Genomic DNA, 72,089 nt, shown 5'->3' with positions numbered 1-72,089 from the left:
CGGGCAGATTTCTCTGGGTCTTTGACTCTTCGGTTTTAGCAACTCTTGTCCCATTGAAAATTTTGAATAGTTCTGTTAAGCCTTTCTCTTGTTAACCCATCTTTTGTTAGAGGTGTATCCATCATGACCGCTACAGTGTGCTCGCTGGCTTTTATGAAGACACAGGGTCCCATCTCTGTGACCATCCCTCACTTTTCACAAAGACCCAGCTCAGAACTGGTTCACAACAGTAGCTTGCGCCATGGCTTTCTTTCTGCCAATTTGATGCCAGTTTTCCTGAATAGAGGCATGGATGGCACTTTCCTCCTTATGAAAGTATTTATGGAAAGATGCCGCATGTCTGAGGTGCTGCAGAAACAATATTTCAATTTTCCTTTTTGGTCATTACCCCAAGCCAAAGTTGTTCTGAGTCTAGCCAGAGTCTTTGAGCTTTTTACCATTCTCCAGCAGATAAAAGACACCTTGCTGCATTAGTTACCTTTCTTGTTGCCTCAATAAAATACATAGTAAGGGCAGCTTAAGAATCTAAGGGCTATTTTGACTTGTAGTTTGAGGGAAGAAAGTCTGACGTTGGGAGTATGAGGTGGCTGGTCACATTCAGGGCACAGCTATGAAGCAGAACAAGGTGAGTTCTGGTGCTCTGTCCATTTCATTTCTTCATTCTGAGACTTCAGTCGCTGGACTTTGTGCTAACATTCAGGGTGGGTCTTCCTTCTTCATTTAAACCTCTCATAAACACACGTGTAGGTGAGGTTTCATGGTGACTCTGAATCTAGTCAAGTAGACAGTTAAGATTAGACTAAACCCTTGCTTTCTGAGCCTCGTCCTCAGTAGGTGCAGGGATCACAGAGTAGCATTCGTATGATGCACCCAACAAACAAAGCACTGTACCTCAGAGAGCTCCAGATATGGAGACATGGGAAGGCATATCTGGGATATTCGGGTCCAGCTTTTGTGGTTAGATGTACAAACAAGAGCAGGGGCAGGTTTGGTCTGGACTGCTCATCAGCTCAGGCACGCTGCTCTGTAAATCCTAACTACTTGGGATGCTGAATCAGGAAGATCCCAAGTTCAATGCCAACCTGGGCAACACAGGGAGACCCTGTCTTCAGAAGAGAATGATCGAAAAGCCCAATCCGTAATGGCTGCCCTGACTGCAGGACAGCTATTTTACTGATTTTAACCAGAAATGGTCATCTGTTTACGAACTTGCCCTTGAGATCTTAGGAGATGTCTGTTACAAGACATGCAGACCAAAGCCCTGTTTTTATTTAGCCTGGCTTTATTTATTGGGCCATTTATAGCTCAATTTTATTATACATAACACACACACACACACACACACACACACACACACACACACACGTACACCTGCACACATATGTATTATACACACATGAACATACAAAGTAAGGGAAACTGCAACTCTGAGCAGTTTTGCAAAGTGATCCCACCAATTTTAAGCTCACGATCAAGTGCTCAGACGAGTCTTGCCTAATTTTGCTGTTGATTTTACTCTTTTCCCTTTCTTCCTTCCAAAGCCTTTCACACACCCTCCTTCTTCTCTTTCAAATTTATGGCCTCTTTTTACATTAATTGTTTTTTCACATGCTTATGTGTATATACATATGTATTCCTAAAGATAACCCATACAGTGTTACTTGCATGTATGTTTTACAGGGATGACCATTTGCTTTTGGATAACCAGTTGGTGCCCTCTTCCCTGAGGAAGACTATGTCTCTAGTTCTCAGAATTTCTTAGTTGCCCGTAGTTCTTCATTTTTTTTTAACCTATGCTTATGTGTGTGTGGTATTCTCATGTGTGTGGGCGCATGTGTGTACAGGTTCTTGTGCACATGTGTGTGGAGGCCTGAGGTGGGTGTCAGTCATCTTCCTTGATCGTTTTCCATCCTATTCATTGAGATAGAGCTTTTCATTTGAAACTAGAGCTCATCAATGTGCCTAGTCTAGCTAGCAGCTTGCTCTGGGGCTAGACTATGTCTCTGCCTTCTAAGGGACGGAATTAATTACAGGTGAGCTGCCATGTCTAGATTGCATTTATATGGGTTCTGGGGATCCAAACCTTATGGTTGCAAGATGAACCCTTTATTTATTGGACCACTTACAGCTCATTTTTATCTGTCTTAAACTATGTATATATGGGCTCATGGACAAAGTATTCCTTTTAAAGCTCTCACTTTTTTTTTTGTTTGTTTTTGTTTTTCGAGACAGGGTTTCTCTGTGTAGCCCTGGCTGTCCTGGAACTCACTCTGTAGACCAGGCTGGCCTCGAACTCAGAAATCCGCCTGCCTCTGCCTCCCAAGTGCTGGGATTAAAGGTGTGCACCACCACTTCCCGGCAGGCTCTCACTTCTCAATCTCAGCACAGTTTGTGAGGTTCATTGAAGTCTCTGCAGACAACATTATTTCACTCATCCTCATGGACTAGTGTATAGCCACAGGTGTTAAAGACGGCATTTCTGTTTGGGGCTGTTATAAACAATGGTGTCAGGAATATGTGTTTAAGTGGTTTTTTTGTTGTTTTTTCCCTCTCTCCTAACGCATGCACGATCAGTAATGGAGTTGGCTCACTGTGCTTATGTTTGGTGAACATTTGTCTTACATTTCACTTGGATTTGCTATTATTATTCCTTTCCATTTTAGTCATTTTTGGTTGGTTGGTTTTTTTATTTTTATTTTTATTTTTATTTTTATTTTTATTTTTATTTTTTTTTTTGCCACAGGGTTTCTCTGTGCAGCCCTGCCTATCATCAGCTTGTGTCTCCCAAGTGCATGGATTAAAGCATGTGCCATCACCGCCCGGCTCATTTTAGTCATTTTGAAAAGCATTTCCTTTAAAATGTATAGTTACTCTAGTGTGGGTGTTTGTGCACTATGTAGGTGTGCATGTGTTAAGGTGCACTTGAGGAGAGAGACCAAATTTTCGAAGTCAGCTCTCACCTTTTACCTTCATGTTTTTCTGGAAATTAAACTCAGGTCACCAGGCTTCCATGATAAGCACCTTTACCTGCCAAGGCATCTCACCCGCCTGAGTATACCCTATTATGGCTTAAATTTGTATTTTCATGAAGACATCAGATCTGAGGATGTCCTCCTGTATTTACTGGCTATCTTGACAGCCTCTTTGTTGTTGTTACTGTGCTGGGGAACCTGGGGCCTCTGTGGGCTAAGGGTGTTCTGTGTATAACACAGGCCTGAATAGCCTCTTTATGATTGTCTGTTAACATTTTTTGCTCTTTTATTTGATATTCAATTTTCCAGATGCACAGGGATAAAAATGGAGCAAAGACTGAGGGAACAGCCAACCAATGACTGCCCCATCCTGAGACCCATCCCAGGTAAGACAGCCAACCCCTGACACTATTGATGCTCTGTTATGCTTGTAGACAAGAACCTACCATAACTGTCTCCTGAGAGGCTTCATCCAGCAACAGATGGAAACAGATGTAGAAACTCACAGACAAACATTAGATGGAGCTCAGGGAGTCTTGGAGTAGGGGGATAGAAGTAAGTGAGCTGGAAGGGTTGAGGACACCACAAGGTGACCTAAAGAGTCAACTAACCTGGGCTCTTAGGAGCTCACAGAGACTTAACCATCAATCAAACAGCATGTAGGGACTGGACCTAACCCCCTTCCCCCATATGTAGCAGATATGCATCTTGGTCTTCATGTGGGTCCTCTATCAACTGGAGCAGGAGCTGTCTCTGACTCTGTTGCCTGCCATTGGATCTCCTTCCCCTAACTAGACTACCTGGTTGGACCTTACTAGATGTCCCAGGGTGGGGTGCTACCTAAGGGGAGCTTCCCCTTGTCTGAGGAGAAAGGGAGAGGGTAATTGGGGAGGGAGAGGGCTTCAACAGGGATGTAATATAAATAAGTAAATTATTGGAAAAAAGATGTTTTCCTATGATTTATAACACTTTTTATATATTTTGGCTAAGATGTGTATTTTTAAGGTATCTTTTGATAATGAAAAGTTAGTAATTTTATGTAATTTCTTCCCTTTTAAGATTTAATTATTTTATTTTTTGAGAATTCATGTATTAGTACAGTTGTTACATCATTCGAATCCTATAGCCTATAGCTGAGACTTTTTTCTTTCTTTTTTCTTATTTTGTGAGAAGATATTTGTCTTTTGGACAGCAAATTTTTTTGGGAGGATAAGTGTTGCTTTGATTGTGGTTGTTTGTTTTATCATTTACCTGTTCAGAAGAAATCCTTGCTGGTTCTAGTCTAGAGTAGTTTTATATAGGTAGCCATCCAAATTTCCTTGTCTCTGAGCTGTCTTCTTGTTTTATTGGTTTGATTTTTTTTTTCACCTTTCTGCCAGGGCAAGGTTTGAGTACATTCTCCATAAGCCAATAGACAGCGCACCATGTGGCTTAGGGTGGATTTCTTAGTCTCAGCTCCGTTTGAACTGACCTTACTTGCCAGACACCTACTCCAGTTAGCTAGTCTTCACATCCCAATGTTCAATATTACTCTCCATCTCTCTCCTGGTTATGGATTTGCAAGAGCTGTTGACCAGTTGTTCTAAACTCAGCTTTGAAAGCAGTGTCCTCTGATTTAGAACATATCTTCACTAATCCTGGTTTTTACTGTGGCATGCCAAGTTTGGGTGAAGTGAGAGCTTTAGAGGCCACCTTAAACATTTTTTTTTCTGTACCAAAACAATTTATATTTTAGCATAAGTGACGTCCAGCTGAGAGAATGTGAAAGAGAGATGCAGAAAAGCTCAGGAATATGCCATATTCATAGCCCAGGCACATGCCATATTCACAGCCACTGTATCATCTTCAAGTATCACAGGGAGGATTATTGCTGTTTGTTTTGGAGAATTCATAATTATCATTAACTAACATTAAAAATAAAATAGAAAATAAATAACAAACCAAAAAGGAGAAAATAAAGGAAAAAAGTCCCATATCTTTTCTTGGAGTGCTATAAACAATTTTTGGTTGTGTGTGTAATGTGTGTAGATATGTGTGTGTGCAGGTGTGTGTCCATGTGGAGGTCCAAAACTGACATCAGGATTTCTCTCTACTTTCTTGGTTGAGGCAGAGTCTCTTCATGAACCCAGAACTCACCAATCCTGGCTGGTCTAACTAGCCAGCTTGTCCTGAGGATTCTATTTCTGCATCCTGAGTTCTGAAATTATATATAGCTCCAAACCTGCCTGGCTTTTATGTGGGTTCTCCAGCCCTCTACTTTACCCACCAAGCCATTTTTATACCCTGTCCTAGACAATTGATTTCACTGAACACTCAAAAGTATGTAGATACCTATGCAATGATGAGTCTGATCATTAGTTCCATTAGGATAGGCAGGTAATGAGCTGGGAAGAAAGCTGAGTGGCAGAGCACCTGCCTAGACAGTGTGATACGGTAATTTCACTTCCCAGCCCCCAGGTTGTGGAGTGGGAATCGAGGCAAATACAGCTGAATACAACATTGAGTGTTCTTATGTGCTGTCTTCTACTCATGGCGAGGGAAAATTGTTCAGGAAGTCTTTATATAATCAGATAAATTAATACTGGATCATCACAACTGGCCATCATTGAGGGCTTTCTATGTGCTAGACATGGTTCTCCATATTTATTACTATGCTAATCCTCCCCAAAGCTGGAGTTCTAGAGCTTACTTTTACTATTTCAGAAATGAGAAACAAACAGGGAGACACTCCCCTGTGGGAATTTTGTTAGCAAGTGGAAGGCTTGGGACATCTGGCATCAGCACCAGCTTCTTAACCACTGTATCTGATGAAAATCCCTGTTGCGAAGCAGAAGCATCGGTTGCATGTGAAGAGAAGGAGGGGAACTCCCAAGTTCCCTCTGTGGCCCACACTGTTCTAAACAGTTTTGATGCATTATCTCCTAATCTAAGACTAATCTAACACTGAAACAGAGCTGTGGTTTCTGTGTTAAGGATGAAGACAGACTTACGGAGATTAATCAACAACCTTCTATTATAGCACATAGGGAGTGGAAGTTCTGACTGCAGACAGCTCAGTGTTCTACACTACTACCATGCTACATGAGATGAGGTTTCGTCCACGTCCTTTGGTAGTCAAGGATGAAAATGATATGTTGCTAATTGTGGGGTAGTGCAAACAGGGGCTGGGAGAGTGGAGGAGGACTTCCCTATTATGGTCTGTTGGACCCCATCTAAAAGATGAGATACATATTTATTAGGTGAATGAACAATATATATTTATAGTATAAATACCTGATTTTCACCTGAAATAATGGAAATCCTAAAAACTTAAATAGTATTTCTAAAGCTATACCTCAGTTTAATAAATTGCTTAGAGCGTGGGTGGACATGGGTTTCCAAAGTTTAAGTAACTGGGGAAGTATTCTTTTCTTAGGTACCTGTAGAAATCTCTGCTTTTAATTTCAGGCAGGAATCTAAATCTTAGGCTAGAAGATTTAGGCTTCAGGCATGAAAATGACTTTGAGCTAGAACAGGGAAGTAGGCTCAGATATTTTGGTCATCCTGATAAGCCCTTAGAAATAGTGACATGGGAGTGATCATGGGACTTTGTTTATTGCCTTGCTTGTTCTTTGACTATTTGTGTTTATTGTCTTGCTTGTTCCTTGACTATTTGCATCTATTGTATTGCTAGTTCCTCAACCTAGAACTGACCTTAATACTTGCATGTAATTAAAATGGTATAAAAGCAAAAAAAGGGGGGGGGGTTAAAGTTATACATGTAGTCTGTTCTCTAACTTCCGAAAGTAGCTATGGTGCACAAATATAACCATAATCATTTTCAAATAGCAGATATTTAATAACCCTAACCAAGATATTCAATAATATAATTTACAAGTTGACATTAATTCATTAGAATGTTCTGAGAACTGTCACTGTTCACCAAAACAATGACAGTCCCTGCCTATGTCTCTTCTTATACTTTCATTTTGTAATACAAAAATAGATCATTTTAAACGCATGTCTCCAATTTTGGAAGCTTTTTTCTTATCCTGCTCATGTGGGTTAATGTGAGTTTGTTTGTGTATTGTTTTGTGATATTCACTGGGAGGCGGCGTGAAATATTTTACTTCCATAGTAATGGTAATCAAACAATTGATTTGCAGTTTCAGTGTCAGTTAAATAAAACATGACTTTTTCTGATAAATTTTTTTTCTTAGTTTTTATTTATTTACTTATATACTTACTCACTTATTTAGTTTTAGACAGGCTCTCCCTGTGGAGCCCTCAATGACCTAGAGCTCACCAACCTGCTGATACACGGCATCATGGCCAGCTTTGTACTTGTTTCTTTAAGTTAACTTACAAATCAGATTTTTGGACAAAACCTTAAGAAGATTCAGCTTTATACATAACAAACTACTAATAGAGTCTTACATGTTGCAGATTTTATGCTTCTCAAGGTTTGCAGAGATTCAAAGAATATATAGCAATTGAAGTGGTCCCTGGGAAACCAGCCGTCCATCCATGATGATTTTGCTAACTGAACACTGACTTGAACAGTAAAATTAGATGTGTGACGTATACATATTCTTTTGTTTTTACTTCACTAATTTATTTATTTATTCACTTTACATCTTGATTGTAACTCCCCTTCCTCCTCTCCTCTCAGTCCCTTACAAACCCCACCCCTACCCTAGGGCTGGAGAGATGGCTCAGCAGTTAGCATTGTCTGTTCTTCCAGAGGTCCAGAGTTCAATTCCCAGCAACCACATGGTGGTTCACAACCATCTATACTGGAATCTGATGCCCTCTTCTGGTGTGTAGGTATATGTACAGCAGGACTACACACATTCTTTCCCACTGAGGCCCAACCGTGTAGTCCAGTTAGGAAAGGAGATCCAATGGCAGGCAACATTGTCAGAGACAGCTCCTGCTCCAATTGTTAGGGGGACCCACATGAAGACCAAGCTGCATATCTGCTACATATGTGTAGGGGGGCTAGGTCCAGCATGCTCTTTGGTTGGCCTCTGTGAACCTCCATGGTCCCATGTTAGTTGACTCTTTGGGTCTTTTGGTGGTGTTCTTGACCTCCTCCAGCTCACTCACTTCTATCCCCCACTCTTCCACAAGACTCCCTGAGCTCCATCTAATGTTTGGCTGTGGCTCTCCGAATTTGTTTCCATCTGTTGTTGGATGAAGCCTTTCAGGAGACAGTTATGGTGGCTCTTGTCTGCAAGCAGAGCGGAGTATCATTAATAGTGTCAGGGGTTGGCTCTCTTACCTGGGATGGGTCTCAAGATGGGGCAGTTATTTGTTGGCTGTTCCCTCAGTCTCTGCTCCATCTTTAGCTCCGTGCATCTTGTCAGCAGGACACATTTTGAGTTGCGGGTTTTTTAAGAAAAAAAAATTATTTATTTACTTTTATTTATATGAGTATACTGTAGCTGTCTTCAGACACACACCAGAAGAGGGCATCAGATCCCATTACAGATGGTTATAAGCCACCATGTGGTTGCTGGGAATTGAACTCAGGACCTCTGGAAGAGCAGTTAGTGAGTGCTCTTAACCACTGAGCCATCTCTCCAGCCTGAGTTGAGGGTCTTGTAAGTAAGTGGGTTGATGTTCCCTTCCTTCCACTGGAAGTCCTGCCTAGTACAGGAAGTGGCTACTTCAGGCTCCATAGCCCTGCTGGTAGGAATCTCAGCTAGGGTCACCCCCATAGCCTCCACATAGCCTCCCCTGTCCCAGGTCACCAGCTAGTTCCAGACATGCTTTTCCACTGATTTCCATTCTCCCAGCTCTCTCCTACCCTGATGTATACATAATACACACACACACACACACACACACACACACACACGGTCTCAATTAATGGGGTATGCATTTGTAGTTCACTCATCACATGGATAGCTTACAATGGAATGATTTCATTCTGTAACTGGTAGGGGTCAGAACCTACTTGCAGTTTCCCAGGATTCATTCCTGGATGCCATTGACTCTGACATCCAGTTCTTCTAGAAAGAAATCTAAGAGGCTTGTCTCTGCTTTCACACTACTGCTACATAAAGTGGATCTCTTTTCTTGTTTTGAGACCCAGTAGTTAAAAAGCAGGTACTGATGGTGCATGCCTTGCATCCCAGCAGTCAGGAGGAAGAGGCAGGCGTGTCTCTATGAGTTTCAGGCTAGCCTGATCTTCATAGTGATACCCTGTCTCAAAAGCAAAATAAAAAGGAAGCAGGTGCTGAAGCCTGACATCACAACTTCCCCATCTGTTGGAGGAATTGCCTATATTCGGACACCTTTATCAGTTCTTACGTAGGGTTCTTTGTGTTTGTCAAAGCATCAAGCACTCAGTTTGTTCATGTTGCTGGCAGGCTGGGTTTTCAAGACACCTACACAACTCACAGGCATCTCGTGGGTACTCAAACGCATATGTATGGGTTTTCTTTCCAACCCTTTCTGTCATTAACTCATTAGCTAGTTAATTAATTAATATTAAACATTCTCCTTAGAACCCTCAAAAGACATTACCTCTGCATTCTAAAATGAGAAGCTAGATAGTCCACGAGCTTTTTTAATGGGTAAAAGTTAATAAGTGGTCCTGGGATCTTCACGACCAACAGTCTAAGCAGTGGGGAAGCTCAGGGATGTTCATGGAAGGGAGGTTCAGAGGGAAGACTGCTTGCTTTCCTAGTTCTCTGTGAGGAAACATGTGCTCCCCCTCCCTCCACCAATCCAGACTCTCTTTAAACAGATAAAGGACAATTTTATCTCATATAACAGAAGGTCAGAGAGGCATAACTGATACAGTTGGTAATCTTATTTTTTTTTCCTTCCTGGTCACAAGTTGGCTGCTCAAGGCTGAAGGCAGGTCATGACAAGGGCACAGGTCTCTGTTATCAGGGAGATTTCATTCCTCCCTCCCAATAATCTACTTTTCTGTCCTTTCATTATTACTACTGTGTTTTCATTCTTGCAGCTTTGAGGCAAATCTCGAGGGTGGAAAGTCTCAGTCTTCTTCACTTTGGTTCAGAAGCTGATAACAGAATTCTCCTTTTATTTAATTTGCCAATATTTTAATAGAAAGAGGCTTGATGAGACACATTTAATTTTTAATTTAATAGGCAGAGGACACACATGTTGGATTCATCATGTATGGTATCTGTTATAACTGTAGATGTCAAGAAACTTTGATGTGTGGAGGTCTATGACATTAACAACAAACACACAAATATACCCTGTGATACTTCTTTTCTCTAACTTTGCTCTCCCTCTGCCCACTGAGTGTCCCGACCACAGAGGAATAGAAGATGCAAGCAAGGTTCAGAGGAGAAGCTGGGAGACTGCGTCACCCCATGTCCTTCCCTCATGGATTGCCCTGGAGAGGTACGCCTGAGCTGTTGGAAGAGGAGAGGCTCTGAATTGGGTGGAACATTAATACTTTTAACTGCAATGGACTTTCTCTTTAGTATCTTTTCTTTCTTTCTTTCTTTCTTTTCTTTTTGTTTTGAGACAGAGTTTTTCCGTGTAGCCCTGGCTGTCTCAGAACTGACTCTGTAGACCAGGCTGGCCTCGAATTCTCAGAAATCTTCCTGCCTCTGCCTCCTGAGTGCTGGGATTAAAGGTGTGTGCCATCAACGATAGTGACACCAACCCACTCACAAAACTTTTGATCCAAAACTTACCCTGTCTACAAGAAATGCAGGAATTGGGTATGGAGCTGAGACTGAGGGAACGGCCAACCAATAACCAGCTCAACTTGAGACCCATTCCATGAGCAAGCATCAATCCCTGACACTATTAATGATACTCTGTTATGCTTGCAGACAAGAGTCTATCATGGCTGTCCTTTGAGAGGTTCCACCCTGCAGCTGACTCAGACAGATGGAGATACCCACAGCTAAACAGTGGATGGAGCTTGGGACTGCTATGTAAGAATAGGAGGGAGGATTGCAGGCCCCAGAGGGGATAGGAACTCCACAGGAAGACCAATAGAGTCAACTCACATAAAAGGGCTGGACCTAGGCCTCCCCACACATATGTAGCCGATGTGCAGCTTGGTCTTTATGTGGGTTCTGAACAACTGGAGCAGGGCTATCCCAAAATCTGTTGCCTGAAGGTGGGATATGTTCTAGCTAGGTTGCCTTTTCTGGCCCCAGTGGGAGAATGTGTCTAGCCTTGCAAAGACTTGAAGTGCTGGGGGAGTGGGGAATACCTAGGGGGGAAGGCCCACATGCTCAGAGGAGAAGGGAAGGGGGGAACTAGAAAGGGTTGTGGGAAGGGGAGACCAGGAGGTGGGCAGTGAGCAGGATGTAAAGTGAATAACTGCCCCCAAAAAAAAAAAAAAAAAAAAAAAAAGGGGTGTACCATCACCTGCCAAAAAAAAGGTGTGTACCATCACCTGCCAAAAAAAAAGGTGTGTACCATCACCACCCAGCATTCTTTAGTATCTTAAATGAGGAGAAAGTAATGGTTTCTGCTGGATACTGTTAAAAGATACGATGACTGTCACAGTATCACTCAGGAAAGGAACCCCCTAGTAGTGTTTGAGGAGAAAAAACAGTGCTTACAGGGTACATAAGAGGAACTGATGGCACCAGGATAAAAGTTTCTAGTTTGCTACTGATGGCCTTGGCATCTTCCCTCTAGCACTAGTTTAAAGTAAATCGTTTGAAGAAAATGATAATTTATGATGGGGTTGTAGTTTTCTTAGTAGAGTGCTGGCTAACATGCACTGAAGTTTGGTTTGATGCCCAACACCTCAGAAAACCAAACGTCATGATTAGAAGTTCAAGGCTATCCTCAGCTACAGAGGAGTGAGTTTTCAAGTCCAGTTTCTGGTATGTGAGATGCTGTATCTCTCTTCAAGAGATTGCTTCAGATGTCCAGCTGTGTCTCACTTGTGAACCAGGTGAACCAAGGGACGATATATTCTCCATGCCAGGCAGGCTATGTCTCCCAGCAATGCTGAACGGGGCGAGAGGATCAGAGGCTGAGGGATGCTGGCACTGAGTATGATCAGTAACCGAGAAAATGCTCTGACCTGTTGTTGTAGGGCTCAGAAATGTCCTCTTTTTTTTTTTTTTTTTTTTTTTTTTTTTTTCCTTCTCCTTGGGTCTGATATTCAACTTGTCTTCATTTTCACAGGATTCTGGAAAAGTGACGTCTATTTGCCAAGTGTAATTGTCATCTCAGAGGCTTAGTGCTGAATAAACTCACTATTTCTAGCTCTTTCTGACCTCTGGCTGTTCCAACTCAGTTGTTCTGGCTCAAAACTCCCCTCCAAACTGACTGATTCAAACTGGCCTCTCACTGAATTGTTCTGCTCAGCCTCATGCTAACATTGGCAATGTGCTCTAATTCTCTGTCTCCTTCTCCTTCTCTGGCTCCTATGCTTTCATCTGTGTCTAGTTTGTTCTCTCTGGAACCTGAGTCTTTAAAACTGCCCCCCCCCCAACTGCTCTCTTAAGTCCTCTCTTTCCTGTGCTGTTCTCATGAGAGATGGGCATATCCTAACTCTGAATCATTCTCTCAGATCTTTCTCTGATTCGTCACTTTGCTCAGCAATTAAACGTCACTGTCAAACATGCCTGCTTCCTTCTATAAACTAACTTTACTTTCATTGTTTGGGGTTAAAGGTGTACACTAAGGGCATGTCTGTATTCCAGACAGAGGGATTAAAGGTGTGTCAGTCCATCTAGATCCCAAAGACCTAGGTCTTTGGATGTGATTCCTTGCCAGAGCATCCATGTTGCTAGATTAAAATAACTCTACAGGATCCAGTAATTTCCTTACTTTCCCCAAGCCTCCCAGAATGACTTATTATTTGTATTGGAAATTTCTTAAAATTTTTATTTTATTTTATATTTTTGCACCATGTCATCATTTACTACTACTATTGTTATTACTGCTGTTATTATTAGTCTTAGTCAAAGTTCTATTGCTGTGAAGAGACACCATGACCGTGGCAACTCTTATAAAGGAAAACATTTAATTGAGGCTGGCTTACAGTTTCAGAGGTTTAGTCCGTTATCATCATGGTGGGAAGCATGGCAGTATGCAGGCAGACATGGCGCTGGAGAGGTAGCTGAGAGTTCTACATCTGGATCCACAGGCAGCAGGCAGAGAAAGCAACATGGGGCCTGCCTTGAACATATGAAACCTCAAAGCCCACCCCCAGTGACACATCTCCCAGAACAAGGCCACACCTACTTTGACAGGACACACCTCCTAATAGTGTTACATGCTATAAGCCTATAGGGGACCATTTTGATTCAAACTACCACCACCACCACCACATCAACATCATCAACATCATCCTTATATGTGGGGGCCATGCACACACAGGCACATGCTTGTCACGGAAGCCAGGTAATGCTTAGAGGACAACTTCTGTTGGGGTTGATTCTTCCTGTCACTGTGGGTTCTGAGGATTAAACTCAGGTCATCAGGTTTGTGTAGCAAGGACTTTCACTAACTGAGCCATCTTTGGGGCCCCCAAATATTTTTATTTTCTTCATGTTTTTTGGTTCACTTCCTTATCACTCTTGACCAGAGATAGATTGCTACAGATGTTTCGAACCACAGAGTACTGGCAGCTACCATACTGGTGACTGACGGTTTAGCTTTGCTGACCAGTAGATACTTCCTTTGGTGACCTCAGGTTTTTACTTAGGTAAGTCTAATAGTTTTATATTTACTGGATGAATGAATGATGCTGACACTTGGAGAAAAGGATTTTCATTTCAAGTGTAGAGATAAGGGGCAAGGTCACGTATTCCCCGGATACAACACCAAAGGTGTTATTACCAAATACATACCGAGTAGAGTTAAGTGGATTCTCAGACTGACTTAATCCTGGAACCTCATGAGGCAGAGTCTCATTGTGCTGACTGGATGTGGTCTGTATTTTGAGTGACCAGCATTCTCTAGTTACTCCCTCCTTTATAATTCTGAACATTAGATTCAAGCCAGGTAGTGGTGGTGCATGCCTTTAATCCTAGCACTTGGGAGGCAGAGGCTCCCAAAGTGGCAGTGGCTCTCTGAGTTCAAAGCCAGCCTGACCTACAGAGTGAGTTCCAGGACAGCCAGGGCTACACAGAGAGACCCTGTCTCCTCCACCCACCCTCCTTCCCCTCCAAATAAAGTTCTTGTGTTTTCTGTGTCATATCTTTTTTGTAATATAATTTGATATTGGCAAGCTATTAAGTGGCTATTTAATAGGTTATTAATATTATATTAGGTGAGGTGGTCAGATGGCTCAAGTGGGTAAAGACATCTGCCACCAAGCCTGAGGATCCGAGTATGATACCTGGGGGATGTACATGGTAGAAGGAGAGAACTGACTTGCACTGAGTTGTTCTCTGACCTGCATATGTATACTGAATCACATACACATAACCTCCACATACACGATAAATAAGTGTAATTAATTTAAGAAAATAACTTCAGACAAAAAATACCCGTCCAGAATACTAAAGTTTAAAAATACAATTGTTACCTTTAAAATGAAACTGTTTTTCTCTTGCACTCTTCATGGTTCTTAAAAAAAAAAATTATTATAATGAATTTGTCAAAGTTAAAGGCATGCCACTCAGTGGCTAGGAAGCAGTATTGCAGAAAAGAAAGGAAATTCCTTCTGTGAAGCTGAGTATCTCAGACATGGAGCCAGGGAGAGACATGAACAAGCAGTGCTAACGTGGGTTATGAGGGCAGTTCTGGAATTAACCTTCTGGCTAACCTGATGGCAATGTTTGTATTAATAGAGGCACTGTCCTTGATTCATTTACCAGCACAACTCTGGACTGTGCAGGATTTTGTAATCTTCCCCACGCTGGGAACATTTCGAAATATCTGGAGATATTTTTGATCATTACAACTGGTGTGTGTGTGTGTGTGTGTGTGTGCGTGTGTGTATGTGTGTGCGTGTGTGAATGCACAACGGATACTATTGAATATCCTACAATACCTAGGGCAGCCCAAAAAGAATTGTTCAGTTCAAATGTCAGTGGTTCTACTGTTGAGAAACTTGGTTTAGAAAAATACTAGTTTACTAGTTTCGCATGCTTCTAAACCACCACCACCACCACCACCACAACAACAACAGCAAAATGCATTACAGAGCTCGAGTCAAAGTTCCTTCGATGATAACCCTATTAGCCCAGCTTTGTTTTCTAAGGTGTATACCTTGGATTTATTTTATCAGCAACTTTTGTAAATCACTTTCAAACGCCCGGAAAAGCCTGAGTAGTCCCAGATGAACTGTCCCCAAATCCTGCCTTTCTTCTTTCCTCTTCTAAGTCTTCCCTCAGTTCATTCCTGTTTTTCTCAATTACAGAGCATTTCATTAGACCAAGTCGTCTCTGTAGTGACCAGAAGCAAATTGTCTTCAGGCCCTAGGCAGATGTGAGCAAACTTACTTTTACACTCATGTGCTGAGTCAAACGTCAGGGAGCCTGTAATATCTCTGAGAAGAGCTAATAAAGCCTTGAGTGTTTCTTATTTTGTTATTTTTATGACGAACAAAGTGTGCCAAAAGCGGAAAAGAAATGTTTCACTATAAAAAGTGTTCGCCTGGAAAAGCAGATCAAAAAGTATTTTATCAAGGCCATTGTTTCTTGACAGGTTATGAAATGAAGAAAGTTGCTGCCATTTCCTTACATTTTAAGCCTGGTGTTTAAGACAGTGCCTCTGGCAGCCAGTAACATGTTCGGTATAAAGCATGTATGTAAATAACATTTGCTAAGTGAGTTAATATTAAAGGTTAAATTCAGGAGAAAAAGGTGATTGCCTTTGCAGCAACAGAACAGTCACCTACCTCCTCCCTCAGTAGCTCATGTGTTTACATATTCCGAGTAACAGAGCAACCTGTTGACATGTCAAATAAACATGTGCCAAACTTACTTATTTTTTTTTTCTTACCCAGCCTCACTTCTTTCCTTTATTTCTAGTTTTTTTTTGCAACCAATTTCTGCAGATTGTTCCTTTTCTTGTCTTTCAAAACCTGGCTCCGTTTGCTGTCTTTACAGGTGGAGTTTGCATCCACTTTTACTCTGCTTGTCAGTCTTTCTCTATCTGTGACCAGTGAGTACATTTCTGATTTCCCTAGTCTCTTCTTACAAATCTTTGGAGCTGGATTGCAACTTCTGAGACCTGCTCATCTCCCTCACCTGAACAACCAAGTTAGCACAATGGTAGGGCTTTTGGTAAACAAGACCGAGCACAATGTAGCGATTGATTAAGAACTTAAAATGCCTGGTTTCACTGTGGAAGGCTTTTTAATTTCTTTTCCAATTTCATTTTTCAGGTTGTAGTCTAGTCAAAATAACTTTGAACATTTACAGACTAGCTTTTAATACCTTATGCATTTCCCTGCAATGGTTTTCCCTAACCAACTGCCTTGGCATGGCATCCATACTTTTTATGCTTTGTGAAATTCCGTGAGTCCTTAAAAAAAAAAAAAAAAGTTTCCCCTGGGAAAACTCAAGTTTCATGGGGATATGGATTACCGTTTTATTTTTCATATCTTCACTAAGTAATAAATGAGTTACGTCATGGTTGTTCAGAAAAGACAAATGGCATCCGTTTACATAGATTCTGACTCTGAGCGTTACCCTCTGGGTCACTTGGCACTGACTGCTGCACTGCGAAAATGTCTTACCTTTATTAGGAGAACCAGGGACTGGATATAATTAGCTGGCTCCGCCTCTCGTTCCGGCTCCGGCCCCGCCCCCGTTCCGGACCCCGCCCCCAGGCGCCAGGACGCACGCGCAGGGCTGGAGCTGGCGCGGCCGTCCCCTCCCCCACCCCCGCCGCCGGAGGGGAACCGGCAGCCGCGGCTGCTGCGGCCGGCGGGGTCGGTAGTCGTCATGGAGTACCCGTGGGATGATTTGACTCTGGCCTTCTCCCGCACGTCCATGTTCCCCTTTTTTGACATCGCCCACTACCTGGTGTCGGTGATGGCGTTGAAGCAGCGACCAGGTGAGTGAAGGGGCCCGACGCGCTCCCGGTTCCGCGCCCTCACTGCCGGAGGCCGAGACGCCGGGATCCCCTGCGGCCCACCCCTCGGTACAGAGCACCCGACTCAGACCGAGTACTAGGAAAGTGATGTAGACCCCTGAACAGAACGTCTCAGGTGGGACCTAGCACCTTGCCAGCGGGGTAAACCGGGAGAGTGGGCTTTGGGTTTTCTCAACCAGTCACTAGAGACTTGGTACAAGTAACAGTCACTAGCCATCTGTGAAACCTGTGGGATGTAACGTGATTTTCACAACGTTGAGTTCTATGAACCATGTGACCAAAGAGCAGTGTTTGTTCTCCTGTCTCTCACACTGAATTTGTGGCTTTTCTTTTAAAGTTACCTTCCTTGCCATCATTTTTCTGAGTCTCTTTGAGTTCAGGCATTTCGCTGCCTTCCTTGTCCAGTAGGTGAAGGGTGAAGATGTAAGGATGATTTGATTGTCTTACCTTTTCTGGACTACGAATCCTCTAAATCCTTGACTCTCATATGCTTTTGAGAGTTTCTGTGTCTAACTCGTTGAAGAACAGGTCATCTGCAGGGGATACTGTATCTCTGATTAAGGAGAACTACAGTTTTGTTACCACTCCATATCTAGAATCTGGATAGTATTGACTAAATCAGATGTTTTTTCAAAGTGTGATTTCCACGAACTTCTCTGTCACACACTGTAAAATTCATGGTTTTCATAACGTATTCAGAGGTTGTTATTCATCTTTTCGTTGCCTGTCTGAGTGTACAGCGAAGTTTCCCAATGGCCATGTGACGTAAAGTGTTGTAAGAGACGATTAAAACAGCTAACGAATCCCGGCACACATTTCTATTTGAGGCTGGACTAATATTAAGGAGATTTTCCTAACTAGACAGCAACGTGCCTTTTCTCACGAAATACTTTTTTTTTTTTTTCTGATTTTGATGATAGTTATTTTGGTAAAGAACACGTTATTTACATTTAATGCATTATTTTAAAATCCATGTGTAAAAGCCTTAAAAACTGTTTACATTTCTAAATGCTAAATATAAACACAAACTCTAGGCCCTTTGTTGTTGCTACTGGAGAAGGAAGCTACTGAAATGCTCTCCCCCTGGGTGTAGCCCCCGGCCAAGGAATTTTAAAAGTAATTTTTAAAAAAGATAATGATTTACATAAGTATAAGTATATTTACATAAGTATGTTTTTTTAATCACAAAGTTATAAGGTTTTGGATAAAAACAGTAATAGAACCACTGTCATGATAAAAATATAAAGTATTTTCCTACTGCAAATCCCCTTTACCCTTCTGTAGTCTCTTCCCCTGAATTTTGGCAACCCATTTATGCCCTCCTTAAATTTTAGGGGTCTATACAGGTCCAAAATTTGAGAATCACTTGGATAATTGAATGCTAATTAACATGGAGGGAAACTTGTTTTTCTTTCAGTACTAGTAAATGATAGCATTCACAGGAGAATCCCCATGTCAGCATCCAGGGAGTGTGTTAGAGGACCTATTAACTTTAAGAGTAGTAATTATTTCCAGTCCTCGCCCGCCATCTTGCCATTTTCATAGAAAACCGTTTTCATTTGCATTTTTCATAGTTATTAATGTGTATGCATTCTTGGCTTATCGGTCATTTGTATTTAATTCCTGTAAATGTCTAGTGTCTTTTGCCTATTCATCAGGATGTAGATTGGTGTTTTAGTTTTTTGATTCTCTTCGTGCATCACGGACCTTTCATTGTAAGTGCTGAAGCTTTTTTTTTTCCACTCTTGTTAAGTTTTAGCTTTTAGTGCAGAAGTTTTAAAAAGTTTATAGTTAAGTCTATTTGTTTTTTTTTTTCAGACAGATCTGTCTTTATAGACATCTTCTTTATGACTTTTAGGATTATATATTGTTTCAGGAAGGTTGTTCTCATACCAAAGATTATAGAAACACCAATTTATACTCTTTTACAAATATATTTATTTTTATTATTTTTAACTCATGTGTGTGTTTGTGTGTGTGCGCGTGCGCGTGTGTGGGGGGTGTAAGACAGCTGGATGCACATGCCTGAGGACTTGAGATCAGTTCCCCAAGACCTATGTAAAAAGCTGAGAGTAGCTACATGTGCTTGCAACCTGGGCTCTGTGGGGGTTTGGGAGAGACAGGATTGCTGTGTCTTGCTGACTGATAGCCTAGCTTAGGGTCAGCTGGAGATCCTGTCTGGGAGGAGTAAGATAGACCATGACAGAGTAGGACATGATAGATAGCGCGTGCACACATAAACACACCCCTAGCCTTTCTGTAACAGTTTGGTTGTAGAGGGGTATTTCTTTGCAGACCTTTGCATCTCAGTGATGAATTACTGAACGCTTGGTACTTAGTGATCCTGGCAGAGTGGCTAGCTGAATTGGTCTTGTCCTATTGCAGAGGTTACTCCTCTGTATGGCCATTTGCAGGTCCCTAGTATTTACTTGTTATTTTTAGCTTTGAATTTCTTTTGAGAGTTGCTGAAATTCTTCCAGTAAATTCTCTTTGGCTTAAGTTTGTTGTATTGCTTGTAGTCAAGAAGCACATTTCCTTTTCTAGCCTTAAGTGAGACAGCTGGTACAGAGTGACCAGTAACACTGACTGTGGTTTTCCTTACTCCTGATTTTAGTGAAGACGCCTCTAAAGTTTAATGAGATGTGAGGTTTTCCGTAGGCTTTTTGGAGGTGTCTTGTCTTTGTTAACTTTCTAAGCTTCCCTCTTTATGTACCACCCAAATAGGTGACAAATTTTATCAAGTTTTTTGTTTGTTTGTTTTTATCAGATATCTATTGATTCAGGATTGGTGAATAATGTCTATAATCCTAGTACTTGGGAGGTGAAACCAAGAGGAAAAAGTTCAAGACAAGTCTCGGCTGCATAGCAAGACCCTGTTTCAAAAACCAAAATAGAAGACATATTGAGATAGATAATTATACATATTGCTTTTCCTGTGGAAATGTAATGTAGATTACATGAATGTAACGACTGAATTGAAGAATTATGACTCATTCTTTCATTCTTGGAGCAAACCTGACTTGCTTTATGTACTATTTCAGTGTAGTGACTTGATGTGCTAATACTTGATCTAAACTTGTTCTCGTGTTCATGATTGGTGTTTGCAAATTCGGTTGTTTTGTCCCGCTGTCCACGTGTAGTTTGGCAGTAAGGTTCTACTGTTTTCATAGAGTTGTTTTGGGCCAAGATGATGTATTTAATAGGCATTGCCTGTCTTTAGGTCTTTAGTAGACCTCAACTATGAAGTCTGTGAATTTCTTTCTTGGTGCATTCTTTTGTTTTGTCTTGTTTTGTTTTGAGACAAGGTTTCTCTGTGTAATACTAGCTGTCCTGGACCTTACTCTGTAGACCAGGCCGGCCTGGACCTCACAGAGATCTGCCTGCCTCTGCCTCCAGAGTTCTGGGATTAAAGGTGTGCTCCCCCCAAACTTGTCCTTAGTACGTTCTAATGGGTAGATGTCTCCTTGTGTTCTCATTAATTGTAAGTTGCTTGGTAATTTACACTTTTCTGAGGAGTCATCTGTCTCCTTTAGATTTCCAGTCTCGGAGCAGATGTGCATGTGTCTCGGTCTTTCAGTAGTTTAGACTTATTGTCTGTGTGGATGGTGTATGTATGTGTTTATGAAGGTGTGTACATGCATGCTTGTAGGTGCCAGTGCATGAGGAGGCAAAAGTCAGTGCTGCTTTCTCTTCCTCGATCCTGTTCCTCCTAGTTGAGATATGTTTTCTCAGTGAAGCTGGAGCTCACTGGTTGTCTGGGCTAGCTGGCCTATGGGATGCAGAGTCCTGCCTCTCTGTGCTCACCAATGCTGGCTTATGGATGTGTGCATTGTTATTCCCAGCTTTTCTGTGGGCACTAGGGATCTGACTCAGGTCCTCAGGCTCACGGGCAAGCACTTTACCAGTGGATACATCTCCCTACCCTGCCTAGTTTATTCTTAAGTGTTTCATTGAATTTTGTGCATCTGTCTTATGCCTTATGATAATTTTTATGGATTTTCATCTATCTTTTCTCTTTTCATTTTGATTAAAATATATTTGTCTAGCCTCTGTAGACTCAGTGATTGCTTGTATTCTTTGCCTGTGTGGTCAGCATTTCATTCTCTTAATTTAGAACAGAAGCCCTGGTATGTGCGTGTCTCATCCAAAGTTTAATTAGATCATTGCTTAGTGTATCCATGCTTTACCAATAGACAGTGCTTTGTGATGGCCAAGGGAAACTCCACTTTGTGCTAGGCACCCATGTTAGCCCTTTGTCTCTGACCTAGATTCCTGAAAGATAAGTTCCCACCAACCCTGACTTCTTGTCCCTTCCCCAGGACTGTGTAACTGTTGTGAAATGATTAACTGCTTGCTCTGACATCTGCAAACTGGCTTATTGCTGTGTGCATGGGGAGGAAGGCAGTTGCTCACATACCTGTAAATTCCACAGATATGAAGGATTTGTGGCGTTTGCCCTTCAAAGCCCACCCTTTACCTGCTTCTGCGCAACATGTCTCTGATTTGGGTTAGAGACTGCATCCTTGCTAGCAGTTTTAATAAATTTGGCTAATTATAATCTGAATTAATCTGGTGGTTTTTTCTCGGTGTTCTTGAACTCCATAATACTTCCAATCCCCCAATGACCAGTTTTCCAGAGCTCTAGAACCCACAGTACAGTAAGGCTACAATTCTGCATGTGCAGATAGCAGAGGCCTTTCCTCACCCACTAAAGGACTAAAGGAATTCAAGGCTAGCCTGAGGTATACATGAGTTCAAGGCCATCCTGGGCAAAAAGAGGCAATGTCTCAATACCCCTCTTCTCCCAGCAAACTGAAAACAGCTTATCTGCCTAACATTAGAAGATAATTGGGTAGCCATTGCCTTTTTTTCCAAGATAAATTTTCTCCAGCCATTAAAATAATTCAGTTTTAAAATGACACATCATTAGAATACATTAGAACATGTGCTACTGTGTGCATACAACACAACACAACCCACACAAATCTACCTTAAATATGTGCTATAAAAATGAGCTCTGTATCCGGACATTGGAAGCAAATGCAGAAAAGAACACTATTGGTTTTGTGATGGAGGGAGCGTGGGTGGTTTTAGTTCTGTTACCTTAGTTCTTTCTAGCGTGACCATTCCCCACCAGAGGACGCTATGACAGGCTACTGTTGGTGTGGCTGACACGTGTTCAGTTCCATTTCTCCCTCAGTGGCAGCTGTGTGCAGCCCGCAGTGCAGGCAGGCCTCCAACCTGCTCAGAGGTGGCTCAGGGGCCGCCATTAGCTGTGTCTGTGAACAGAAGGGTTCAAGAGTGGGTGATGTTGAAATAGTTTTGAGGAGGCACAAAGATGTCTTCATGCTTCTCACAGTAAGTGGGGTGGTAATGGAGAGTTTAGATTGGTATTTTAGCAACAACTGATGAACTGTTTCCAGAGTAGACCACTAGACTACAATAGCAGATACTAAAATACCATTGGTTCTGGATCATATAGAAGAGTCAAAGACACTAACAGGAAGATTCTCTAGCTGATGATTAAAATAAAAATAATATTAAAAATGAGACCTGGTGCTGGGACATAGCTTGGAAGTGAAGTACTTGGCTAGCATGCACTAATGCCGGGGTTCAGTCCTTAGCACAGAAAAACAAGCAAGCAAGCAAACCAGCCAACAAACTCCCTCAAAACTGAGGGTGCTCCCTTGGCTCCTACCAGCATGGGTTTCTGTAGGGCTGTTCACAGAGAAGAGACTTGTTTGCTCTAGCATCTTGCTCATTTTTTTTGAGACATGGTCTCATGTACTCCAGGCTAGCTTTGAGCTTGCTGAGTGGCTGAGGATGACCCTGAGTTTCTAGTTCTTCTGCCTCCTCCTGCATGAGTGCTGGGATTATAGGTCTGTGTCCACACCTGGTTTCATGTGGTGGTACTGGGCATCAAATTCAGGGATTCATGCTGTGTGCTCAACAAACACTCCACTAGCTGGTTCTTCTCTTCCTCCTTTTCAAACTTGTTATTCTCTAAGACCCTGGTTTATTTTCCTATTTTCCTATTTCTGCCAACATGTCACTCCTAGGAATCCGCCCATTTGTATTCTCTCATGTGTAATCTCTGTGTAGGTTTTACAAAATGCCAGTGTAGGTTAGAGAATACAAAAAAACGTTTTTTCTCTCAAAGGTGCCAGCCTCCAAAGGCCAACAGAACCTTCCCCAGCTTGTGAAACTTTTATGCCAAGAACCCCGAATCTTTTACCATCCCCTACACTGTAGAACTTTTTATGCAAAACTTTAATCTCTCTCACCTGATAACACTTTTGTTACAGGAGGCATTTTCAGACTGGCAGATCCCTTTCCTCTTTCTGATGCCTCAGTTCTTTTACAACTAGCCAACATGGAACATGTGATGCTACCCAGCCAGTGGAGAGAGGTTTTAGACTCCTTTGTGAGGGTTAAAAATGTATTATGTTCCACGCGCCTCCCGTGTCCCCTTTCGCCCGTGGAAGAGAGACACGTGAGGCAGTATTCGGGTGGTTACCACAGACAAGGCTTTACTTGTAACAGCAGAAGCGGAAAGGCGAAAAGACAGGAAGAGGCTCTGCTTAAATACACCCTAGAGTGACGTATTCACTTCTGATTGGCTGTTCACTCATTACCCATAATACACCCCGGGATGGGCAGTGACTTTTGGTGCCCTTTTGCCTTTTCGCACCTGCGCAGTCCATTGTTTACTAGTGGGGAGGACACAATGTCCGCGCCATCTTGGAATGGCGGATGTATCACCGCTGACCATGGCTTCCTACAGTATTACATTTCCTGCTTGGTGTGCTTGTTTGCCTCCTAAAAGGAAATTGTCTTGCTGGGTTACTTTTGTATTGTTCCTGTGTTTCTTTGTGTGGCAATAAGAATATTCTTTTTTCCAACAGTTTGGAGAACTACCTCCCATATTTGTGTGGCTTAGATTGGAGGGTTTTTTTTTCTTTAGGTTTATTTTTATTATATCTTAAATTATGTGTATGAGCACATGTCTGTAAAGGTATGTGTACATGAGTGCAGGTGCCAAGGGAAGCCAGAGGTCCCAGGGCAACACCAGATCCCCTGGAACTGGACTTATGCACAGTTGTGAGCCACCCAACATGGGTGCTGACAATTGAACTTGGGTTCTTTGAAAGGTCACCAAGAGCTCTTAGCTATGGATCCATCTCTGCAGCCTAGTAGTCATAATATTCAAACCCAAGGAAAGAGGAACATCTTCCCCTCTTCTAGATTACTTTTGCTTTATAATCAAAGACAAAAGTATCAGTGTATTAATGTGAATTGGATCTTTTCCCCTTTACCTCCATTTGTCATATAATTAATTCTAGTTCCTTGGCATCCAATTGTCTGCAGTTTAGGGCTGCAGCTAGTAGTGTAAGATTGACCGATCTGTCTGTCTGTCTGTCTGTCTGTCTGTCTGTCTGTCTGTCTGTCTCTGTCTCTGTCTGTCTGTCTGTCTGTCTATCTATCTATCTATCTATCTATCTATCGCCCTGACTGTCCTGAACTCAGAGGTCAGCCTTCCCCTGCTTCCAGAGTGCTTGGATTAGGGGTGCATGCCACCACACCTGCCTTTTTTTTTTTTTTTAATTTAATTTTATTTATTTTTTATTTTTTATGAGACAAGATCTCACCATGTAACTCTTACTGGCTTGGAACTCCTATGTGGACCAGGCTAGCTAGATGAGCCTCTCAGGTGCTGGGAGTAAAGGCGAGTACCACCTGGCTACATCATCAGTTTTAGTCTATCTTATTTTGTAATTAGGATTTTCTCTCCTTTAGACTTATTTTTTTTTGTTTCTGTTTTATTTTTATTATTTATTTATTTATTTATTTATTTATTTATTTATTTTTGAGAAAGAGATTTATGTAACACAGGATGGCCTGGAACTCACCTCAGAGCAGTGGTTCTCAACTTCTGGGTCCCAATCCCTTTGACAACCCTCTGTCTCCAAAAATATTTACATTAGATTCGTAACAGTAGCAGAATTACAATTATGAAGTAGCAGTAAAAACTGTTTTATGATTGGGGTCAGCACAGCATGAGGAACTGTATTATTAAAGGGTCACAAGCATAGGAAGATTGAGAAACACTGCCTTAGGGGTCTCCTGAGTGCCAGGCTTAGGGACTTGTGCCACTGTTATTTTCGTAAATCTTAAAGAAAATAATTTTTCCATGTTGCCATGTGCTGTGGTGAAAGTTTGAAGTCTCAATTCTCTGGAGGCTGACAGGAGATGATCCTAAGTCCCAGGCTAACCTAGGCGCAAATGGAGACCCTTTCTCAAAAAACACAACAAAAATAATCATCCAGTCCCTGCCCCCTCAGAAAACCCCACCTCAAACACACGTCTTTAAGTCTTTGTTCGCATCCAGTTGTCTATTCGCTAAGACCCTCCATTCAAGGTCTCATGTACCCCAGGCTAGGTTTGAACCAGAAGACATTGACCTCAGGTCTTCTTGCCTCCACCTCCTGAGTGCTGGCATCACAAGCATTCATCATGGTTTCTTTTGCAGTGCTGGGAATTGAACCTAGTACCTTCCGCATGATAGCAAGCACTTCAGCAACTGAGCTACATCCCCAGCCTTCTGAAATTTAATCTACAATTATTTCTCCTATCCCCGACATCTTTATTTTAGTCTGAAGTCTTCAACAGCTATTTTCCTAACTTTCAAATCATGTGTGCGTCATTAAATCACATTGTTACTGAACAGCATTCTCTTTCAAGAACTGTGTTAGACATTGAGACTCCCCAAACAAAAGACAGTTATAGCCCTAAATCAGCTCAGCTTTGTCTTCTCCTTTAGTAGTGTCTCATACAGCAGCACTGTCATTCTAACACAGTAATAATAGTTACTGAATCCAGCTCCACGAAGACCATTTCAGCGGGATATTTATAATCCCTACGTACTTCTGCATTAGTGCATTTGACAGATGTGGAGTTTGGGGGAATGAAGTATCCTTCCTAGGGCACATGGGTAATAAATTATACAGCTTGTTCTTGACTCCAGGTCTTGCTAGTTCCGGTTTCTTACCGCTCACTGTTTGCTTTCTCTTTGCAGCCCTACTTAATGTTCTTGGTTTTCAGTATTTACAAGTCTCAATAAGATTTCATTTGTCATGTTTTTTTTTTTTTTTTCTCCATGATTTTTGTCATTTCCACACCACAAAACAATTTCTCCACTATTTTTATAATTAAATCCAAAAACAAAGGATTCTGTCGTTCCTTTACCTAGTTTGTGGGAGGTGAAAGGTTAATATGTTAAGAATTAAGAAGTGCTGAGGATCTGAGTTCCACCCCACAGAAGTCATGTTCAGCTTTGTGCTGTGGCACTCACTCCTAATCCTATGGCTGAGATTTCTGGCTAGGCAGGCTAGCTGAATTGGTCAGTTTTAAGTTTCATAAAAGACTTGTCTCAAAGTAAGCTTGAAGGAGATACCCAGCTTTTACCTCTGCCTATATATGCACATTTATCTTTCTGCTCATTTATCCATCCATCCATCCATCCATCTATTCATCTATCCACCCACATACCTAACTCTCTGCTTACTATCTGTAGATAGACATACACACACACACATAGGCACACACAGACATACACGTGTATACACACATATAACAGCCTATAATTTACTTCTCTGAGTTTAGAGACTTAGAATTATTGCTTGAATTTCTTTCCTTCTTTTTGGGGGGAGGTGAACAGAAAGAAACTTTGATCAGACATAGGATTCTATGTAGAGAGTGATGTAGTAGGAAGCATGTTCATTAAGTCAGGAGACTAGTGATTGAACTCTACCAATAATGGGTTGGGTAGCATGAGAACTTTAAATGTAGCATTCTGTTTGTACAGTGAGTGGGTTGGACTGAACACCAGCTAGAGTGTCTCCTCCTTAGGGGTCCCAGTTTTGGCTCTAAAAAGATTTTTCTCTATGTCTCTAAATTTTAATAATTTTTAATAATTTCAACTTATTCTTGTTCCCCCAGAATAAAGAATCCTCCTGCTTTGTGAGGCTCATACCTCTCCTACGTTGTATTTACCTTTGCTTTTCAACTGCTTGGTTGACAGTTCTATATGTATTTTGTTTTTTATATTAAATTCTCTCTGTTAAAATAACTATGTTTTCAGACATCTGACTAGACTCTTAACTGATAGCAGAAACCTCAGAGTAGAGCTTAACTTCACACTCTGGTTTGCCTGTGTCTTGTATTTTGGTTTTGATTTTGTTTGTTGGTTGGTTGGTTTTTGTTTTTGTTTCTTTTCTCTTCTTTTTTCTTTTGCTTTCAAAAAAAGAAAACAGGTATCTCTATGTAACCTTGGTGGTCTTGGAACTCCCTATGTAGACCAGGCTGACCTCACATGGAGATTCATCTGTCTCTTCCTTCCAAGTGATGGGATAAAACACTTGTTTTTATCAGATCCAGTATAATGTATCTATGTAGGGAGAATCTGATGCTGTGTAGATGTCCAAGAAGATCATTGTCTGGGGAGCATGTTGGAATGTAGGGAAGTTAACAGACCTGAAGACTGGTCTGGTTTAGAGAAGTGAAGGGCTTCTGCCTTTTTTCCCCCCTTTTAAATTAGTATAGAGAAAAATGCATCTGACCACTAGATTACAAGTTGCATTACTTTGATCCAGTAAATATTGCATTATAGGTGCTAGCTGCCACCAGAGCTACTACCTATCTAGATAGGAGGATTCACATTCCGTCACCAGGAGCTAGCTGCTTATAAAAAGACCTAACCACCAAGCCATGTGCTAACCATCTCTTTGTTTTTCAAACCGTTAGTTCTGGCATCTATTTTGTGTGTCTGTGTGTACATGTCTTTTTTTTTTTTTTTTTTTTTTTTTTTTTTTTTTTTTTTTTTTTACACATTGTCAAGGAGAAGAATCTGTATGGGTTCTTACTTGAGCCTTCCTACCATAATGATTTATGGATCAATATGGGGATTGTGCCAGTTGCCAAGTCTATTCTAGTTATACATTGAGGAACTGGGGAAATAACCACATAGTAGTTCTGGGTATCTACATTTTCTACTGTATTAAAAATTGATTTAAAGCTTCTTGAATTGTGTCAATCACAAATTCTGTCAGCTCTAGTTGCTTAAGGATAAAATTTAAAAGATCATTTTGATGACAAACTGTGTGACTTGTATTATTTTTCTGTTGCTGTGATAGACAAAAATTCAAGACTAAGGTAATTTATAGAAGAATGAGTTTATTTTGGCTTTGGTTGCAGAGGGTAAGTCCATAATGGCAGGCACAGTATGGCAGCAGGCACACATGATGCCAGGCCAGAACGTGAAGAGCTTATGCCTTCAAGTGGAAGCACAGAACAGTGGCAGTGGACTGGTCGTGGTGGGTTTTAGCTCTTACAGCGTGCTGCTAGTGACATACTCTCCACCCCACAACAGCACCACAGTGGGTGACCAAACATTCAAACACCAGAACTTCTGTGGAAGATTCTCACTCACGGCACTATGTTCATCACTCAGAAGTGTGTGCACATGTGTGCTGTGTGTGCGAGAACGTACCAGTTACTTTCCTGTTCCTCTGACGAAAAGCAGGTGAGAGATAAGAGTCCCTTGAAGTGAAAATGTAAAAGTTCTTTGGAATGTCCATTGGATGGTGTTTTGCCAGAGCAAACGCCTGAAGGAATGTTTCATTAAAGTGGACACAGGTGTGAAAGGCTAAGGTGGACTTGTGAAGGAATCTTTCGATGAAGCAGACACAGGACAGATGATGTTCTGCTAAAGCAAGCTCGTGAAAGGGCATGTGGTGAATTCTTTGCTAATGACGTGCGTGTATTGGTCCACCTTACATTGCATAGTTGAGCTGCATTTGTTGGGACACCATAGAGAGAAACACCAAAAAACTTCTGGTGGTGTGCTATGATTTGTTGCCTCTTCTGTGGACTCGGGCTGATTGGCAGAGTGATGTCAGCTGAGACAGACACATGTGCTGAGGGACCCATGCTGAGGCTGGAAGACACATGATGTTTGGAGGGTATAAATAGGATTGGACGGACAGTGACAGGATCTGAGCTTGGCTTTGTTAAGCCCAGGTCTCGGGATCCCCAGAAGAGCTCAAAGAATTGCCAACCCAATGTAGTGAGACAAAGAGTCTTTTAATAAATGTGAACCTGGTTTGGACTGCAATCTATTTCTACTGTGCAGGGCAGGATTGTGATGCCGCGTCTAGGGCATAAGCAGATTCTGGGGTTTCAGGGTCACATGACAAGGAAAATGATAAGGGAAGTCATTTTTCAAACACAACACCATCTGTTTAGGCGGCGGGTGGGGTCGCACAGTTGGGGAGGGAAACTCTTTTGGCCTTTGTGTTGCTATCAGGGACTACTGTTTTCACACACTGGTCACAACTGTCTGAGAAGCTTGATTGCACCATATTTTGGTGCTTATCTCCCTAATGATGTGTGTGTTTTTGCTTTTCCAAAGGACAGGGGCCACCAGCACTGGGGAGTGCTTAGCTATCTAATAGAGAGGGTGCCAGCCTCGGTGACATGGGGGCTGAGAGTTGTGGCTGTTTATCTGTTCTCAAGCTGGTATTTGCCATTCCTAGGAAGGGGTTTTTATTAGTGAGTGCCAGTGGAATGGGGATAGCTGAATTTCAGTGCCAGGCTGTGCCTCCTTTGAAAGGTCAGGTGGTAGAAAAGAGCAAGGGGATGAGGGAAACTTTGTGAGCGGTGAGGGAGTGCTGAGGGGAAGTTTTGCATGCTGGAGAGTGTGGAGGCTGGCTGCCCAGCCTCGTCTGCTTGCTGGTACAGCTAGCTGTGCAAGCCACTTGTGGGTCTCAGGTCTCGTGTCTTCACTGATGTTTGCTTTCCTGAGAAAGGCACAGCTGAGAACTTCTCCGGGTGTCCCTCTGGGTCCCTCCTGGGCCAAGGCCGAGGCCTGGCTGTCTCTCCTATCATGTCACCGCTGTTCCTAACCCGACTCTACTGAGCTAGACTGCTGGTGTATCTATGAAGTGTTTGTGAGTGGATCAAGCTGCCTCTGCCTGCTAACCTGTGAACTAAATCGCCAATTTCCAGACAACATAGTTGGAAGTTGCTCCAAAGAATCTTTCTAAACAGGTCCATTTTCCCTGTATACTTTCTTTCCCACTATCTCTGGTGGATGGTGAGATATAAGGGAGGTTAAATGTTTAAGAACCATCATTAAAAATAGGATTTGAAAAAAAATTAAAGTTACAGTCCATGGTGGGGATGGGGTAAGAACAGGAACAGTAAACTGTCTGCATTAACACACAAGAAGGCAGAGGTGTGTGTGTGTGTGTGTGTAAAAACTTCAAAAGCCTGTCCTAGGGATATATTTCTTCCAGCAAAGCTTTATAACCTTTCCAAATAGTGTCACAAACTGAGAATCAACTATTGTTGGGGTGTTCTTGTTCAAACCACCACAGTAGTTGTACATGTACATGTGGTTGTACATGTGGAGGCCACAGGATGAGCTTGGCTGTTTTCCAGCCGCCCCCACCCCAACCCTCTGTTTGAGGCTGAGCCTCTCAGTGACCTGGGCTGAGTGTCATGGCTGTATGTGTCTCTCTACCTTACTAGTGTTGGGATTGTGTACCACAACCCCTGGCTTTTTTTTTCTTCTTTTACATGGTTCTAGGGATCAAACTCAGCTGTTTGTGCTTTGCAAGGCAGGTATTTTACATACTAAGCCATTTTCCCCAGCCTCCTTTTTGTTCCTTTTTGCTTTTGTGTGTGTATCCCTTCTCTGTCTCTCTCCTGTCCACCGCCTACCCCTATGCGTGTGTGCATGTGTGTGTGTGTGTGTGTGTGTGTGTGTGTGTGTGTGTGTGCGTGCACAGACGCGCGCGCACGCAAACTAGTGATCAGTATCAGGTCTGGTTTCTGAAGCTGCTTCTGCTTTTTTGAGACAGTCTCACTGTTGCTTGGAACTCACTAATTTCCGAGGACTGTCGAGCAAGGACCTGCCCATCTCCAACCCACGTCACCACTATACTACCTTGTTTTTGATTTTTGTTTTCTTCAGTGAATTCTGGGGATTAAACTCAGGTCCTCATACTTGCATAGCAAGCTCTATACTGACTGAACTATCTCCTCAACCCCTCATTTTTTTTTTTTTTTTTTAAGAACTATAGGAGAAAGACCAAACTAAAAACATGTTAGTATTCATTCAAATACTTAATGACCTTAGAAGCTTTAAGAAAGCCAGATTATTCTCGTGTTCCTTTCTGAATGTCATAGCAACTGCTTGGCATCTGGATGTTAACTGTTGTGAAAATATCTGTAGTGCAGTGGTTCTACCGGGAAGAGGGGAAGAAAAAGGTGAAAACAGAGGCCTGAGGGAAATATGCTTAAGTTACAATATGTACTTGTTTTAAAAATTAAAAAATAAACTAAAAGAAAAGTATAGTGCAGTGGTTCTCAAAAAGAGGTCACTACTGACCTGGCACTAGGCTGAGAACAACATAGAAGGGTCCTGTTTGCCATCCCCTGAAGAATGCTGCCAGGCCTTGTTATAACCAAGTTAGTGATGCTGTTTCAGGCACAGTTTGTGGGTTCATTTGGGATTTTGTATGTGTGATTCTAAGTGAGTTCATGGAAGTACCTTATGATTTGATGTTTTGCTTTCATTCTTAGTAAAAATAAGTCTCACTGGAATGTAGCGTTTTCACTCCATTACACACCAGCTATGACTGCTTTTTGCCAAATTGAAGCTGGATGATTGAACAGACACTGTATAGCCCAGGGTGTCTAAAATACTTCTAATCAATGTAAGCACTTTGCCAGCTCCTGCTCTCATTGGGTAGAGGGAAATGCAAGCTCTTCCTATGCGCTGAAAAGGGCTTACTGTAACCTGGGTTGTATGACTGGGCTACTCTTCAAGTCTCTGACCACTGCTCTTCCCAGCACAGCCACTGCCTGTGCCTTTCCAGCTCTAGGAGGCTCTATGTAGCAGGCCTCATTCAGTTGGGCCATTTGCTTGTCATGTCTTCCTCTAGCTGTCCATTACAGCTTTCATTTGGAATTATTTGATATTAAATTTCATATGTGATTATTTGTATTTCAGCCATCTTGTACTTGAAATTCAATTTAGGTTGTAGTGTGACAGCTTTTGCAAAGGATTTTTGGGAAAATAATTCAATTGATAGCATATTTGAAATATCTTAAAGTAGGATAGAAAACTTTTTCTCTTGCACCTAAATGTATGCTAAAAATCAAGTGATTTGGGGCTCAGGAAATGTGCACAAAGCACTTGTTATACAAGTATAAGAAAAGGTGCCTGGATTCCGAGAACCCATGTAAAAGGCAGGCGAGTATGCTGGCCACCTGTAACCCCAGTGCTGGGGCAGGGGCAGGGAATCCCTGGGGCAACCTGGGTAACTAGTTTAGCTGGAATCAGTGAACCAGGGTTCAGAGAGAGATCCTACCTCAATAAATAATAAAATGGGTGGAAATTAAGAAAGATACCAATGTCAACCGTGAGCATCCATATACAGGTACGTACATATTTACACACACCCATGTACATGTATACCCCCACCCAGGTAAATATCCATTCATACATACAGTACACACACACACACACACACACATACACACTCATATCTAAGCCACGCCTCTAAGTCACACCCTTAAGTCACGCCCTTAGGTCTTATCTCTAAATCACACCTTAAGTCACACCTTAAGTTTCGGCTCTAAATCACACATTTAAGTCTCACACACCCAAGGGAAAATCCTGGGTATCTAAACCAAGATGTTAGCAGAGTGTGCTCAACTGTTGTAGGCTGTTGTAAACAAGTCTCTTGTCAGGGTATACGGCTCAAGATGGCTGCAAGGATGATAGCCGCCTTCTGTTGGCTCCCCACATGGATGTATATGGGTCCTCTTATTACCAGTGAATGCTGAGTGCAGGATAAAGGGAATGCTAATCGTTTGTTAGAAAAACACTCTAAATGTGAACTTATCAGAAGTAGTCAGTTACTTTAGGAATATATCTTCATGGTGATGGCCATATGCCATACTTTAAATCTCATTCAGATAGAGCTTCCAGTCTGAGAACTCATCTGCTAACCAGGGTATGCCTGTGTATGAGAGGAAGGAAAAAGGGTGGGGCCAGGGAAGAGGAGGGGAGGGGAAAGGAGAGCATGAACACACAGACTTGTACAAGAACCTTTACCCACTGAGCCATCTGACTGGCCCAATTAATTACACTGTTTATTTGTGTGTGTGTGTGTGTGTGTGTGTGTGTGTGTGTATGCACATGTGCACATGTGGTGGTCAGAGGACAACTTGTGGGATTTGAGTCTCTCCATCCAAAGTGTCTGTCCTAAGGATCAAACTTAGTTTGTCAGGCTTGGTAGTAAGTCAAGCCATTTCACTGGTCTTTGACCTTTCTTAATATATTCCTTTGACACATTGTTTCAGAGTGCTCACAGTAAGATTTGGGGTAGAAGGAAACACTAAGTGGGAACCTTTTAAAATGAGCCATCCATTACCAGGGAACTGGTAAAAAACCTTGGATGATATTTTAAGGATGTCAGGATTGGTCACTAAACAGTACCTCTGGGGCTGTGAGATGGTGGCGTGGGTGTCTGCTGTGCAGGCATGGAGCCCTGAGTTCATGTCCCTAGCCTCTGTTAAAGCTGGGTATGGGGCTGTATGTTCCTGTAATCCAAGGGCTGAAGGATGGAAGCAGGAAGACCCTAGGAGTTTGCTTATCAGCCTGTATAGTCAAAACACTGAGCTCTGGATTTTGTGAGTGACCTTGACTCTAATAATAAGGTAGAGAGCCAGGCATAGTGATGTATGCCTTTCATTTATTCCAGTGTTCAGAAGGACAAGATAGGTGGATGGATCTCTAGTTTCTAGTATGAGACTAGCCTTGTCTACGTAGAGTTCCAGGCCATCCAAGGTTATATAGTGCGCTGCATAAAAAACCCCTAAAAGACAGAGCAGTAGAGGAAGAAACCCTGGGTCAGCCCTGGCTTCCGCATGTGCATGCATAGGCAAGTGCACCATCACTCAAGCACATAGGTAGGCATGCCAGCTCTTACTTTCTCTCCCACCTCACAAAATCCACAGTTTTTAAAGAAAAATCTGTCGTATTGGGGATAGAGGACTCGGTGGATAAAGCACTCACTGCACAAGCACAAAGAGCTGACTTTGCATCTCCATAACCCAAATAAAAGCCAATTAAAGCAACACATGCCCAGAACCCAGCAGATCCTGGAGGCTTACCAGTCTGTCAGTCTAACTGAGGCAACAAGCTTCAGGTGCAGGCAAGTTGCTGTTTCAAAAAAAGAATGTGGAGACATGATCAAGGAAAGATCCTGACGTCACCTCTGACCTCCATGTGCCTGCACTGGAGAATACCCTCCCAACATACCTGCATATACCTGCAACTACATCCACCTTCTCTCATCTCACCACCTCCCACACAGTAAAGCCCGTGACTTAAAAAGAATACTGGTTTAAATAGCCATGACGAGCACACTAATTTAACTTGCTGGAAATAAACAAACTTTTTTTTCTCTAGTGTATTAGATTCCTAGCGCTTTCTGGTAAATATACAGTGTCTCAGAGCGTGTTTTACTCCGTCCTTTCAGGAGCAGTGGCAGCGGCATGGAGTAACCCCCTGTCCAGCTGGTTCAGTGCTATGCTCCATTGCTTTGGTGGAGGAATTTTATCCTGTGTACTGCTTGCAGAGCCTCCGCTGAAGTTTCTTACAAACCACACTAATATTTTACTGGCATCTTCAATCTGGTAAGTTGCCTTAGGCTGCACGGTGAAGTCTTTTAAGAATTGTTTAATAGAATGCAGTAAAGTGGATCTTTTTCCTTTAAACTTTTTTATGTCCTTAAGTTAATGCATGTGCAATGAATGAACCCAGATAGTGCCAAAGATTTTTAAGTGCAAAGTTTGCCTCTTGCCCTTCTTCTTATCTTCTCCCAAAGAAATTGTTCTTAGTGTTTGTGGGAACATTTTAACAAAAGAAAATATCAAATATTGTCCCAAATATTTTGTTTTATGAAATAAACTTAGATAGAATTATGACATGATAAAAATGTAAATGTGAACAACTAAATGAAAAGTCCAAGTATTTATGCTTATATATAGTTTTTCTTGTCTTCATCATTTGCTTGTTTATAGATACATAGATAGACAGACAGACAGATAGATAGACAGACAGATAGGTTCAGAGTCTCACTGTGTAGCCCTGGCTATCTTAAAACTCAGTATGTACATCAGGCAGCCCCCCAACTCATAGAGATCCATCTCTGCCTCCCCAGTGCTGGGTTAGAGGTTTGCCCCACCACATCTGGTTATTGGATTATTTAAAGGCTTCATCTTTAAACATGAATTTGGAAAATTATTGTAGGAATTGGCTTGGATTCTTCTTCATGCAGATTTACATGTTCTTAAGAAGATTGATTAATTAAGTTAAAATACATTGATTATTGATACCAATCAACATGCTTTGTTTTATTTAAAGTAAACTATGCTTTCTATTAAAAACCCTATTGGGCTGGAGAGATGGCTCAGCAACTGCCATCTGACTGCTCTTCCAGAGGTCCTGAGTTCAATTCCCAGCAACCACTGGTGGCTCACAACCATCAGTAATAGGATCTGATGCCCTCTTCTGGTGTGTCTGAAGGCGACTAGCATACATAAAATAAATGAAATACATATTTTCTAAATAACCAGACTATCAATTTAATATATATTAGGAACATTTAGAATTCATTTTTTCCTGGGCCTGGTGAGAGGGCTGAGTGGGTAAAGGAACTAGCCACACAAGCCTGGCAAACTGTGTTCTAGCTCCGGAACTCACACAATGAGATAAAGAACCAAACATTCATTTTCATTATAATTCTTATAAATGTATTAAGTAGTTATAAACAGGGATGGATGTTAAAATTACAGTAGTAATGGTAAAGTAGTAGTGGGAGCTATGGCTGTGGAGAGTAGCTGGGTGGGATTAGTCACTTGATAGCTAGTAATTATTGACTTAATACTATATACCAGCTAAGATTCATTTTCATATTATATCGTGAGTCCTGTGAAGTAGTACATTAGTTAGGTTCTTACTGCTGTGAAGAGACACCATGGTCAAGGAAAGTCTTATAAAGGACAGCATTTAGTTGGGCCTGGCTTACAGGTTCAAGGCTCAGTCCATTATCATCAAGGTGGAAACATGGCAGGGTTCAGGCAGATGTGGGTCTGCAGTTGTTGAGAGTTCTGTCTCTTGTTCTGAAGGCAGCTAGGAGAATACTAGCTTCCAGGAAGCTAGGGTGAGGGTCTTAAAGCCCATGCCCACAGTGACACACCTACTCTAACAAGGCCACACCTACTCTAACAAGGCCACACCTTCACATTCCCTGGGCCAAGCATATTCAAACCACCACAAGTACCTATTATAATTTTTTTTCCTGACAAAGTCTTTTATTGGTGACATTAAGAGAAAAAAAAGTTACTTAAGCACAATGAAACTATATATTGCATCTCTCTGATCTGATCTTAATACTGGATTCAGCTACAGCTGTTGTAGACATCCAGTAAGTTTGTAAGCTGTCCAGTCAGGTACGGAGTGACTGAGTGCATCGGATCATTTGCAGGATGAGCCTCTTCCGTATGAGCAGGATTCCAAGTTTTACTGTGTTTTTGTTTTTTAAAATCCAATCTGGTGGTAAATTAGTTTATTTATTTATTTTTTACTAGTAATTACAAGTTTCTCTCCTAAGTGGTTGGTAGCTAAAATTATGACTCACTCTATCAAATGAGAATGAAAGAGAATATACTATCAAAGTCAAACAGGCAAGTCTTCAAAGATTTTACAGGTTGCTGCTTGCTTTCAGTAAAATCACTACTTTCTCTCTTTTAGTAGTTTATATTTTTGGCTGTTTAAAGTGGGTGGAGTAGAGTTAATCATTTGATAGCTAGCATGTATTGAACTATATATTAGGTAAAATCTTTATATTTATATATATTTATATTTATATTTATTTTCATACTTAAGAGCCCTGTGAAGTAACTATTGTAATTATGATTGTAAAGATTTATTTATTTTTATTTTATGTGTGTGGATGTTTTGCTTGAATGTATGCATGTATGTATGTATGTATGTATGTACGTACATGTGTATGTGTATATGTGTGTATGTATGTATGTATGTACATGTGTATGTGTATATGTGTGTATGTATGTATGTATGTATGTATGTAACATGAATGTGTGTATGTGCCTGGTGCCTCAAGAGGCCAGAAGAGAACATTGAATACCCTGGAACTGAAATTACAGATGGTTGTGAGCCACCATGTGGGTACTGGGAACTGAAGCCAGGTTCTCTGCAAGAGTAGCCACTGTTCTTACCTGCTGAGCCATCTCGCTAGCTGTTTAAAAATTAAAGTAATTAGATTACATGTAACAGGTTTCCTAACGGCATTTTCATATGTGCTTAGTTTTGGCTGACTCCCTCATCCTTCTTTCCAACCTCCCTGCTCTCTCCTGCTTTACCCTTCCCCAGTCTTAAGTCTACCTTCCAGTTTGTATCAAGTGTGTTCTGTTCACCATTCTACCAGAGGCAGCTGTTGTTATTACTTTCTCTTGACAGCAGCAAGGAAATTGAGACCCAGGGAACAGTTCCTGTAATTTCTGTCTAGGTAGGTGTCCAGGCAGAGTCAGATTGTAGAGCTTCTGTGCATGACAGCCTCCCTGTGTCTTAGACTTGCTTACTCATCCCACAGCATCGTCCTCCAAAAGCACTGCTAAAGGACTTCCATTCTATAATGGTGCTTTACAAAGATACTAGCGTTTTGGAGTTGTTTTATGTTGCATAAATGCTGAAACTGTATAAAAAGTAAGATAGCCAGAGTCGGTTAACTTCTGGCCTGGACTTTCAGTAACTTCCTAAGTGGGCTAGTTGCTTTTTTCATTATTCCCCAATCTATTCTTCACATAATGATGAAGTGATTATCTTAAAATAAGTTATAGTGTGTCACTCCCATGTGCAATGATTTATTTTTAGGAACAACATCCTGACTTTTCCCATGAGCTGCTGCCTATCCCTACAAAGTCTCCATGTGTTCTCTTTGCTGTGATGTATTGCCCTGCTCCTTTTACTCCTTCCCGCCACCCACGTGCGGTTATCCAGACTCCTGATGCGCCTGACTTGGCTGAGCTTGTTGTACCACTCATAGAGAAGCAGGCTGTGGCTTGGTTGGGTGCTTGCTGGTCATCCTGCAAAGATGATCAGTTTTAAAACAACCATCACCACCACCACAACAAAAACTATGTATGAACTCAGATTAAAGGATGTTTTGTGAATTATACAGAGTGAAAGTTTTGTCATTATTTGAAACTGATTGTCCCATCTTTGGCCCGTGGGAGCCTTTTCGGAGGATCCCCTCAGCCCTGGGATTAGCTTCCTTGCCTCTTGGTATTATAAGATCCTTATACTTTTCTTCTGGATTTGCTTTTGGTTTTTTTTAGGAAGAAATAGCTTTTCCAAGGTTCACTCAGAGCATTGGAGACACTGCTAGGGAATCCATTGAACTGAGCTAGGGTAAAGAAAGACTTAGCCAAGGAATTGGAGACTCTGAGTATCTGGAGCCCAGATTTCTCTCTCTCTCTCTCTCTGTCTCTCTCTCTCTCTCTCTCTCTATCTCACTCCCTCCCTCCCTCCCTCCCTCCCTCCCTCCCTCCCTCCCTCCCTCCCCCCTCCCTTCCTCTCCTTTCTTTCTTTTCTTTCTTTCTTAGTTTTTTTCCAAGACAGGGTTTCTCTGTGTAGCTCTGGCTGTCCTGGAACTCACTCTGTAGACCAGGCCCCTTGAACTCAGAAATCTGCCTGCCTCTGCCTCCCAAGTGCTGGGATTAAAGGCATGTGCCACCACTGCCGGCCCGAGCCCAGATTTAAACTGTGGTTATTTCACCTTTTAGTTGGTTCATGAGCAGTGGATTGCTTTGAACTCTGGAATAGGAATGTTGTCCTTATAGTCTCTTAAATATGAGAAATGATGCTGGATCAAGACAGTGTATTTTACTGATTAATTACAGAAGTTTTAACATCTAGAATAGCATTTCAGTCTTTGCTTTTGGGGAATCTTATACTCAAGTAAGGTCATCTTCAGACCAGTAGCATGCCTAGGGGTTAGCACCATCTACTGGTAAAGACAAAAAAGAGCTTGCTTCTGTCTGTGTATAGCTGTTGTCTGAAAACTCCATATACTTTCCATATATTTTTTGAGTTGTCTTTTTAAAAAGCCATTTATGGTAACAGTGTTTAGTTTATAATTTTTATATCTATTGATTTTATGTCTAAGAATGTTTTCTTTGAACTTCCAAGCATCCTGTAGGGAGATTACATTTAGATGAGGGAAATAGATAAGTCATACATAGTGTTACAGTCTTTTTCAAGATATAGTCATGAAATTTCTTTGGTGTCCTAACCACAGACCAGGGTTATTGCAGAAGACTAACATGGGTGTAGTTTGTGTTCGTTTGGCCCAGTTAAGTGATTCTGCCTGTGGTAGACAAGGAGAGTTGATGGTAAGTGAGCCAGTGTTCTCAGTGACGAGCCCAGCGGGTTCCTCTCTGCTTGACCTCTGCTCCCATCTTATAACCTGGTTACACTGCTTTATGTTGGCTGTATCCTATTTTACTCTAATTACTACTCTGTCATTTTCTCTTTTTATTAATATGATCCACAGTACTTAAAAGTATGTGAGGGATCTGTTATTATCTTCTCGCTCCATTTCCTTTATATATGTGTTGTTTTTTTTTTTTGGTGCTTACAAGGTAAAGGTATTTTGGATATTACAAACTTAAGGTGAAATTACAATCTTTACAGAAGAGACATGCTGTTTAATGACTGTTTCCCAATAATTCATCAGAGGAACATTACATAGCTAACTTACATTGCAGAATAAGAGTGGTTTTGTCGGCAGTCATTTGTCTTTCATGCTTATTTGTAAGTCTGCTGGACATGACAGAGACTTGTGCCTTTTGCTCCATGGCAACTCAGGTGGGCACAGGTGTTTTGCTAATATGTGAGGTAGTAGGTGCACTTCAGAAATGTCTGATCCTGGGCAATGGTGGCGCATGCCTTTTCTGTATCACTTCATGAGAAGATGTGCTTTACATATCAAACTGCATATTAGGAATGGAGGGAAACTGCATTTTCTAGCAAACACTACTGACAGTATTTGAAGAGATGCTGAAGAACAAACAAGTTTAAACCTGTGCTTCTCCAGAGAATGGTTGTATTACTGTTAAATCGGCAACAACTTCATTGGCTAAAACTAAGCTTATTTAACCAGATTAAAGATTTAACTCAATATTCTTTCAGCTTCATGGAAATACATTTTCTACAACATAAACCTATTTCTTTGTGAGTTGTCTCTGTCTTTGTATAGATTTTAACTTATGCTATAAGCTAAGGGATAGAGGTCAAGATGTTAGTAGGAGTTGAAATGCCACCCTTGCTTATTTGCCAAAAGACTGGTTTTTCTAGCTCCTTTTCCCTAAGAACACACTGGATGGCCAATAGCCCATACTTGCCGGAATGGGTGGGGCACTTGCTTCTTCCTCTAACTTTCTTCTCAAACTGTGTGGATGAAAGAAAAACTGAATAGAGCATTGCAGAGTGTGTGGCTCCTCCTCTTCATGACACAGACTTATTATATACGTATTGTGTTATTTAAAAAACAGTCTAGTATCCAGTCTGCTTTTTTGAAATCACATTCCAAGCTTTTATGGGTAATTGCATTGGTTGTGTTATGCCATGTTGTTAGTGTTGATGACTTAGATTCTCACTTCTGTTCTTCTGATGTTATTTGCATATTGAAATATTTAAATTTTAATTTCAGGTATATTGTATTCTTTTGCCCACGTGACCTAGTTTCCCAGGGCTATTCATATCAACCTATTCAGCTCCTGGCTGCGGGAATGAAGGAAGTGACCAGAACATGGAAAATAGTAGGCGGAGTCTCGCATGCTAATAGCTATTATAGAAATGGCTGGATAGTCATGATAGCTGTTGGATGGGCCCGAGGTAAGATTAACATCTGTGTTCATACGTGTTGTGTTCTTGATGTGCTGCAAGTAGCTCATGAATACTACTTCTTTGCTTAAAGGGATAGGGATCACATACTGTAATATATCTTTATGGAACGTTGGAGCCTTGTCTATTTTTTTAGCTAGTAAAGTTAATTCAAAAGTTACTTACATCAGTATTTAGTGATGAGCCATTTTTTTAAACGTTTATTTAGTATATATACAGTGTTCTGCCCGTATGTATGCCTTTGTGCCAGAAGAGGGCACCAGATCTCATTATAAATGGTCATGAGCCACCACATGGTTGCTAAGAATGGAACTCAGGATCTCTGGAAGAACAGCCAGTGCTCTTAACCTTTGACCTATCACTCCAGCTATTATTTTGAGCCTGATGAACTTGTAAAGTTTCTTATGAATAATTTCTTTTGTTGTTTCTGAATCAGATGGAATCATATGTAATTATTTTACCATATATGAAATATGTTTAATATGGAATTTTGTCTCATGTAGATTAAAAAAATGCTGAGGCTAGACATGGTGAGGCATACCTATAATCTGAATACTTGGGAGGCTGAGACAAGAGGATCACAAGTTTGAAGCTAGCTTGAGCTACACAGAAAATTCTAGAATAGAAAGACCCTGTCTAAAAATGAAAACAAAATTGCTTTATATTCTTTCCTTGTCAGTTGTTAGAAATAGCAAATATTAATATTCACATTGCTCTGATTGCTTTCTATTCATTTTATGTTCTCTCTTCTCTCTTCTTTCTCTTTCTTCCTTTCTTCCTTCCTTCCCTCCTTCCTTCCTTTCTCTCTCTTTCTCTTTCTCTCTCTTTCTCTTTCTCTCTCTTTCTCTCTTTCTTCTTTCTATGTTCCTTCCTTTCTCTCTCTCTCCTTTCTTACTGTCTGTCTTCCTCTTTCTTTCTTTCTTTCTTTCTTTCTTTCTTTCTTTCTTTCTTTCTTTCTTTCTTTCTTTCTTTCTTTTCTTTCTTGTCAGTATCTCAAGTAGTCCAGGCTAACCTCAAGCTCACTGTGTAGTTGAGGATGGCCTTGAACTTCTGAGCATCTTGCCTCTACCTCCTGAGTGCTGAGCTCATCGGCCAGTGCTGCCATGCCTGGTTTATGCATTGTTGAGGACTGATGTATGCTAGGGAAATGCTTCTAACAATGTCACTAATCCTGTTGTTTTATATGTAGGAATTGACAGATTTCTGTAACCTTTGCTATGGTGCACTGCACCCAAAACTAGCCATATCAAGGAAAGAGATGTAAAGAGAGGATCATACTTTTCCTCAAACAATTCTATATATACATGTCTGTGCTTGAGAGCCCAGCTTTAACCTTAGATCAAAGTAAGACAGATAGTTGTCATTCTGAGGAGGAAAAATGCACTCGTCTCAGATCTCAGTGTATAGAAGAAAAATTTTTTCTTCTTCTTGAGAATTCTGTTTTGGTGATCTTGGATTTTAGACCAGGAGGGGATTCTGACTCCACTGGCATGTATCTTCTTAAACAGATTGGTTAAGCATTCTTGTTTCTTCCTTGTTTTGTCTTTAGGTGCGGGTGGTGCTGTCATCACAGCTTGTGAGCAGTTGTTAAAAGGAGACTGGAAACCAGAAGGTGATGAGTGGCTGAAGATGTCCTTGTAAGTGTCTCAATTATACTGAGATGTGGACTTCAGCCTTAGATACCACCCAGTTGCTTTAAAATGAATGCGCTCGGAACTATGTATGTGACTAAGATACCCGAAAAACAAATGGCAGTCACATTGGGAAGAAAACCAGCAAATTCATTAATTCAGATGAACTCTGAAAGGAAACATCAATTTTCTGTGGATTCCCTTTCTTTATAAAAACAGCTTGGCATGAGCCAGACCTATTGCGCCCCTCCCCCCCCTCAAATATATGTCAGAAGTACAGCTTGGTCTTCATGTGGGTCCCCCAACAACTTGAGCAGGGGCTACTATTCCCCTAACTGGACTGCCTTATCTGGCCTCAGTGGGAAAGGATGTGCCTAGTTCTGTAGTGACTTGATGTGCCAGGATGGTGTGATCTGAGGGTGAGGGTCTCCCCCTTCTTAGACAACAAGAGTAGGGAGAAAGGGGGGGCAGGTGCTATGGGAGGAAGAGCTAGAAAGAAAGGGGGTGCTGTGATTGGGATATAAAGTGAACAAATAAGTAAATTAATGAAAAATAAATAAAACCAGCTTGGAGGCTGAAGGGATGGCTCAGAGCACTTGCCTCTCTTACTGAGGACCCCTGTGATGTCCCATGACTCTGTAAGTCTAGAGCCAGTGGATCTGATGTCCTCTTCTGGCCTCTGTGGCACCAGCCATACATGTGGTACACAGTATATACATGCATGCAAAACACTCATACACATAAACACAACAACAAACCCTATCAGACATATGATGCAGGCATGACTTACCTTATATGTAGATCCTAGCTTTTAGTATATATGATGTGTGGCCATGAGTAGGGAATGAGTCCTGGAACTAGGAACTGACCAAGAAAAGGGGAAGTAGTTTTGAGGAGGGATGGGGTTTGTGATAGGCCAGTGGCACAGGCTGGAGGTGAAGTACAAAGGCCAGGGTCATGCTGTACAGGTTAAAGCATGGAGCCTGAAGCTTAAGCCCTTGGATCACCATGGAATTTGATCTGTTGGATGTTGAAATGTGTTGGTGCCAGGGCTGTCTCCTTTCTCTTTTTGGAAGAGAAGTGTCTGCTACCATCCCTTCCACCATTGTGGTTTGGAGGGAGAATCTGACTTCCTGTTTCTTAGGAAACAGCAATAGAGTTTTCCAGTGCACCTCAGTCTTCATAACAAGTCTAACCCTGATTTAAATCCTCTTTAAGTCCTTCTCCACTGCCCTTTTGCAGTTATCTACAAACTGCGTCTTTTTTAGAGTCAGTCTTTAAGAAACCATAATCCAAAGTGGTCAGTGTCTACATCAAGGCCGTTCTCTTACAGAGCTACTTTAGTGTAGGAACCAAACTACTAGAGTAACAAAATAACATCAAGATAAATCATAGTCCACTGAGCAGAGGTCATATGTATGTATGTGTGTAAACATGTTCACATGTATGGGTTCGTGTATGTATGTGTGTAAACATGTTCACATGTAAGGGTTCGTGTGTATCATAGTACATTCTTGTGCCTGGGGCAGCCCAGGCTGGTGTGGGATATTTTCACTGATATATCTCCACCATATATCCTGAGGTGAGGTCTTTCAGTGAACATGGAGCTCACTTTCAGTCATCCTGAGTAGCCAGCCTGCTCTGGGATTGTTGTCTGCCTCCTGTGCCCTGGGATTACTGGTGGGCTCTTATGGGCTCTTGGCACCCTATGCTTTTCATGCTGTACAGCCAGTGCTTTGCCCACTAAGCTATCTCCACAGCCCCTCCTTTGCCCTTTATACTTTTAAATGTTTTATTTGTACATTTTAGAATATTGTTGTGCATATATGAACTGATAAGTATATTAATACTAATAATTGTCTTAAAATATTTTTAAACATAGGAATATACAAGAGATGTTTAGAAATCTCTTTTCCAAGTCATGATTGTTATTCACTTATATTAATATCTGAAGTCCAGACCTTACACTGTTTTGAACCCATTCCTTCGTTTATAACTTGAATAACCTTTAAAAGTAAATTGACTTATAAAAGCCTTTTGTCATTTTTACAGTGTGGTATTCTCATAGTTTGTAATTTATTCTCTGTAGGCATAGCAAAGCTGGACAGGGATCTTTTACCAAGATACTTTCAGTATGCCACAAGTGTGTAAGGAAGCCCTGCTGCTTATGTAGGTTAGCGGTACAGTGGGGTCATAATTTCAGTTAGTCCTTAAGATGTTGGCAAAAACTGACTTGCCATGCTGAGTGATATACTAGGGTATATGGCTCATGCTGCTTGCTGTCCCTCCCTCCCTCCCTCCCTCCCTCCCTCCCTCCCTCCCTCCCTCCCTCACTCACTCACTCCCTCCCTCACTCCCTCCCTTCCTCCTTCCCTCCCTCTCCCCTTCCCCCTCCCTCTCTTCCTTCCTTCCTCCCCCCTCCCCCATTTAAGAGAAAGGGTCTTGCTGTGTAGCTATGCTGGCCTCAAACTCACAGACATCTAGCCTTTGCTTCCTGAGCACTGGGTTTATGGTGCCACCATCCTGCTTTCAGAGAGTAGCTGATCTTACTCTCTTCTGTATGGCAGCCTGAGGCTGTGCAGTGATGGCATTACACCACAGAACAGGAAGGATGTCCCTGTTTCTCTCATCTGTCTTGGGGTCTTGTTTGTCACGGAAGGTTTTTCAAATCCTTTAAGAAAGTGTTAGATGGAGAAATGTTTCTGCAGTACTGTACTGTGGAAGCATAATGGACACTCTAAAAGTTTTGTGCCTGAGGGGTTAGCTCTTGGTCAAGGGCACTTGGTGCTTGTCTTAGTCAGGGGTTCTGTTGCTGTGAGGAAACACCATGACCATAGGAACTTGGGAGGAAAGGGTTTATTTGGCTTATAGCTCTCCATTGGTTTTCATCATCAAATGAAGTCAGGACAGGAACTCAAACAGGGCAGGAACTGATGCAGAGGCCATGGAGAAGTGCTGCTTACTGGCTTGCTCTGCCTGCTTTCTTATGGAGCTCAGGTCCACCAGCCTTAGGATGGCACGACCCACAATGGGCTGGGCCCTTCTCCATTGACACTAACTAATGCCCTCCAGCTGGATCTTCTGAGGCATTTTCTAAACTGAGGTTCCCTCATTCCAGACACGTCTAGCTTTGTGAAGCTGACATAAGACAGCCAGCAAAGTGCTCTTCCAGAGGAGCTGAGTTTGGTTCCTAGCATCTGAGTCAGGCAGCTCACAACTGTCTGAAACTCTGATCTGATGCCTCTGCAAGTGTGTGTGTGTGTGTGTGTGTACATACTCATAAAGTTTATAAAGATCTCTAGTACTTTATGCTATGAGAAAATATTTTTTAAGTTTAAATAACTCAGTATTTCTGAAACTTTATAAAACATTCACATAGCTCATTTTGTGTTAGTATCTGTTAACAGTCCATTAAGTTGATGTTTACAGAGCACTCTGAGAACATTGTAGACAGAATACTTGTTTTGCTTGTCACTGACTTAAAATGTTACTTCCTTTCAGCCCTTGCAAGGTGACCCTGCTGGGGTCCATTATGTTCACTTTCCAGCACACCAGGCATCTGGCAATATCCAAGCACGATCTCATGTTCCTTTACACCATCTTCCTCGTGACCATAAAGGTACGACAGCCCCTGGGCCCACCAGCCCACATTACAAATGCTGTTGAAGGCTTATCTTTTCCTAGAGTTCTTCAGGTGAAGCTAGTGCCAAGAACACTTGGTTTTTTTGTTTGTTTTGTTTTTGCTTTTGTTTTTTTTAATTGCTGAATGTAAAAAGATGGTTCTGGGGAGTTTGCTGTATGCATCAGGATTTCCTGAAGCTCCTCTGTGGTTCTTCTGTTGCCATTAGGAGATGTTTATGGTTGGAGAGGACAGGCAGGCAGTGTCTTGGACGCCAGAGAGAAGTAGGGAGGAAGGTCAGAAGCTGCACAGATAAGCCTGCGACCGTTCCTCCCTGTGGTGAAGGCAACAGTAACAGTTGCCTGTAGACAGGAGTATAAAGTATTTACAGTTCTGACCCGTGTCAGCTGTATAGTAATGACAGCTGTATTGGCTGCTGGTGTAGACAGTAGGTAAGATTCTATCTTAATTCCTTTCACTCATCTACCCACCTATCATCTATCTATTTCTCTCGTTCTTTTTTCTTTTTGGTTAATGGTTATACTTCATTTGGTGTACCAGTACCAGGTACATTTTTAAATGAATAATCTTTAAATTCATAGCAATTTGAAAATCTCCCAGAATTTAGCTTATTTTTTTCTCCTACAGATTAAATAAAAAATACACTTGAATCCCTTTGCCCATTATTTATTTTTCTCTCTCATCTCAGTTTTAAGAAACAAGATGTTTGTACTGAAATTCAAAGTTACTTTCTTCCCCTAGGTAACCATGATGATGACAAAGGACACTGCCGTGACTCTCACGCCCTTTGAGGACACCTTGACTCGGATGCTGTTTGGCCGGCAGCAGCCACAGTTTTCATTGAGTGAAAAGAAAGCTGAAGTCAAACCATCTTCCAATGGTTCTGCCTCAACAGCATCCAAGCGGGCCACAGAGTCTTCAGGTGGTGCTAAGAGACACGCCAAGAAAGAAGACTGAGGGTTGTCCCTGAGCTTCAGAGGAAAAAGAAAGAGTTACTTATCGCTCAGAGTGTGGTGTAGTTCTGTGTTGATGATGTGGAATAGGGCTTATCTGTAGGGATGGAGGAGACAGGAGGAGGAAGTGCTTTGTTTCAGGGACACCGCTCGCTCTGCTGATTGTAACTCTTGGGGTCACGAGTGTATCATGTGAATTTATTTTTCTGGTGTAAGAGATTCTCATAATTATTTGAATAGTTTTATATTGATAAAAGAATAATTTTTTAAATGTTAGAAAAAGTTCACTTGTTACTGCAAATTCTAAGAATTTAACACAAAAAATTCAGTATTTTTTTTTTACTTTTTGAATGACTATAATTGTGTTTTAATTCTGTAGAATTTAACTTTTACTTCATATTTCCAGTATAATTCCTGTATATAGAAGACAATTCCTATTTAATTTTGAACACAGAAAACTTTTCCTAAATACTTTTTAATCTAAAATAAATTAATAGTGTATATTTGGTGTATACATTTATTTTATATATCCTGCACACATTAAAATATCTGTAATTTAATTTATTTTAGTTTCAAGTATTATTTTTCATTGAGGCCACAATATTAATATGAGTCTCAGTTTGAACTTTGTTTTATGCCCTTGTTTTAAAAACTACTTTTTCCTCAGAAAAGCAGGGTTACAATTTGTGTATATCTTTTTCTTTTTGCAACAGCAGTCTCACTCTGTAGTCCAGGCTGGCCTCAAACCTTCTCCTACCTCAGCTGCCCAAGTGCTGGGATCATGGGCATGGGCCACCATGCCAGGCTAGGAGTATAGTTTTGATTGTTAATAATTCTGTGTTTGGAACCTGAGTTGTTTTGTCTTTGTCCTTACCCCATTTCAACAGCTGGAGAGATCCTTCACATGCCCTATGTTTCTCCTGACTCAGTAGTTCTGAATAGGCTGGTAGCATGTCTGTGACTCAACAAAAAGTACCACCGTGACTGAAAATGTGTCCTGTATCTCTTTTCTGGTGATCATTGCTTCAGGAGTTTATTTGACTGTCTCTTGTGAGTTTGCGTTTGGGTATCTCTGCTTAATAGACATGTGTTTGTTTCTAGTTCTATCTGAAATGAAAGCTGTTTTCCTGTGAAATGCTCAGCTCTCATGAGGACTGTCTTCCCACGTTTGATGTGAACCACAGAACCTCACGTCACGTGGTAGACTACTTGAATGAAGTAATACAATATTAAGTCCGCCACTTCATTGACAAGATGAAAAGCAAACAAGCAGACATACTAAATGATAAATTTTATTTGCTTTATTTGGTGCATAAAAGTCACGTTATAACATTAGAATTCTGTGGTGTGACTTTCGTACCAAGAGCATGAGCCTGCCATCTGTGTCAGGTGTTTGTGGTTGGTTAAGAAGCACTTCAATAATATTCAATATGTAAAGGTTTTCTTTCTTTTTTTCTCTTTTGCTTTGTTTTTCAAGACAGGGTTTTTTCTGTGTAACAGCACTAACATTTTTCTTCTTTAGTTTTTAACAAACATGCACAATAGCACAAACTTTTACTTGATTAAGAAAAAGATTTTGAGTGGGGTACTTTTGATAACCTTGAGAAAATGCTTATTTTTGATACTGTGACAAAAAGCACTAAATTGCATTCTCTATTATATATTTGATGATCTGTAGTTAAAAACTTTGCAAAATTAATGTTATTGGTCAGTTCTGAAGTTTTAACTGTAGTTAAAATGGTAAGAATCTTGTTTTTTTCATTTGTGTTAAAAACAAATCCATTAAAATAAGTACTTTAGTATTCAAGGAGTATTCTTTTTTTTTTCCCCCTTTTTTCTTTTGTATTGTTTTGAAGAAGAAGTTCAGAGTCCTGTGTTGTTTTGACACTTGTGGAACACAGTCTGAAGGGGACATTGCACTGGAGAATGGATTAGGCTTGAGACTTCCTACCCTGAATCTGCTCAGGCAGTGGACTCTCAGAGATCAGCTCCTTATTTCTTACCTACCAGGAAGCCTGGATATGGTCCACAGGTCAGCTTCACATGGCTAGTCTCACCTAGGGGAGCTAGGAACGCTGCCAGAGCATGGCCCCCTGGTGGCAGTGATGGAGCCTCCAGCAGAATGTGCCTAAATGCTTTCAACCTGGGTCACCAGAGTTTTCATTCTTCCTTTCTGACAGTTTCCCTTAAGGGAGAGAGACCGAGTATATAGTAGGTGGATTTCAGTGGGAACTCTGACCAGTGGCCTTTCCTGTGGGCAGACTGAGAGGCAATGAGAGGAGTGAAGGGTGCACATTTTACTGTGGGTGTAGCTTGCATCTGTTTCTTTCAGCAAACCATGTTTTAATTAAAATGCACTTAAGGGAAAGTATCTACTTCAAGTCACAGATTGATTGCAATCGAGAGGAATGTAGGAAACTGAATCATGTGTTTAAGATGTTTTGGAAGAGGAGGTAGAAAGATTGTAAGAGCCAGAGGGGATGGGTGACGGGAAAACAGTGTCTTCCTGGCAGAACAGGACAGACATATGTGAATTCAGAGACTGTGGCAGCGTGCACAGGGCCAGCCTGCACAGGTCTAAGCCACATGGAGTCCCGGTACTGAGGGGAAGGAGACAAGAGGCTTCATCCCTAACCCGGAAGCTATCACCAATTGACAATCAGTTGTGAAAGGAAAAATTAGTTTTGCCAATGGAGTCTCACGTTGCGGTAAATATTAATTAGGGGTTTTTACCCCACCTTAGATCATTTAGTTCCCATATAAAAGACAAGCCTTTATGTCTTAAAGCACTAGAGCTGGGCACATATCAACCCTCTGTGCTGTTTTGTCTACTTCCCAGTGATGACTTGGCATGTCCTGCCTGGGCTGCTCCTATTCCATCAGGCCATGCATTCGATATCTACACCCTTTTGTGACTTCTTCCTCTCTTCCCTCTTCCTCTCTCTCCTTGCAGTTCCTGTCTCAGACCCCAAGCCTAGAACTGAAGCCTCACGCTCCTATTCCATCAGGCCATGCATTCGATATCTACACCCTTTTGTGACTTCTTCCTCTCTTCCCTCTTCCTCTCTCTCCTTGCAGTTCCTGTCTCAGACCCCAAGCCTAGAACTGAAGCCTCACCTACCTCTCTTTTGCCCAGCTATAGGCTGTTGGTATCTTTATTTATTTATTAACCAATCAGGGAGCAAGGTTTATATATCTAAAACTGGTATACACAAGGATCTGCTCATCTTGGAACAACCAGATCTTGTAGTATAGAATTTAGCATTTCAATACAAGAGCATCAGACCAACTCACTACAGTCTCACTTGATATGCAAACCACACTTAGGCTCAGGCACCAATCCCAGAGTAGATGGCCAATAAACAAACAAACAAACAAACAAACAAACCTTACTGGTCTTTTTGCTTGCATTTTATGGTTTGTGTGTGGTTTTTCTCTTCCTTTTTTTTTTTTTTTTTTTTTTTTTTTTTTTTTTTTTTTTGCTTGTTTGTATTCTAAGGAGAGAGGATGAGTTGGAAGACAGGACTGGATGTAGGGAGGACCTGGGAGGGGAAGCTGATCAGAATTTACTGTATGAAAAACTTTAATTTTCAATAAAAAAAATAAATAAAAATGTTCTTCTTCCCCCTACACAAAGCCCTGTATGGTGTTTGCCCAGGTATGTCACACGTGGTCATGTTCATTTGCTTATTCAGCAAATATTACTCGCCAGTTTAGGTCAAGACTCCTAGATTTTGAAAATACAGAGCACAAGAAAAATGCCTGTTGCTATGGAGTTTACATTCTAGTGGTAGGGACCGGAAAGAAAGGTGTTCCTGAGGGTTCAAGATAATGGGTATTAATTAAGCAGGACCTAGAGAGTAAGTAAGAGTCAGAGTAACTGTGAAGATGAAATTGTTCAGAGCGCGGCAAGCAACGGACTGTTTCTTCATTAACTTGATTTACTCAGGTTTTTTTTTTGAGACGAAATAATTTTTCTTAGTAAGTACGAGTCCACTGTGTCATTTAAAATAGTTGATGCTTTTTTTTTTTTTTTTTTTTTTAAACTGTTTACTAGTCCAGGCTGCGGCTGCCCTGGAACTTTCGATGTAGTGCAGGCTGTCTGGAACTCCAGGCCTTCCCATCCTTGTTTATGGTGTGCTGTGACTGCTTAGCTAACACAATTCTTCCTGTCCATTTTTTAACACAAAAGTTACATGAAATAAAGTTTGTAAGCGCCCACGCACCTCAGGGGATTTCTCCCTGTGTCTGTGCACTGTCCAGTGTCTTCCTCAATCGCTTTATAACTTGTTAATTTAACCTACATTTTATTCAGTGTGTGCATGTGTGGGAGGGGTGTGCCATAGCCTGTGTATGGCGGTCAGAGGACAGCTTCCAGGAGTCTGTTCTTCCCCACCATGTGGGTGACCAGGAGGGAAGTTGGGTTCACTTGTCAGTAAGTGCCTTTATCCTCTGAGCTGACCGGCTTCCCTAGTCCCCCTTTTGAGATGAGGCTTCTCAGTTAGCCTGGAGCTCACCAGTTTGACTACACTAACCAGCAAGGCCCGCGGCTGCTCCTGTGACCCCTGTACTGGTATTGCAGCTCCTTACATGGGTGCGGGGATCTGAACGTGGGTTCTCACTGCAAACACCATACCTACCCCTCAAGCCGTATCCCTCGCCCCTAAACTGAGTGTAAACAAACGCCAGTGGCTATGAACTAACCAGAGGATGAATGTTACAAGAACCCCAGGGAATTAGTATCCAGTTAATTCCCTCCCCCAATGGACATAATATAAAAGAAATTCTATTCATATAGATTTCTTAGAAACTTAACATATTTTTAGGTGTCTGTATCTTGTGTTTATCTGAAGTTCATTCCATTTTAGTTGCTTCATAGTCTACATAAATACCACCATTCAGTCATCCTGCTGATGAGCCTCGGGCTGTTTCTAACTTGGGATGTTTCAAATAAACAATTATGAACAGTTTTGTGCAGCTTCTGTTAGTTGTGTTCTTCTTTTTGACAAATAGTAGGAGGTATGGTGGGTGGATCATGCTTGGTTTTATAAAAACAAAACAACTTTTGTGGTTTTTTTTTTTTTTCAAAGTGATTGTACCATTTAATGCTCCAGGACAGTGTCTCAAATGTTCCTAATTGATCTGATTAAAACATTGTCAATGTTTTAATTTTGTTCATTTCCAGGGGATGCTTTCTGGGGCTTGAGGCTTTTGTTACTCTGTCTAATGATTGTGAACACTTAGTGTGTGTTGACCATCTGACTGCCTTCCTCTGAATTATCTGTTCTGATCCCAGCCCACATTTCATCAGAGCTTTCATCCTATTAACTTGTACAGATTCTTTTATATATCTCAAATCAATTCTATATACACCACCCTAACGTGTAAGGTATGTGGAACCATGTCACCAGACAGACGTGAGAACTGGAAAGGTTGAGTGAGCTCAGACCCTGGGAATCTCAGAGATCGGAGACCCGTAGGAGTGGAGCAGCTCTGTCTGTGTACCTGCTCTGGAACAAGTAACATCCCACTGAAGACTGGGATAGCTCCGAGCCTTCATCCAAGAGCTTCTCTTACTGGGTATTCCTTCTCACAAAAGTCATTTAATTCCTAGTTCACCCCGAATAAAGTGTATGCATTTACATCCATCATCAAATAAATCAGTATGGACAAGTAGGACCGTCTCAGAGACTCAGAGAGGACTGCCCCCTGTGTGGGTCTCTCCCGGAAGTCCTTTGGCTGAAGAGCAGTATCTAAGACTCCTGAGGAAGGCTTTCTTCCCTCCAGCCCCTTCTGTAACTCTCAGCCCTCCCTCCCAATCAGAGTGGCTTCTGCTTGTCCCAGGCTCTGTCTCCCCTCTCTGCTTGGCGATGGACAACCAGATGGACTCTGGTTCCTGACTCTCAGCGGCACACCAGAGGTGCTCTGTTACCCAGAGAGTAGATGCGGGAACCACAACTCTAGTACTAGACTCCAAGTGTATCCCCTCTGGTCTGGCGAAGGAAGACATGGGCTGTGGACCCCCGTTTAAGAAAGACTTCCTTCTGCCTCCTCGAGCAGTGTGCCACGGCGCCCAGGCACCCACAGTAGAGAGGCAGAATGCGTATGGCACTAACCTATTTTTATGTATTTTCATGAACACATTTTTTTTTGGGGGGGGGGTGGTGGTAGCTCAAGACAGGGTTTCTCTGTGTAGTCCTGGCTGTCCTGGAACTCTCTTTGTAGACCAGGTGGCCTCGAACTCACAGAAATCTGCGGGCTTCTGCCTCCGAAATGCTGGGACTAAAGTCATGCACCCAGCTCCAGATTTCAAAATTTTAAAGACAACTAATTTTTGCGCATTTTCTTTTTATCGATATTGCTCTTTCTGACTCATGTTAGGAAGACACATGCCGCATAGTCTCAGGAACCACAAATAACACTGTCTAGGGCAGCCATTCACCGGTGAGTCACAATCCCTCTGGGTGGGGTGTGTGTATGTGTGTGTGTACCAGATAGCCTGCATACCAGCTATTCACATACAATTCATAAGAGCAGCAAAATTCCAGTTAAGAAGTAGCAACAAAATCATTTTATGGCTGGGAGGGGTCACACAACATGAGCTGCATTAAAGGGTCGCAACACTGGGAAGGTTGAGAACCACGGCTCTAGAGAAACATCAACGATGGACATTGTATGTTCCATCACCGGCAGGAATTCTATTACTCAGGAAGTCACTCACGCCTCCCTGGTGGCTCTGCAGACCTTATGTAAGTGGCCACTTCCTCTGTGTTTGCACTGTAGGCTATGTATCACAAGACAGGCTCTGTATCAATCGTATGTACCAATGGCTCTGTCCTCTCTTAGAAATTCCTCCTATTTGTGGGGGTTTCTCCCACCTTTTCCTAATTTCTCCCTTTTCCTTAAGTTATCGATTTTCTAGAGATCTTAAAAAGCTTGCTTATACTTTTCGTATGCACAGGGAGAGCCCACATTCTCGGTTTTCATTAATATGATGTAGTGAACTTGGAGTGACTCCCTCAGCTTGACCCTTGGTCACAGTGGAATGTCTGGCATCTTAGGACCTTGAGTTGTGCAGTGTGTGAAGGGTCACTTCGTACTGTATAATATACTGTGAAAATAAGGTGGACAGATCTTAAAGACACGATTTTATAGCGACGGGTTAAGCTAGCCAATAGTTGAGATCAAATTGTGTGTACGCTCATGCACACACGTGTCCTGGCTATGTCTGTGGCAACAGATGCTTGAATTTCACAAGTGAGGTGGGAGCTTGAGAAGTTTGTGTTCCTTGTTACACTACTTCATGTCTTATTATGACTATGCTAGTGACGCCGTGGTGATGGTGTGCTAATACACGTTCTCAGTAGGGCATTCTGACCCAGGCTTTTAATAATTCTATATTTTTAATCACACATGTTACTCTCACACTCACATCCCATGTCTATTTCTTCGTTCATGTTCTCAGTTGGATATGAGTCCCAGGAGCCTACATTATTCTTCCCTGTAATTCTTCAATATACATAGCCATGAATTCTGTGGTAATTAAATCTATTAAACAGAAAGCTCCCTTCTCTCCCCCTCTGATCTGCATGGCTTGTGTATTTAAGGAACTTCAGGGTTGGTCTGATTTCTTTGCCCTGACTGGTGTTTTCTGTGTTACAGTGAAGGATAAACACCAGAATCTCCTGATGAAAACATCTTCAGATGTCCCAACCAACCAAACCCATGGAATACTAGAATGACTATAAGTAATAGTTACTCTGTAAAGGTAACTTGACTTTGACTTGACTTGAGTCAGTGGGTTTTGAAGAAATAGCTGGTGGAATAAAGGAGTTGGGAAATGTTGGGACAGGATGTGAGAGCCAGGAACAAAACAGAGTTTTCTAGGACAATGCCAGGAAGGCTCCAGGGGACAGATGTTCCCTCAGCTGTCATAGTTACCTGTAAGTACTGGGTCTGGTACTAGAAGAGGTATCAAAGGCTACCTCCTGTACTTCAGTTGCCGCTACAGTGCCAAGGCATTCTCTCACACTCGCTGAGTCAGGGGCGATGGATGGAGGGGGCCTTGACTTCCCAGCTCTTCTCAACAGCTGGCTGCCTCACTTAATAGCAGCCTTCAGAGTACACACCTAGAATCCCCATCCGCTCATCTCCATCCTCCGTGACTCTCCCAGTAGGAGATAATTTGTAAGGCCATCAAACCACTGTTAATTTTGTTTTCTAATAGAGTATTTAGTATCACTCTGATAGAGGAGTCTGTAGCCAGCTCACCTCAGCCTCCTTTCCGGCCACACTGGTCATTCCCACCTCAGGGTTTCTAGTCATGCCCCTCTACCTTTCTGGAGTATTACTTTTTATTCCCAGATTTTTTACTTCTAAGGGAACAGGAACAAACTTGAGAGCCTTCTCAGAAAAGAGAAGAGCACACAGCAGCCTGACTATCAGCATGCAACTGACAGATCACTAAGAACAGACACAAAAAACGCCTACAGAATTGTCAGGACACACCCCTCAGAGAGCCCCACCCTACTGTTGGAAGCAAAAGATCAACCTAGGCAAGAATGAGAGAAAATCAAGGAAAGGACTCTCTTCTAGAAAGGATATCATAGTGTCAGGGGAACATTTATTGGGTCTGCATTATGAATTTGTAATGGATGTCTAACACTCTGTACACAGTTCAAAAGTACTTGGTTAAATAATCACAAAGGTACCCACATAAGACCTGCATGACACTGGGACCATCAACCTTTCATTCCAGATAGGAGAGGGGCTCTTAAGGCCACAGCCCTTCCTGAGGATGGAGGAGGCAATGCTCTCTTTAGTGGTACAGCTGTTGATAACACCCGCCACTCAAGCTCATGAGCGTGATACAAATTAGTTAAACTCAATGAGTCATCAAAACAAAGCATACACAAGACAAAACAGCAAAATACAGAAAGAAAAACTTGTGGAAACACAAAAGGTTTGGGAAAAGACGGATTTAGTGGGAGAGGGAGGTAGATGACAGATGGTAATTTTGTGTGTGTGTGTGTGTGTGTGTGTGTGTGTGTATGAAAATAGCCAAAATTCAATTTTATACACTTACAAAACATGAAAAATTAAAAATCACAGAGAATATATATATTTTTAAAGAGTTATGGATTTTATTGCCTGAATGTGCCCATGGAATCCTGAAGAAAACACTAGATGCCCTGGAACCAGACTTAGAGCTGGTTGTGGTCCACCAAGTGGTGCTGGGAATCAAACCTGGGTCCTTTGGAAGAGCAACCAGTAGCCTTTTACATGGCTGCTGGAATCATAATGCAGTTGGTTTACTCCATAACATTTGTGTCAAGTCCTGACTGCACCCGTGGGTATGTCTTGCCATGACCACATGGGTTATTATTATTGTCTTTCACAGGACTCAGAGCTGGGCAAATCTGTTCATGATCATTCCTTCCAGCTTCCTACCTAGAACCTTCCAGTAGAATAAAAGCTAGCCAGCAGGAAAGAAGCTTCCTGGTCACTACCAACTACTAGCTTGAGTTCTTGATGTCCTGTGACCAAAGTGTATGATGGCTTCAGCAATGGGGTCTTACCATCAAATTTGTGTGGGCAACCAAGAGTACTAGCAACAGCGTGTATTGTTTTGAGGGGTCTCTGGCACACCTCTGACCAACAACTAGATGGGGAGGTATCACATGCTGGTTCTGGGTGTTTTTTATTGTCAATGTATATCTTCTGGGATGAGCATAATCTCTTGTAAGACAAGAGATTAATAAATAAACTCACATGCCTGTGTATGCATTTCAAACATCTTTAGCATTGGGAATGCTCCCGTAGTCCCTTCCTGTCTCACCCTCTCAGTCCTCTCCTCATGTAAAGATCCTTCCCATCATCCCTCTCTTCCTCTTTATATCATCTGTAGAGCAAACTGTGGCGAGACTCAATTTATTTTTTCTTAGGTTGTGTATATTTGGGGTATTTTATTGGACAACTTACCTTAATCCAAAATTATGGGCATCTTTACTTATGCCTCCTTCTAACGAATAGTTTGCCAGTTCTGGCTGCTATATTTAAGCGTCTGACACACTTTGAGTTACTTCTTATCTTACTGTATGATGAAGGGCATTAATGTAGTCTTAGAATGTTCTGATTTATAAATATGTTGTTTACAAGTAAAGCTTATTTCTTTTTTTATGTGCTTTATTTATTTTTCTTGACTCACTGACACATATTAGATCAGAGCTTTAGAGTCTAAGTTGTGAATTACTGCAGCTTCCCCATAGTCGGAAAACTACAGCTTTTTGCTGGGCAGTGACTATGGCGGGTAGGAATGCCCGGAGGAATATCACACAAAGTGAACTTGTAAATGCAATCCAGTTAACTCTTCTTTAATTTGTTGCCTGCTATCTTCTTTAATTTATTGTTTGCCAAGTAAACTTCTGATAGCAATTTATTCCTTCTATACGGATGCCTAAAGGAAGAAAATGAATGAGTTAAGCCAATTTGCATAGTGTCAATAATCATAATTTAAATTTTTAATTGGTAAACTTGCTGACTGGTTTTATCAAGCATCTTGGTTTTTGTGAGACTGGCTCTAAATGGATTCCGTCAGATTTATAGGCCTGTAAGGCTGAGAGGCATACTTAAGACCGTGATAAATTAATCATTTTAACACCACCTGTGAGGCCCACTGGGAATGAGGCCAGCCAATCTCTCCTGGAAGCACTCTCTCCCATGTGCACATTTTCTGCAAAACTTCAGAAAATTCACTGTGATGATGTCTCCATCACCAGAGACTGTAGAACTCACTATTTGATATCGTTGTTTCTCCAACATTAGGGAACTTGCCCGTGTGTTTTTTTTTTTAAAGGAACGAAGAGACCTGTATTTTCACAAACTTCCTGTATGACATCTTTCACTGGCTAAGTTTGAGAATCAGGATAATTCCGGTTTCACTTATTTCTCCTAAACCACCAAAATGTTAGGTTTTCATTAGTACATTTCCAGGATCTGGTGACCTCAATTATGGTTATAAAATTTGCTGACATCAGGGCTCACTCTTTGTACTGTAAGGGTGCACAGATTTAACAAGTGTATAATGTTGCATATCCACCATTATAGTACTACAAAATGGTTTTTCTGTCACCAGTCCTTGCTGAACCTCTGAGCTTCACTTATTCAGCTCTCTTTGGCCCTTGTATCCCTGACATCTATAGCGGCTTCCTATATCGTTGCTCGGATTTAGTTTTTTTCTGAGGTTGGAACTGGTCATACACAGCTTTTCTCAGCTGGCTTTTGCCATGTAGGTGACACTCATGTACATCTGTATGTGTATTTTGGTAGCTTTAATGGCTGACTTCATCTCTCAGTAGTGTTCTACTGTTTAGACATACCACAGTCTATTTACTCATTCACCTCTTGAAAGGCATTTTGGTTGCTCATAAATAAAGCTGCTATAGATGTTTACGTGCAGGTTTTTATGCGGGGCGCACATCTTCAGGTCCATTGGGTAAATACCTGCTAATTGCTGCATCATATGGCAAGACTAAGCTAAGCTTTATGGGAACCTGCCAAGCTGTTTTCTAAAGTGGCCGTACTATTTTTACAACCCATCAGCAATAAATGAAGGTTCTTGATATTCTTCATTCTCAGCAGAAGTTGGCATTGTCTGGGTTTGGATGAACGCCATTTCAACAGGTGTACAGTGGTAACTTGTTTTAACTTGTAATTCCCTAACAACAAAAGATAATAGCCATTTCACAGACTTTCCTTCTATGTTCCAAGTGTGATCATGAGGACTTTTCTTTGATTGTCATTAATTTTACACACACACACACACACACACACACACACACACACACACGTTTTGGATTGGGATGATTTCTGTTAATTGTCAACTTCATAGAATCTAGAATCACATGGGAGGTGGGCCTTGGGGTGTCTTTTGTTTTCTTATTGATTTTAGTTTTGCCATTATAGGGAAGAAAATCCCAAAACTTTCAGGACAATATTAAATAATAGTGACTGCATATTCAATGACTTCAAACTTAGTGTTCACACAATTCAGCTGTGATGATGAACAATTTTATGTGACAACTTGGTTAGACTATTCATTTATTTAATCAAATGTTAATATGGGTATTGTTGTGCATATATTGTGTAGATAGAGGTAATATCTTAGGTGACTTGAATTTACCAGTGAGGTGTGTTTCTTGGAAAATACAGTTGTATCTAACTTTCTCCTCTCTCTCTCCCTTTCTCTCTCCCTCTCTCTCCCCCTCCCTTTCTTCTTTTCTTTTTTCTTTTTTAAAAGAAAGATTTATCTGTTTTATATATGTGAATACACTGTCTCTGTCTTCAGATATACCAGAGGAGGGCATCAGATCTCATTACTGATGGTTGTTAGCCACCATATAGTTGCTGGGAATTGAACTCAGGACCTCTGGAAGAGGAGTCAGTGATCCTAACTGCTAAGCTATCTCTCCTGACTGGTATTTAACTGTAAAATCCAGATGAGTAATCTTTTCTTTTTACTGGTGAAATTGAGGCCATTTACAGTTTTAGTTATTATTGAGAGATTTTTGCTAAGTTTTTATTTTTTTATGGCTGGTTGTTCTGGTTGGTTGGATTACTTTTTCTCTTTCCTTCTCCCCTGCTAGTGTCTGGGGTTTGCTGGTTCACTATGTTGGAAGTGATGGGTTTCTCCCTAGCTCCTTTGTTCACCTTTTCCTCTCACAAAAGTACTTTTCCTGTGCTCTTGTGATTGAGGCTGTGTGCAGTGTCTACATTCTGTAGTGCTGGCTCATTCATCACAGAGGTCAGTCATCATGGATGGCCTTAGCTTGGACTTTTTTGAAATGATCTTATTTCACCATGAGTTTTAGAAGTTTTGCTGGTTATGGCACCCTGAATTGACAGCTATAGTCGGATTGCCTCAATTGGCCAGCTCCCAGTAATGACATGGAGATTTTTTAATTATTATTATTATTATTATGTATGAAAGCTTAGGACTTATTGCTTAGGCTTGTTCCTGACTAACTTGTATTACTTAATAACCTATTTATACTAACCTACTTTTGTCACATGGCCCATTACCTCTCATTCAGTCCCCATACATCTGTCTGTCTGGCAATTTCCCTCACCCCATGCCTGATTCTTTCCCAGAGTTCCTATCTCTGCCTGGATGCCCTGCCTTTCCTCTCCTGCTTCAGCTATAGGCTGCCAGATTTTTGTTAAGCCAATCAGAAGATGATGGAGAAGAATGTTCACAAAACAGTAAGACAGGTGATGCTTCGTAAAAAATAATACCAAAGTCCACAGTACTCAGCTCTCTGCTGGCACAGAAATCAGCATTTGAATAATACAAAGACAACCTTTACACAGTTCACAAAAAGATTAATCCAGCACACAGCTTCTTTCAGAACTCAAAATATCATTTTAGGCTTTCCTTGATTTTAGGTTTGATCATGTGAGATCTGATGTTCTGATGTGTCTTCCATTGAAGGTAAGTCGATGCTTTCCCCTTACAACTTTTAATATCATTTCTTTGCTTTGCATTTTTGACATCTTTACTATTATATACTTTGGAGAGAGTTTCCTGTAGTTATGTCTATATGAGATTATGAATGTCTCTTGTCTTTAGATTTTTTTTCTGGGTATGGGTATTTTTCTAGTATAATTTCACAACATAGGTTTTTCTGTGCCTTTAGTGTTTATTTCAGCTCCTTCTATTCCATGGAGTTTCAGGCTTGGTCTCTTGACCATATCTCAGAATTCTCAGATATTGTGGTCACGATTTTTCCCTCTTACTGATGTTTGAGAGTAGGTTTCTTCAACCTTTATTGTGGTCACGATTTTTCCCTCTTACTGATGTTTGAGAGTAGGTTTCTTCAACCTTACCCTCCATCTCTGGTATTCTTTCTTCTGCTTTGTTGAATGGTTGCTGATGTATTCTATTTTTTTAAATTAGGTTTTACACACACACACACACACACACACACACACACACACACACACACACACGTATGCGCATACATCCCCCCCCAAATTTTAAGAAATTTTAACTACCTGAATTTTTTTTCATGTTGCTGCCTTTTTCTTCCTGTATTGCTAATGTTCTTGTCCATTTTGCTGGTGTTTTCTTCTGTGCTGCTAACTTTCTTTTCCAGGTCTTTGATTGATTTCATCTGCTTATTTGTGTCTTCTGTGAGGTCAGTGATCATTTTCATTAGTAAACCTTTGTGATACTTTATGCAGTATTTTACCTATCCCAGTCTTTTACTCCCATGGATGAAGAGTTTTGCTCATCTATTGGTTAGGCCATCTTGGTTTTGGTGAGGATCTTGTCATTGAGCTGTAGGCAGCTCAATGAGAAGAAGGTTCTGTTTCTAGCACATTTGGAAGAGTCTTCTGCTTCTTCTCTCCAACTGAAGCTGTGTCAAACTTGGCTTCCTTTCTATACATTATCTATCCCTTTCTCCATAGCTGCAAGGTATCCTGTCATTGCCTTTCTTAGCTTCTTTTCTTGTGGCTGTGATAAAATACTTTGGGGGTCAGGGGAGAAAGCAACTTAAGAAAGGAAGGGTTAAAAAAATAAAAGAAAAGAAAGGAAGGGTTATTTTAGCTTACATTCCAAGATGATCTAGCACAGTGGGAAAATCAAAACACCAAGAGCTCCAAGGAGTTCATCACATTCTATCTGCAGTCAAAACAAGACAGGGATGAACAAATGAATGCTAGTGTCCAGCTCACTTTTTCCATTCTTACAGTCCAGGTTCCTCTGCTTAGGGAATGGTGTCACCTACAGTGAGTGAGCTTTCCTACCATGATTAATGTAATCAAGATGATGTCTCTCAGATATGCCCAGAGAATCAACTACTAGAGATTCTAGTTTGTCAAGTTGACAATGAACACTAGCTATCACACTACCTTAGCAAATTTCTGAAGCTCTTCCTTTTTTCTATGCTTGCAACACTATATATATATATTTTTTCAACTGACTTTTTTCTTTAGCTAAGTCACCTGGAGGGTGTTCCTGGTCTAGTTTTCCTTCAAGTAGAAGTTAATTCTTAAGTGTATTTATTGTGAACCAAATGCTCATCTAAAATGCCTCTGTTCCGAATATTGTTCTACTTTGAACTGTAATTTCAAAACAGCTTTCTATACATAGTAACCTAGAACTGAAGACTAACATACACATTTCATGTTGGGATTGATATTCATAGATATTACTGCCTTCTGTCCTCTACTGTCATTGTAACTGTCAGAGTCTAGCCTAACCAGTTGACTTTACACAAAAGAGATTACCTTTCAGAATGAGGTTGATCTTATCCAATCAGTTTGGAGGCTTAGAACTGAACTAGTTTATCCAGGGAACAAAAGCTTCTTCCTCAAGATTATATATCAACTACGTCCCGAGTTTCCAGCCTACCTTCCTATTTTGAACATGCCAACTCCATAAAAGTATGAGGCAATTCCTTAAAATAGATCTCTCTCTGTGCATATGTATATTTCTATCCTTGGTCCACCTATCTTCACTAATCAAACAGAATAGGATTGTGAGAAATAAATTTAATCAAGAATATAAAAGACTTGTGAACAAAACAGCACTAACATACATAAAAAGAGATTTAAAGACATAGAAAGATATCCCATGCTCATGTGCTGGCAGGCTTCATATTGCTAGGCTAGCCATACTTCCCAAAGCAATACAGAGATTTAATACAATCCCAATAAAATATCAATAACTTATTTTTGCAGTAATAGTAAAATCATTCTTAAGTTCACATGGAGGCTGTGCATGAGCTCAGCCACACTAATATCTCAGAGGCTGATCTGCTTTCACCACTAACAAGAACTGAATCTGTCAGTACAAAGTCCCTAACTATTGCTCCACTTCTCAGCGTTATCAGCCAGTGACATTACGTAATCATACTGGGCCACTTCTATTATGGAAGGGGCAGCATTGTGCTCTTGGCAGAATGGACATTTTCTCTAGATACAGATTTGACATTCTTGCAAATAGCGCTTCTAACAAAACTCACACCCATGTATAGGCTTATAGAATGCCTTACACTATCATGTATTCTCTCTAGCACTGTTTCTGATCAAGGAACCTATTCCATAAAGAATCAATAAGCCATGGTCACAAGATGTGCATTCCATGATCCTCTCTTATGTCTTCTCTTTTGCCTTCAGCTGGTTCCTAAGCCTCAGTTTCCAGCATCTCACAAATGTTGTAGGAAGACCACATATCATATGGGACTCAGGACACCCTATATAACATTTTCAAACTGGGTTAACAAAGGTTCTGTCTAGTTTCAGGCATTTTAAAAATTACTATAAGAAAGATAACTTTCATGTCTGTTCATAAGAATCAATTTAGCAAATCTACAAAAGCAGGAAAGGTCATTAGGATAATAGGTGAGAACTTGTCTTCACAGCCATACACTTGATTCCAGGTCCCTTCTGTTGCTGGGCATAGCGTGTCTTGGGCCAGGAATGGCTCACGGATAAGCTTGGGGGGGGGGATGTTTCTCTTGATACTATCCTTTTAAAAAAATCTCCAGATTTCATAGAGGACATGCCATTCTTTGTTTTATAGAGCTTACTCTTGCAGAAGCGGAGCTGTTGAATGGGCAGGTGGAATACCCAGGTCTTCCTCATGCAGCCTTAGCCACATTTCCCAGCTTTTAGGACTTTACAATAAAATGGAGTTAAAATGCAGGTCATAACTTTCCATGTCCTGTGCTCACACAGGATACAGCCCACCTCAGGCGTGTAGCTAGGAGCTGAGTAACCACCAGTAGGTTGCACAGAGAGAACTGGCTCATAAATTGCATGCTTTGTTTGCTTTTCTCTTTGGAGGTAGGGAAAAAAAAACCTTAACAATTGTTTAGGGCTTTCTGAAAATTGTCTTTTAAGGATGATACTGCGTGTACTGTCTGGAGATGTTGTTGGAACAGATGTTGTGGGGCTCTTACAGGCTCGTATGCCAAGAGTGCCCATGTATCCCCCTGGCATCATCGCAGACAAGCCTCAGACACGTTCATAGCACTACAGGGCGTTGCCTTCCACTTGACCCTTTCCTCCTTCTGATTGTTCAATGCACAAGGGTTATTAAGAAGCTGAAAGATGATTATTATGTTCCATTGTGGATGCCAGCTATGTGCTGGCAGATTTTTGCAAACAGATTCAGGAAATTGTCGTGGGTTAACGATATAATGGGACGAGGGAGATTTTAGTCTTTGAATAGACAAGGCTATTTTATAAAGAGAAAGCTGGGATGATAAAAGGAGCCGTATACTGCAGAACTTGAGCATAGTCTATGTGGAGAGCATCCACTTACAGGCAACTTGACCTTCACTTTTCTTTTCTTTTCTTTTTTTTTCTTTTCTTTTCTTTTCTTTTTTTTAGACACATTCTCTTTATGTAGACCAGGATATCCTGGAACTCACAGAGATCCACCTGCCTCTGTGTCCTTAGTGCTGGGAACAAAGATGTGTGCCATTACACCTGACTACGACATTTTTTTTCGTTGCTGTTGCTCATGTTGCTTGTTTGTTGATTGGTTGGCTTTTGCTTTTGTCTCCATGTAGCCTTGACTGTTCTGGAATTCTCTCTGTGTAGATCAGGTTGACCTCCCATCTCCGAGATCTGCCTGCTTCTGCCTCCCAAGTTCTGGGATTAAAGGCGTGCACCAGCATGCCTGCACCTCGAGTTATTTTAGCTGCTTAGTGCCTCAGTCTCCTCGTATGAGAAATGGAGATGACAGAAGTATACTATTCACTCCTATAGGATTAGTGATACAAGAAGGGCAAAGGACTTGGCAAAATGCCTGGCACCTATATTTATAGGATTAGGGTTTTGAAATAATTTTTAAAAGTTACATTTACTTTGTGTTTGTGTAACAACCCAGATGGAATCCGTTCTCCCCTTCCTACATATGGGAACTGGGACTTGAACTGAAGTCTTTAGGTTTGTTGGCAAGCACCTTTATTTATTGAGCCTAAGGGTTTTTTCTTTTTCTTTTTTTTAACTAGTCGTTTGATTCAAACACTTGTTCATAATGATTAGAACAGAATCTTTGGAATCCATTGGTTAAAGTGCACTTTTGATGACGTCCTCCAGCATTGGCCTTTTTAGTCAGTCACTATGAGAAAACTCACAGCTCATGCGGAAAAAATGTCTCAATCTCTTGTCATTGGACGGCTCTGACTCCACCCTACCATCAGAAAACTTGTTAGAAATTCCTTCCGACACAGACGCTGAGGATCAGAAAGGCCCAGAAATGGGCCCTTCAACGGTATTTTAAGCATGGTGTTGAGGACCACTGGCCTTAGAGCCACCAGAGACAGATACTGATAAGCTGCGGTCTGTGGTCATTGCAGAATACGCTTGGAAGTTCAAGATCCAGTTCTGTATCCCCGCCCCCATTCACTCTGCCTTCTCCAGACCTTCGTGGTTTTACTTTCAACACCCGGTCTCCTAGACTCTTTTCCTTTCTCATCGAGAGCCTACTGCTTCCGTCTCCAATGCTTAGTCTGTTGGCCCTGGGCTTCCTCAGTTTGAGTTCTCCACACAGCGACAGTGGAAGGACTGGCAGTGGAGAGTCGTTCCACTCGGATCCCTAAAACCACACTCTGCTATAGACACCTTCCTGCCCAAGGTGTTCGGCTATGCCTCCAGCCTTCCGCCCCTTTCCACACTCTCATGTCTCCTCACTCTGTAGCTGCCCGCTGCTTTGACGTTCTCCCCTGTCTCTGCTTCTTGGGATTTGGTTTATACCTCAGCCGCCACATCACAAGCCCTGGGGAAACTTACTTGTTCGGAAGAAAACTTAGAATTCCTCAGTATTTCCCAGATATGTTCTATTTTATTTGTGTATACATGCAAATGTGTGTGTGTGTGTATGTGTGTGTGTGTGTGTGTGTATGTGTGTGTGAGAGAGAGACACGTGTGCTCACATGCATGTATGCATATGGAAGCCAGAGGATAACCTTAGCTGTTGTTCCTCAGGTGCTGCGCACTTTGTCTTCTGAGACAGAGTCTCTCATTGGCCTAGGGTTCACCAAGTAGGCTAGGTTTACTCACCTGGGAGCTCCAGGGATTTGTGCATGCTATTGTTTTGTTTTTTGGCTGATGATGATGATGATGGTGATGATGGTGATGATGATGGTGGTGGTGGTGGTGAAGATGTGAGTTCTAGGGGGCAGAGCTTATGTCCTATGCTTGGCAGGTACTTTATCAACAGAGCCAGGACCTCACACCCTCCCAGTACTTCATTTAAAAAGGCATTTATTACTCTTATTGATGGTGTTCCTGCTGGTCTGAGCTTCTCAAGGGCCCCACATGGACTGACTGGCTTGCTTATTTATCTTTGCATGTCCAGCACGGTGCTTAGCACTTGTTAAGTGGGGGCATAATAAACCTTTGCCGAAGGAATAAGGGTACGAGAGAGGGTTTTCCTCGCAAGGAACAAAGCCTCAGCTGCTGGGGCATAGAATACTGCCTGTGAGAGAGTATTTATGTTCTGGATCATAGCCACTGTGGAAGAGGAATTGGTCTCCGAGGGAAACCACAGGAGGGTTTGGGCAGGTGAAATGTAATTATCCACACTGGCCCTGAGCCAAGGACGTGCAGCACCACCTCGAGGCCAGGGCTAACGGTGAATGGGTCTGACCTTCATCTTACGTCCCTTCTGAAGGCTGGCTCCTCTGGCGGTGCTGAGTCCCCTAACAGCTTGCTAGGGCCTGGGGTCACTCACAGGAAAGAGGCAGCACAGCCTGATGACCTGGCGGAGCTGGCTAGCTGACCTCCCATCCCCTTTGGTCAAAACATGCAGCCGGGTACAGGCGAGGCAGCCTGTGATCTTTCCCTCCTTTTGCAGCTGTATGGCAGCATTCCTTCTGGCTGAGGTTAGCAACACGCGCTTGCCTTTCAGAACAAGGACCCCAGCGTGTAAGGCTCATTTGACATCATGTTACTGGCAGCTCTCTCTCTCTCTCTCTCTCTCTCTCTCTCTCTCTCTCTCTCTGTCTACAACCAATAAATCTCTCTACCTAAATTACAAAGCAATTCATGCACACATACAGAGAATTCAAAAACCTTTTTTTTTTTTTTTTTTTTTTTAGTCTACTGTAAATCTTTTTTGGAAGAAAATGTAGGTTATATAAAAAATGGCTGAGGTGGGACTCACTAAAAAAGTGTGAGACCCCTGACTTTGCTGTGGGTTAGACTCCTGGAAGATCTACCTGGGAGGGTTGGGGACAACAAAGGCCGGCAAACATAGCAAGGACTCCGGCGGCCCCTGGTTTTTTTTAATATAACTAAAGCCATAGACTCTCCAAGCATCCACGAGTAAATGACCTCAGAGGTGGCCACTGGAGGCAGGCAGAAAGAATGCCGAGTGGAGACTCAGTCTGTCCTTTCTTCAAAGCAATCTCACATCTCAGTCAGTGCCTGGAAACCATTCTCCAGACAAGGCTGTATGCCCAGAGCACGGACTTTCCCCTAAACAGCAATATTCCTGTATGTTCCACTTTTCATTTTCTTCGTTCTCTCTGCAAAGGTCTCCAAGCAATTTACAAACTGCAGGTTATGTTTGCAATTCGGACCCTTAAAGTTTATCTTTCTTGCTGCTCTTCACTTTTCTTTTGTCTTTTACGATTGTGATGGAAAAAGAGGAAGAAGGGTTGGGAGGTCAGAGCTCATGAATGTATATGAAGCCATTACATCTGTAGGGTGAGACGCAGGCGCAGGCCAAGGCGCAGGCCCAGGCGCGGGCTGTCTTTAAAATGCTTGTCACCCCATCACCAGAAATGCTTTCCCGCTTTCCCTCCAATTGCACAAATTCATTATTTACTCTTTTACTGCAACTATTTATAAGTCTGCATGGACCCTCTGGGAGACGCAGTTCGGGCTCAGAGCACCTATAATGAAACCCAGTTCCCTTCACTCTGATGTAGCTCACGGCTACTGCTGCCTGGAGGATAGAAGTGTGCCCACCTCTGTTTTTGGAAGGTCAGCTTGACAGAGGACAAAGGATTTTAAATTGTGCTCTGTGGAATCCTGGAATCCTGAGTAGGCTGCCAAGAGACCTAGGAAATAATAATAAAGCTGGCCACAGACAGATACTTTCATTTTTCAAGACACTATGATTTTTGACTCGGTTGTTAAACTTTTTCTGGGCTTAAAAATCTGTCTCGTGCAAGTAGATCACATCTTCTAAAGTTTCTCTTCAAGACTGACCACAGATAGGTGTGGAACAAATAGGTTTGGAGGAGCGGGAGGACAGCAGGCACTAGGCCACGCCCTGAAAAGGACTTGTGTCTGGAGTGGCTGAATGAATGAACTTACCTGGAGGTTTAATTTTCCTCCAAATCTCACAATGATTTTGACCAAAGAAGATTTTTTTTTCTTTTTTTCTGTTTTTTTTTTTCTGTTTTTTTTTTTTTTTTTTGTGCTGGGGATCAAACCTCCAACACGATAGGTCGAAACTCTAGCCCCAAAGAAGGAATTTGTTTTATCAACAGTGAGTGCGTGCATGCATGCATCTGTGTTTTGTGTAAATGTGTGTGTGTATCTGTGTGTTTGTGTGTTTAGGCCAGAAGCTCACAGTGGGTCTCTTTTCTAGTCATTCATCTTATTTTTGAGGCAGGATCTCTCTCTTTCACTGAACTTGAAGCTCACTGGTTTGGCTGAGCCAACTTCGGCCAATGAGCTGCAGGGATCTGCCTATCTCTGCATCCCCAGTACTAGGATAATAGGCTTGGGCCACAGTGCTCTCAGCTTTTTACACTAGGGATCTGAACGTAGGTCCTCATGCTTGAATGACACTTTACTGACTGAGCCATCTTTCCAGCCCCTTATCAGCAGCCACATGACTCGTATGATTAGCATCTGAACCCTTGTGCCTAAATGGGGACACATTACACATTTGTGACCCGATAGCTGACCCTGTCATGTTCTGTGAGTCTCTAGTGTTTGACACTGGAGCAACTTACCCGTGGTTTTAATTCTATTCTCTCTCTCTTAATCATGGCTCCTAACCTCCCTGGTTCAAGGGTACAAGTTCAGAGGTCCTGTCACCTACGGACTTTACTTCAGGTGAATGCCTACAGTGAGCTTCAAGTTTAGAGACAGAGACAGAGAGAGAAAGAGACAGAGACAGAGAGACAGAAAGACAGACATAGAGACACAGAGAGACAGAGACAGAAACAGAGAGAGAGAGAGAGAGAGAGAGAGAGAGAGAGAGACCTTGTCTAAGAAATAAGGTGGAGAATGGGCAAAGAAGATATCCATAGTTTGCTTCTGGCCTACACACACACACACACACACACACACACACACACACACACACACACTCCTACTAAAATGGTCTTTCATATGCCAGAGTTTGACTCGGTTTTTCTCTTCAGTGACTTAAAAATACTTCACAACACCGCCACCAAAGATCAAGGTTCTCAAACTAGAGTCTGGAAGAAAGGGAAGTTTCTGACCTCTACATACCTGGTCACCAGTGAGTTAACAATACTCAACAGTTAACAGTACTTCACCCCACGTGAGCAGCTCCTTGGAGAGAGATTAGGCCCTGGCACGCTTGCTCTTGGTACTTACATGTTTGTGTAACTCATGGACAGAAGGTTACTTCTTGGGATTCTGCCCTCTTTCTCCACAGAGAGCTTGGTGGGTCCCAGCCATTCTGTTGAGACTCATGGTTGGTAGCACAGGTAGGCAAGGTGGAGAAAGGACAAGGCCCTGGAAATGGGACAGACAGTTAGAATCTCTTGTGTGTTGGGGACTCTCCAGCTAGAAGAGGCAGTTCTAAGTAAGAGTTACTGAACTCTAAGAATAGAGAGGTAAGAAGCAAAATTTAAGAATTATTACTTGAGTTATGTCTGTGATCTTTATTTTTTTTTGTATTTTTTAAAAGCAGAGTGAAAAGTTTATTTATTTATTTATTTATTTATTTATTTATTTATTTGCCTGCTAGGCTAGTTTATTTGATTGAGGTGCCATCTTGGAATTAAACTTCTTGGGAGCCAGGGATTTCATTCAACAGACAGTGAATGCTGAGTACTAGAGATGCAGTCATCAACAAAACTGACTTCAATGCCTTCCTCAAGGGTACATTAGAAGAAAGAGAAATTAAGGAAAATGATAAATTATGTCATTCATTGTGAAGTCATAATGGCTATTAAGAAATAACACCAGAAAGAATGAATGGTTTTCTAGGTGGGGAAGGGGGCTTTGTAGATTTCACATACAGTGACCAGGGATGTGTTTCCAGAGAAAATAACACAGAGGGAGGAATGGAGGCCCTGAGGGGCTAAGCCACACAGAGAGCTGAGCAAAGCCTTAGAATCCTACTTAGAGCCGGCTGTGCTTGTGAAGTGGTCAATATGGCCGCGCGGCTGAGACGGAGTGAGCAGAGAGTGCAGGCAGGCAGAGATGTGTGTTCAAGGAGGAACAAAGATCGGACTAGACAGGACTCTAAAGCCTTTACAGTCCTCTGCAGAGCTCTGTAACTTAAATGTAAAAGGAGGATTGGAAGGAGGGGGATGCTGAGGTAAGGAGAGCGGTCCGCATTACACAAACCTAGGTGAGTGAGGAGAAGGATGGTGACGGATACAGTGAGTGTCAGGGTCGCCTGACGGCTTACATTTACCGATCAATTAGTCAGTTTAATAATCATTTAATAAATGACTAAATAAAGGTTTATTGAATCCTTGCGGAAACTACAACCTGAAATAAAAGGCAAATGCCTAATAAAAAGTACTTAATAAAGCCAGTTGCTCCAACATTCTAAGTAGCCCCAGGAGGGGAGAAGCCAGCCCCTTCCTCTCGTGCAGTCCACTGAGCAATACAAACGCTTGATCGGACTGTTCCTTGTGACCACCATCCGCAGCAAGGTCTAGAACTGAAGGATTCTCCCGCCTCTCCTCTTGCTCCTTCATTCAGGAGAGCAGAACCGTACATCTCTGACATTGATTGTCTTGAAGCCCTGTAGGCTGAGGGTGTGATTTCTGTCATGAGTGAGGCAGACTCGTTTTTCTCCTGGGGAATTGGACCTCTGTCCCCATTTTGCTCTTCTTGTCCTGTGTCTGGACCTGCTCCATACTCTCCGTTTTGGCTCTGGGGGGGCTGGCTCCTCCCTCCCCAGTGTCCCATAGAAGTCTCTGCCAGTCTTTCCACCCATCTTCCTATGAATCAGCTACACTGTCTTGTTTCCCAGTAAACCCTAAGACAGTCTGCTCCAGTCCTCTGCTCCCCTGGCCATCTCCCCCTTTCCTGTGTGAAGTCTTTCCTCGTATCCTTAGTTCCTACAGCCCAGTATCTCCCCCTCTTCTTGTTACCTCTTTTTCTGATTACTCAATATTCTCAGAAGTGTCTAGGGGACTGTTGGAAAACCAGGTGAGTGAGGGGTAATTCTCACTTGATTAGTCTTATTTCTACCTACTATAAGAACTGGGGCACTTCATTTTATGTTTGATCTAGATTAAATGGAATAGACTCACTAGCTTTCCTTTTAAAAAAATGCAACATTTTTATTTTTCAGAAGGTTTTCTTTTAAAACTGCGTGTTTCTATCCCCCCCCCACTTGTGTAGGTGTGTCTCTCTGTGTGTGTGCTTGTGGGTGTATACTATATGTGATACGTGAGGGGGCCTAAAGAGATGTAGAGTTGGTGTAACTGGTGGGTGTGAGCTGCTGCATTTCTGTTCTGGGAACTGGATGCAAGGCCTCTGGAGGAGCAGCCATTGCTTCAACCTGCTGAGCCATCTCTCAAGCACCAAGATTTTCATTCTTCAGACGATGAGGTGTTTACTACCGGGAACTTG

At 41.8% G+C, this 72,089-nt stretch overlaps 1 protein-coding gene across 1 annotated transcript; it reads left to right on the top strand.

Moving 5' to 3' along the window:
- The first annotated feature begins 16,737 nt into the window (after positions 1–16,737).
- Positions 16,738–49,066, top strand: Tmem38b (transmembrane protein 38B). The gene is made up of 6 exons (XM_034503865.2): positions 16,738–16,934; positions 34,589–34,745; positions 40,847–41,031; positions 42,590–42,677; positions 46,173–46,290; positions 47,053–49,066. The coding sequence occupies exons 1-6, from the start codon at positions 16,823–16,825 to the stop codon at positions 47,266–47,268; spliced, it is 876 nt and encodes a 291-aa protein (XP_034359756.1). The 5' UTR covers positions 16,738–16,822; the 3' UTR covers positions 47,269–49,066.
- Positions 49,067–72,089: the final 23,023 nt, after the last annotated feature.

This window comes from Arvicanthis niloticus, chromosome 5 (assembly GCF_011762505.2).
Source record: "Arvicanthis niloticus isolate mArvNil1 chromosome 5, mArvNil1.pat.X, whole genome shotgun sequence".
Classification (NCBI taxonomy): domain Eukaryota; kingdom Metazoa; phylum Chordata; class Mammalia; order Rodentia; family Muridae; genus Arvicanthis; species Arvicanthis niloticus.
Note: the sequence above shows the minus strand (reverse complement) of the source record. Positions and strands in the feature narration are given on the sequence as shown.

Coding starts and splice junctions, on each gene's coding strand:
- Tmem38b (XM_034503865.2), top strand. CDS start 16,823: ATGGAGTACCCGTGGGATGATTTGACTCTGGCCTTCTCCCGCACGTCC. Junction 41,032..42,589: donor AGCTGTTGGATGGGCCCGAG/GTAAGATTAACA, acceptor TTTTGTCTTTAG/GTGCGGGTGGTGCTGTCATC. Junction 46,291..47,052: donor TCTTCCTCGTGACCATAAAG/GTACGACAGCCC, acceptor TTCTTCCCCTAG/GTAACCATGATGATGACAAA.